Below are 72,089 nucleotides of genomic sequence, written 5' to 3'. Positions count from 1 at the left end.
ACAAAACATGACAACCTGTGAGTCATAAGGCAGAGATGAGCATCAAAAGGATGGTTAGATCTAGGGCCTGAGTGATGTGAAACCAGAATGGCAGTTTAAAAGGGAATAAAAGCATTTTATGATTTAGGACTGGGACCTGTATAAAAATGGGCCTGTTTGTAAATGGCATAGGTTGACCATCAATACCATGTCATAGAGATTGATTTAATATAGCAACCTGAATACTCAGGAAGAATCCTGTATATATGGCCTCTATGTCTACAAATATAGAGAATATCTTACCTGAGACTGTAGTGCGACTTGGAATCTGAGATGGACACCTTAAAGGGGGCTGTTGTTGCCCTGAACCCCCTCAGCCTCCAGCAGTGATTTTCTGTCGGTGACGAATCTGGCAGTGTCGACATTTTCTGTAAGGGCTATTACTTAGGATGACTTACCCACTCTCTGGTGGCTAGGACAGTCTAGTAGCCCTGGAGTAAGGTCTCAAAGAATGCCAGGATGGGGCATCTTCTGCTGCATTTGAGCGTGGTCCATGGAGGGGGCAGGCAGCTCCACCTTGTGTAGGTTTACCTGTCTCAGAACTCCAAGTGTCACAAGTGTTAAAAATATGAAAAACCATATTAAGATCTCTATAAGGTTTGAAGGTCAAGTTTTGCCTTTTTGCTTGGGATTTGGACTACAGTAGAATTAAGTAAGTATGTAGGAATTTAATATTAGCATTTAAGATTATAAGGCAGGCAGGTTGGTAAAATTATCAGGTGGCCAGCAATAGTGAACAAAAACTGTAAGAAAAAAAGGAAAAAAAAACAGCCTTTCTTGAGTGGAACTGAACTGCAAAAAAAGTTTGGGCAGGGCCGTGAGACTTTGGAAACGTGTAGTGTTAAAGGCAGGTTGAAACACTGAGATCTGTGGCACGTGCCCGGCGCGTTTGGTTGTCGTGGGGCAGCAGTGGCAGCCTGTGTGCCCGGTGCTGCGGAGGGGTGGGCAGGCAAGGAATGTGTAGAGTGGGCAGGGCGAACGCGGGACACCGTAAGCAGAGAACAGAGGCTTACTGTGACGCGCTAAGCGGCGCAGGGAAATGACGTTGTTTCGCTGCGACTGCGTAAGGGGGTGGGGCTTGGAGGCCCTGAGTGGTGATCCCAGTTGACGCCTGGCGCCAATGGGAGCTGCGGCTCGCGTTCGGTCCCCCAGAGGGGCGGGGCGACGGCCGAGGCGGGCTACAGAGGGGGTGGCCGCGGCGGCAGGGGCAGTCAGAGGCATGGCTTGCTTGCTGCGCGGAGCCCCATGCGTGGGGCAGGGCGAGTAGTATGCTGTGGCCGCGGGAGAGGCACAGCGTGAAGTTAGGCGGGCTCTGGTCTGAAAAGCTCACGGGCCGCGCCAGACCTGGGTGCGCTGTGAATGCGACGGCTTTAGGGTGGCTACGGTGGGCGGGGTATGGCGCAGAACCTCTCATAACTCCACTCCTCCTAACCCCACGTTTAATTTTCAGAATTCTGCCTTACTGCGGAAATGTTTCTACCTCAACATGGTCCTGATAGAGTGATATGTCTAAATCAAAGGCACCTTTCCTTCTACCTCACCTGGGTCCTTAATATGACAGTGCCATGTCACCTCATAACATCTTGTCTCTTTGTTTTTCCAGTCTGACATACATGCATTCACCAGTGAAGTTGTCTTGGCTAAAACACCTGGCAGCAGCGTCTACCTGGTCATCAACATTCATCCTGTCAACTCCCCTAGGCTCCAGTACAGCGCCCTTTGCCAGCAGGAAGTAGATAAAGAGAGAAATCTTTGCCCCTTTTCATAATAATAATCATAAGACGGGATATGAAAGGTTTGGGCCCAGACAGGACACTGTAGCCAGGAAAGCCACAACCGGAAGCAGGAAGCCCCATCTTGCCCTGCCCCTAGGAAGTTACCTGTGACGCCATCTTCCCGCCCCTGGGAATTTACATATGGCACCAAACCTAGGACCAATGGGCTACCTGTGTATCCCTAATGCCTGCCTTAGGTTCCACCCCAAACCGAGGCTATTTACAGGCCCCCACGCCACGTGTCCACCAGAGAGATCACCGGACGCCAGCGGTGGGGGTGCCAGTCATCTCTCTCCGTGTTCTCAGAATAAAGGCCGCTTTTTATTTTATATTTCTCATCTTTTGTTAATATTTTTCATCTTTTGGAAATAACTCTATCAGCTACACCTTGAAGTTACCTCAGAGAAGTAATCATCACCTAAAGGTCCTGAATACTAACAATAAAGCAACCCATCTAGGCAACTTACAAGCATCACCACAGGAATTAAACTAAAAAAAGAGAGACAATAAAATAAGAAGACACAACCGAGACATCCAATTCACTAAAAACAAATTCAGGGAGCAATGAGATGGGATATTCTGAAAGCCCTCCACTAGGTCTCTCAGAAGCAGAAAAAACAAAGCAATTCAATCAGGCTCTGGAAAAAATGAAATCAGAAATAATCTCTCAGATAACTACAGACATTATCAAAATACACCCCTTACTTAGTGATGTTAAGGAAGACACAGACAAAAAAAATAGAAGGACTTAACAAAATTATGGAAGATCAGCAAAGGAAAAAAAATAGAATACATAAAGCAGATTCAAGCAGATATTCAAGAGAATAAACACTCCATTTAAAGTATTCAAAGCAAATTAGTCCAGTGTGAGGACAGAATCTCAGATACTGAAGACAAGCTTGCAGTTAGCAACCAGGAAAAGAAATAGTTCTCAAAAATAGCAAGTGACTATAAGAAATCAACACAGCATCTGCTAGATGAAACAAAGAAGAATGAATACCTTATGATTAATTGGGGTCAATGAACAAGCAGGAAATATCACAACGGACATTAAAAAAATGTTCACAGACATCATGACCGAAAGTTTTCCTGGTAGAGAAAAAGAATTTCACATACAGATAAATGAGGCATACAGATACATGGGAAGTGGGAAGGACAGTGAGAGCAGTGTTAGGAGGTGAAGAGCAGCCCTTCGGGGGGAAATTAATGACAATATGTCTTTTTCCTGCAATGCACTTTAAACATTGTTGTTTGAACATGCACTGTAGGCATTGATCACACCTCATACACCTTGTGATGTTTTATTTCAAAGAAAATAAAACTGGACAAAATGGAACAGAATAGAGCCAATTAAAAACAGAACAATGCAAAAAAAGGGGGTGGGGATTTAGCTCAGCTGCATCTGCACCAGACTTGCAAGCAGGCAGTCATGAGTTTGATCCCTGGTACCAAAAAATGAACCAAACCAGACCAAACCAAACCAAACCAAAACCCAACAAAACAGAACAAGGCAAGTGATACAGAACTTCAAATCAAGATAATAGGAAATCAACAATGGCTACCACAATGTCTCTTGTACTCTTCAAAATAGCTGTCCATATCACCAGACATAATAAAAAAAAAGACAGAATGAAATCAAACCTACCAAAACAATGAAACTGATATAAATAGGAAATTAATAATGGTTATCACTTTCCCTTTTTAGATATTTCTTTCCCTTTCAACTTTCACAGTATCTACTGTACATTTGCATCCCACCAATTCCTTCAGTTTTTTTTTATGCTAGGGAGATAACACGATGTTCATCCTTATGAGTCCAAGCCATTTCACCAATGAGCATGATCTTAAGTTGCACCCATCTACCTACAAGAGCCTTGAGGTTATCCTTCCTTATAGCTGAGACATTTTCCATTGTATAAAACTACCATATACTTATTATCCATTCTCTGGTTGATGGGCAAGGTATTCCTGCTTTTTTCTGGTTCCCAGTAACATGGACCATTGTTTTCTTTCCTTTGGCTTTCAGTTTTTGCATTTCCTTTCAAGTCAAATGTGTTCTTACATACAGCATATTGATGGATCTTGTTACATGATCCCTTTTCTCTGTGTTTCTTTTTATTGGTACATTGAGGCCAGCCACATACATGTTTACCACCAGCACACATTGGCTCATCTATGCATGCTATCTTCTTGCTGTTATCCCCCCAATTTTCTCCTTCATTCCATGTCTGACCTGTTTGATGATTCTCCTCTGTTGCTGTTTCTGGAGCTATGGTCATTTTTGTCTCTCTCTAGAATATCCTTCAGCACTCTCTGTAGGGTTAGGTTGGTGGTCATGAATTCCTTCAGTTGTTCTTTACCATGGAAACATTATTTTTCCATCAATTTTGAAAGGTAGTTTTGTAAGGTAGATCTGGGTCAGAAGATTTTTTTTTTCAAGATTTTAAGTATTTCACTCAAAGTTGTTTTTGATTTGATGGTTTGTGTTGAGAAGTCTGACATGATTCTGATAGGTTTTCCTTAATAGACGATCTGCTTGTTTTCTCTAATAGCCTTTAATATTCCGTTCTTGTGCTGATTTCTGGGATCTTGATTATGTTATGAGGGTGTAGATTTATTTTATCCTATATGCCTCGCTTATCTATATGCCAGGACATTTCCCTATGTTTGGGAAGTTTTCTGCTATTACTTCTGTAAATAGCCATTTTATGTTGTTTATGTTGACTCCTGCTTTTGCTGACAGCTATCATTCTTAAATTATTTTTCTTTGCCTCATCTTGCAGCCACTGAATTGTTATTTCCTAGTTCCTTAATATTACTTTTATATTTAAAGGAGAAAAAAAAAACAAAACAGTATAAGGGTACAAGTAACACAGAATTTTAAAAAAAGTAAGAAATCACTAGATAATAGATTACATATTGTCATCTTAGAAATAGTTGTTCAGTTACAGGATTAAAGCATACAAAGTGGACATTCAAACAGTGAGACTCCACACAGTTGTCTTCAATGATCCAACAAAAACTTAGTAATATGGTCATCTATCATCACACATCTATGCGCACTTGCAGTTGTATCCTTTAGAGCACTTTTTTCCCCTCTCTTTTTTACAACAAAATTTACACATTTTGGGTTTTATTACTCCCATAGTTCTTATTACTTTTTTTGGAAGAGAATAAAACCAAATATGACAAAACAAAGCAGTTAGTCAAAATAAAGGGTGGACATAGTACATGATGCAAAGACAAAATACAAGGTAATCAACAATGGTTAACATAATGCCTCTTGCTACCTTAAAAAGAATTGCCTATATCACTAGGTATAATAAAATTGAACAAAACAGTACAGAATAAAACCAATAAAACCTAAACATTGGAAACATTACAGGACTTCAAAAGAAGATAATGGTCAAACCAGAATGGGCGTCATAGTGAATCTTACTGCCTTCAAAGTAGTTGCCTATACCCTCAAACTTGATACTATCAAACAGAACAGTGCAGAGTAAAATCAGTCAAGAGAAGATGGTGGGAGCAATACAGGGCTTCAAATCAAGTTAATAGGAAATCAGAAAAGTTACTATAACACATCCTAATTTTTATAATTTTCCCTTAATAAAATATTAATAAATAAATAAATAATTTTTTTTAAAAAAGGGGAGATTGAGATAAAAGAGGACATAACAACATAACAATACAGGTCAAAGCATAACAATTTCAGCAACCTAGTGCTTTACCACAGGATAACCCGACTTTATAGTAGTTACCATAGTGTCTATTTCCTTGAAATATTTGAGTATAACTTTGTATACTGTGGCATCAAACATATCAAGCAGTGTGAAACCATTCAAGGGGATGAAAGTATTACAGGGTATTTAGAACCACCTAACGGAAAATGAACAATGGTTTCTATATTATCTCTTTGCCTGTAAAAATTTTTGTTTATAATATCACATATAATAAAATCCAGTAAGATACAACATGATAAATCCAAAGGAGACAGAAGAACAACAGTTTGGTGGGATTTTAAAACAAGATGATATTAAATCAGCACTAGCTATTATAATGTCTTGTTTTCTTCAAAATAGCTGTTCATAACCTCACAGGCAATAATACCAAACGGCCCAGAATGAAGCCATTCCAATTAATGAGTGAAAACTTAATAAGGCTTCAAAGACACATAATGGAGAATCATTATTAACACATACTTTTATATATTTGAATCATTTCTTACAATAGGGAAACTATTCAGTATTAATACATGTGTGTTTGATTTTTTCACTTATGAGTATGGTCTCAAGGTGTGTCCATTTATTTATAAATATCTCAATGTGATCCTTCTTTATAGCTGAGTAGTACTGCATTGTATAAAAATACCACAATTTTTTATCTATTCCTCAGTTGTTGGACAATTAGGTTGTTTCCAAGATCTGGCTATTACAAATTGTGCTGCTATAAACATGAGAGCACATATATCACTGTGGTATGACGATTTCAGTTCTTCTGGAAATACGTCTAGAAGTGGGATAGCTGGAACAAATGAAACTTCCAATCCCAGCTTTTTGAGAAATCTCCAGACTGACCTCCACAATGGTTACACAAGTCTACATTCCCACCAGTTCAGGAGAGTTCATTTTACTCCAGAGCCTCTCCGGCATTTGTTGGTGGTTTTCTTGATCCTGGCCATTCTTTCTGGAGTGAGATGGAATCTCAGTGTGGTTTTAATTTGCATTTCTCTAATGAGTAATGATGATGAAATTTTTTTTTCATGTATTTATTTTCCATTTGTATTTCTTGATCTGAGAAGTGTGTATTCATCTCAGAGCCCATTTTTGGATTGGATTTTGGAATTTTGGGGGTCTGATTTTTAAAAATTCTTTATATGTTTTAGACAGAAGTCCTTTGTCTGAGGGAGAGTTCACTAAGATTTTTTCCCAGTTTGTGGGTTTTCTTTTCACTATGCTGGAGATTTCTTTTGATGTGCAGAAACTTTTTAATAAGAGGTGATCCCAGTTACTGATTTTGGGAAGTATTTCCCATGAGGTTTGAGTCCTCTTCATGAATTCTCTACCTCCCCCTATGTCTTCAAGGTTTCTACCCAATTTGTCTTCCAATAGATTTAGTGTTTCTGTTTTAATATTCAAATCTTTGATCCATTTAGATTTTAATTTAATACATGGTGATAGGCATCGGTCTAGTTTTAGTTTTCAGCATATGGAGAGTCAGTTTTTCCAGCACCATTTATTAAAGAGACTGTTGTTCTTCCAGTGAACCTGTTTGGTTCCTTTATCAAAGATAAGGTGGTTGAGTGTGTTTGTAGTTGTGGTTGTATCTTCTATTCTATTCCATTGATCTTTGGCTCTGTTTTGATTCCAGTACCATGTTGATTTTACTATGATTGCTTTGTAGTATAACTTCAAGTCAGGGATTGTGATGCCTCCTGCCTTGCCTTTGTTGCTTAGAACAGTCTTTGCTATTCTAGGACTCTTCTGGTTCGAGATGAATTTTAGGAATGATTTCTCTAGATCTATGAGGTATGTTGATGTTATTTTTATTGGGATTGCATTGAATCTGTGTAAGAGTTTTGGGAGAATGGCCATTTTCAAAATATTTATTCTTCCTATCCATGAGCAAGGGATGCCTTTCCATTTTCTGAGATCATTTTCAGTTTCTTTTTTAGTGTATTATAATTTTCCCTGTAGAGGTCTTTCACTTCTTTCATAAGAGCAATTCCTAAATATTTCATTTTTTTGGTTGCTAGTGTGAAGGGTGTGGCTTCTCTTATTTCTCTTTCTGTGATTTTGTTGTTAGTATATAGGAATGCTATTGATTTTTGAGTATTGATTTTTGTATCCAGCTACATTACTGAATTCATTCTTAGATCTGAGAGTCTTTCAATGGAGTTTAGGGGGTCTTCTGTGTAGAGTATCATGTCACCTGTAAAGAATGATAATTTAAATTCTTTTCCTATCTTTACATCTTTTGTTTCTCTTGTCTAATTGCTCTAGCTAGTATTTCCAGTTCTATATTAGATAGGAGTGGTGATAAAGGATATCCTTGTCTTGTGTCTGATTTTAAAGTAAAGGCCTTCAATTTTTGGCCATCTAGTATGATACTGGCTGTTGGCTTGTTGTAGATGGCCTTTATCATATTGAGGTAAAGACCATCTATTCCAATTTTCTGTAAAGTTCTCAAAAAGCTCTGTAAAATTCTGTAAAGTTATGGAAAGCTTTTTCTGCATCTATAGAAATGATCATGTGATTCTTGCTTTTGGCTTATTGATATGGTGAAGTACATTTATTGATTTATGTATATTGAACCATCCCTGAATGCCTGTGGTGAATCCCACTTGGTCATGGTGTATAATCTTTTTGATGATTTGCTGCATCCTATTTGCCAATATTTTATTGAGGAGTTTTGCATCTGTGTTTATTACAGAGATTGGTCTATAGTTCTCTTTTTTAGTTGGGTCTTTCTCAGGTTTTGGTGCTAGAGTAATATTTGCTTCCAGGAATCATTTAGGAAGGATTGCTTCTCTTTCAATTTCATTGAAGAGTTTGAGGAGTATTGGCATTAAGTCTTCTCTGTGTTTCCTGTAGAATTCTGCAGTGAATCCATCTGGGCCTGGACTCTTCTTTGTAGGTAAGGACTTAATTACATTTTCAATTTCTTTAATAGAAATTGGGTTATTCAGCAGTTTTACATCCTCTTGACCTAGCTTTGGTACTTCATGTTTCTAAGAATCTATTTATTTTTTCTGTGTTATCAAACCTTTGAGAGTAGAGGTTTTCAAAATAGGTTTTGATGATCTTCTGTATTTCTACAGAGTCTGTAGTGATTTCATCTTTTTTATTTCTTATTGCATGACTTTGAGCTTTTGTCCCCCTTTTTTTAGTAAGGTTGACTAGGGGCTTAAAAATTTTATGTATTCTTTCAAAACCAACTCTTTGATGCAATGATTCACTGGATTATTTTCTTAATCTCTATTGCATTGATTTCTGCTCTGATTTTTCCTCTGTTCTTCTGGCTTTGGGCTTTACTTGCTCTTCTTTTTCTAGCTGTTGGAGGTGTAGCTTCAGGTTATTTATTTGTATTCGTTTTGTTTTCCTGATGTGGGAACTCAGTACAATAAATTTTCCTCTGAGGACAGATTTCATTACATCCCACAGATTCCAGTAAGTTGTATTTCTATTTTCATTTTCTTGTAGGCATTGTTCAATTTCTTCTTTAATTTCCCCTGGGACCCACTGATGACTCAAGAGTGTGTTGTTCAGTTTCTATATATTTGTGGGATTTTTGCAGTATCTTTTATCATTAATTTCTAATTTCAACGCTCTATGGTCTTATAACATGCAAGGCATAATTTCAACTCTTTTGAATTTATTTAAATATGTTATGTGAGCTAATATATGGTCTATTTTAGAGAATGACCCATGTACTGCTGAGAAGAATGTATTCTGATGTTGTTGGATGGGACACTCTGTATATGTCTATCAAGTCCATTTTTTCACATGTGTGATTCAGTTCTGTTATTTCTTTGCTAATTTTCTGTCTGGTTGATCTGGCCCTTGGTGTCAATGGTGTGTTAAGTTCTCCTGTTACAATTGTGTTACTGATAATTTGATTTTTCATTTCTGTTAATACTTGTTTTATATAACTGGGTGCTCTGGAATTTGATGCATATATATATTTAACATAGTTATCTCTTCCTCTTGAAGTTTTCCCCTAACAAGTATGTAGTTACCTTCTTTATCTCTTCTGATCATTATTGGTTTTAATTTCACATTGTTTGCAAATAGAGTGGCTACTCCTGCTTTTTTGGGGATTCCTGTTACTTGAAGTATTGTTTCTATCCTATGGCTTTCAGTCTGTGAGTATCCTTTTGGGGTAGATGGGTTTCTTGTAGACAGCATATGGTTCAATTTTTGTTTCTTGATCCATTCTGCCAGTATGTTTCTTTTAATTGGTGCATTGAGACCATTTACATTAATGGCTATAACTTTATATGTTGGTTTATTTTTGACATGTTATATTTCTGCTGCTGCATATTTATCTTTCTGTTCTGTTTAATTGTTTGCTTTGCTTAGTGGTTTTTTCCTAAGTGTATCTAAACTGTCTTTCAATATTTTTTGCAGGGTTGGCTTGGTGATCATGAAGTTCTTCAGTTGCTCATTGTCATGGAAGGATCTTATTTCACCATTGATTTTGAAGGACAGTTTTGCAGGGTACATCAGTCTAAGTTGGAAATCATTTTCCTTTAGGATCTGGAATACTTCAATCCATGCTCTTCTTGACTTTATTGTTTATGCTGAGAAGTCTGCTGCGATTCTGATAGGTTTTACTTTATAAATGATATGTCTTTTCTTCTGACAGTTTTTAGTATTCTATTCTTCTGTTTGATTTCTGGGATGGTGATTTTTATATGTCTGGGTGTAGCTTTATTTTGGTTATGACTATTTGGAGGTCTATATGCTTCACTGATCCTGATGTCGGTTTCGGATCTCATGTTTGGGAAATTTCCAGCTATTACTTCTCTAAATGTCCTCTTAACATCCTTTATGTCATCCCCTTCTTTTTCATTAATCCCTATCAATCTTATGTTGTTTTTTGCATCATCTTGTAGTTGAATTCTTATTTCCTGATGCCTTGTTATTTTTAAAAGAGCTTTCCTCTTTTGTTCACTAGCTGCAATCTTGTCTTCAAGGTCTGAAATTCTCTCTGCACTTTCCTTGAGGTGGTTTTTATAGCTTTCAATGGAATTTTTGATTTCCTATGTATCTCTGTGCTATATATATTCTGTTCTGCATCTGCTATATATATTCTGTTTGTTTCTTATATTGCTAATCTAGGGATTCTATCCTTTAGTTTAGTTCCTCCAATTTTTTAACTGTGTCTTCTTTAGATATATTCAGCATCTCTTTCATTTCTTTTATCATTTCTTCTTTTACCTGGAAGATTATTTCTAGTTTAAATTCCTTTAAAGCTTCCCGGAGTTGCTTGTTTATTTCAATTGCTATTATGTCTGATATTTCAGGTGTATGGCATATATTTTCTTCTATATAAATTGCTCTTAAGGTTTCTTTGGATGGGCTGGAGGTTTGAGATTGTAATTTGGTCTTTTGTTTTGTTATTTTCCTATATTTCTGTGTTTCAAGTGCTTCAAGTGTTATTCCAAGGCTTCCTTAAGGTCTTGTGGAAATCCTCTTCTACGGCCTCAGCTCCTGGGACTCTGGCACCCAGTTCCCTGGATTGATAGAGGGTCACCGGGCATGGAGCAGGCCAGCTCACACCCAGCCTCTGGAACCGATGGTGCCCACCTGCTTGCTTAGCACTCCACACTCTGCCAACCACAGCTGGTAGATGGGAGGCTGATTCCATCTCCCCAGACTTGCTGTGCTGCTCCAGTGCACCCAGAAGCCATGAGGTTCCCTGGCCAGGGCTGAGAGTGTCCCAAACTAGCTGGACTTGGGGGAAAGTGCCTGGGGCACTCACACCAGGCCACCAGTCCTCTGGAACCAGTGGCAACCGCCTGCTTGCTTAGAACTCCACAGTCCACCAAGCGCAGCCTGGAAAGAGGAAGTGAATACTGGTGCCCTGGACCCACTAAGCTGCTTCAGTGCACCCAGAAGCCACAAGGGTCCCAAACAAGCTGTACTCAGGGGAAAGTGTGCAGGGCACTTAAGCCAGGCTGCCGGGCCTCTGGAACCAGTGGCACTGCCTGCTTAGAACTGCACAGTCCACCAAGCACAGCCGGGAACTAGGAGACCAGTGTTGGGGCCCCGGACCCACCGAGCTGTTCCAGTGCACCTGGAAGCCACGAGGGTCCAAAAAAAAATCTGGATTTGGGGGAAAGTGCCCCTTACTATTTTTAAGAGTTCTTTACTTTTATGATTGATAGCTGCAATCCTGTTTTCAAGATCAGAAAGTCTCTTCATTCTTGAATGGGTGTGCCAGCTTTCAATGGGGTTTTAATCTCCTGGATATCTCTTTAAATCTGCTTCATGCATTGTAATTCCTTCCTATATTGTTCATTCAAGGTTTCAAATATTTTCCTATGCTTCTCTTTTTTAATCCATGTCTTCTTTAGATACACTCAATAATTCTTTCATTATGTCTGTGATTCCTTCTTTTACCTGAGATATTTCTGACCTGATTACTTTTACAGCCTCATGAGGTTGTTTCTTTACCTCTGTTGCTACCCTTTCAGAGATTTCAGGTGTATGACTTTCATATCCATATCTCCTAGGCTTGTTTTGTGTAGGCTGGAGGTCTGAGATTGTCTTTTACTTCTTCTCGATGTTTTCCTGAGTCCTCCATGATAAGCCAGTTGTGGGGTTCCAGGCACTTCCAACATTGGCTGCCCCTCCATGACACAAGGTATGGAGCAGGCACCTCAGTATCTCCAAACCCATGTCCTTGGGGAGGCAGTAGGGTATGGGACAGGCCTCTTTAGACCTATGCAGCTACTCTGAGGCTTATGTGATGGCCATGGGTCCGTGGTGGCAGGGGTGCTTCTTCTCTCAGCCTGTGTGGGACTCTGCCAATGGTGACAGGCACACAGGGCATTTGTCTGATCCTCCTGGCCTGTGCTGGCTGCCTGTGGGAAGCAAACATGTCCAATGGTTTCCTGCAGGTGCACAGGGCTGTTTTTCCCTGCCCATGCCGGTTATGTGAGGGAAGCAAGCACCTCAAATATGGCAGACATGCAGGAGACAGTCTGGCTAGTGGAAACTTGCCTGGTGGAACCAAGCACCTGTGGCCTCCTGAAACTTTGTATCTGCCCTTGTACAATCTATACAGGGAAGATTTATAAACAGATATGGGGAAGATTTATAAACAGCGTAAATTATTTTCCTGTGCTCAAGAAAAAAAAATCCTTTATGAAGAATGACCTTAAGAGTGACTTTTAAATTGTAGATAACATGTTTAAAACCTAGGTAAAATTACATGATCAAAATATATTATCAAGCAATAAAGAGATCAAATAGAGAGCTCATGATAAAATGGAAGACAATGGGATTGTGAGACTCGAGGTATCCCTTGAGTGTTGGGTAATACATAGATAATGAAATATTACAGGTGGAGTTTATATTCATCTTGCATTTGTCAAGACTGGCTCAACCTATTATTATGGTAATAGCTGCATTAATTACATGCCTACTATATACTAAGTACTTTATATGTTATTTGTAAACTTTAACTATAAAGTTACTAAAATTATCCCAGTCTTTCAAATAAGTAAAACAAGACATAGAGAGATGAAATAGCTTGCTGAAGGCCACAGGGCTACAAGGCGAGAAGCTGGAATTTGAACCCAGGCTTATGTGGCTCCAAAATTTTCAGCACTACACGATATCTCACATATTCTGAAAGGGTGTGGAAAAAATGACAAAAAGAAAGCTTTTATAAATGAGAAAAGGTCCAAAAGTTGGAAGGAGCTGCTACCAGTAGCTGGTAGCAGGCAGGGAGGAGAAAAGTAGGGGGTGAAATGAAAACAATTAAAATGTATTATACACATGTACCAACTTCCCCTTGATAAACTTAATCATCATGTGCCTCAAACATGTACTAATAAAAAAATAAAGATAAAAATTGAAAGCAAATGTTTCTTAGAAGATACATCCTGGTGTTTGACTCAGAATGTATGGCCTGTTCTGTGTGAGTGGACTGTCAGTGTTTTTTCTTTTATTGATATATCACCCATATGTCGCAAGCTTATCACAGGATCTGGGACTTGAGTCACTTCATCCTTCATAGGCTCCATTTGAACACCACGTGATGACTGCCTGGAAACAGATAATACCCTGGCAACCACCCCCAGCCATCAATTTGATAGTGCTTGTCCTCTCTGGCTCAGGCTCCCTCCTATGTTGATCCCTTCCCAGATTCTATATGTTGAGTGTCATATTCAGCTTTCAGCCTATAGCCTGTCCAATACCCAGATTGGAAGATGAAAGGAGAATCGGTTGGGCTTTTTGCTTTTCTGGTTTGTTGGGTTTGCTTCCTCATGATGAGTGGGAGGATGGTACTATGACACTGAGGCAGTGTGCAATGTTGCTTGCTGAGAAGGGCAGGAAGGCCCATTGGGAGTCTCTCCTTGGTGCCTCTTTATGGCCATGAATTTCAACAGTTGTAGTCTGGGAGGGACGGAGGTAGAGTTCTCATTCATTGTTGTCACTGCTTTCATTCTTGTCACACTGGGAGTTGCCCTTGGGAGTTGAGCCAGTGGGAAGTCTGGGGAACCTTCCCTGAGTTTTGGCAGAGATTCTGCATTGGGAGGCGTGAAGAATCTTAGGAGGAAGGTGGCAGGAGGAACTGGAGCCCAGAAGTGAAGGCTACAGAATTGCAGTGGGAGGAGGTGAGTGGCATTTTTGTGGTAGCTGGGTTATTCTAGACTCAAAGTTTGCTCTGAGCTCAAAGTTTTCATATTGGTAACATTCCTCTACTGCCAAAGGAACCACTTTACCTCTAGCACCCAGCTTCCTGACTAGGTTGGTAAATAATAGTCTCTACACTCTCTGAAAATGTCTTCAGATCCCTAAATTGATCTCTAGTCTCTACAGGGTCCTTATGGACCATCAGGGTTAGTGAATGGTAACATCTGTCACACTGGCCAACATACTGGATGAAGGAAAATCAACTTTATTCCTTGTCTAGGGAAAGAAGGCTACCAACTGCTATTAGATCCTGGTATTTAAAAGAGATAACCTACACAAGGAATGTAGTTAATATGCAAACATCAATGTCTGAGCATTATCTCTGGAAGTCACAGTCATACTAAATATATGAATGGATTAATATATTTTTGAGCTGTATTTGGTTACTTTTCACTTTTAAATTAAATGATTCACAACTTAGATGACAAGTTATATACTAATGTCAGGTTTAGAGACTATAATCCAATGTTGATAATTCCTCCAAAAAAAGTCTACTAGTTAGACATTCCCTGTTGACTATATTTTTCTTACAATCAATGATATTTAGAAATTTCAGCAAAAAGTAATGAGAGACTTGGAGTTTTTCTTTTTTACTCAAAGCAAGCATTTTGGAATACTTGATGGTCTTACTTGGACCCAGAAATTCTCCAGAAAATCCAAATTTAGGTACAGATGAGCTTTAGAATATTTCTGTACTATACTTATATTCTTCTACAGTGTCTTACAACCTTGACATTTCTATTAGTATTTTTGCACTCAATAAAAACTAACTTGAGTGTGGGCTGCTCTAAGGAAATAAACTCTATTTGTAATTTGGAGGCTCTAAGCTGCATGCCAATTGGAAAAGAAACATGAAAAATAGGAAACTGTATTTAATGATGGTAGTATGGGGGGACTGTAACCAAAGTCTATATTAGTAGAGAAGTGTACATTTGTACTGATAAATGAAATGGCATAGATTGCACCATAGAGATTCAGTAAATAAAGTCATCCTGAAAACTTAGTCTCCCATTTGGTTGACAGGTGCTTTAGAGATGGAGAAATGGCAGAAATAGAAAGAAAGAAATTTCACACCAGAGGACTGGGCAGTTCTGTTCATGTTCAGGAAGGCAAAGCTGGGTCTGGGTTTGAGACCATTACAAAGTAAACAGACTTCCTAACTAATTGTCTGAGAATTTATCAGGTTAGGTTTTCCTGTCACAGCTTGGCTGTTGCCACAGGTATTGCTAAATAGAACACCAAAACAAAGATAAAAGCTGCATAGGGGCCTTGTATGTACAAGCCCTAGAGCTTAGGCTTTTCCTTGGAGGAGTTGAGTCCTGGTTAGGGGTAATGCTGGTCACCAGAGCAATGTGCCAGTGGTGGGATGACAACACAGAGTCCTCTCTCTGGTCCTTCTTTCCAACCTTGTAGGCCTCACTGGCTTTCATCTTTCTTCTGACAGATGGAATTTAATCATCATTTCTATTTGAAGCTTTCTGCAACTCCACTAGATTCTTTAGACTACACAAAAATTTCCATTATTATAAGCCTCACACTGCTATTTTCCAGTTTTCAATAGGTAAGGCACTACTTGTGGGTAAAGACAGGGGCGATATTTTAATTTCTTGTTTCCCAGCAATGTTAACACTGAGGTGTTTGAAATTTTAAAAAACTTATCATGTTTAGAAGCATTTAATTTAAGCCATAGTCAGAAACTTTTGATTTTTCCCATTTCTTCCAAAATAATGAAAAAAAAAAATATTTTTTACTTCTTTTCATTTCTCCTGTTTCAATTCTTCTTTTTCTATGAGGAGCCAAGAGAAATCGGATTGCAGAAGGTATGAGCAGGGCAAAACTGAGACAGAAAAATGGAAACAATTTTTCCTGCTAATTCCCTCATTATATAATTAGCTTGCTTTAAACAGACATTGGTATTTAAGGACTAGTTGACCAAAATTCATCTGTAAAGATATTATCGTAATGAATGAGTTAATGACGCAAACTATGAAATTTGAAGAACTTTTAACATGCCCATCCAAATTCTGATGAGAATTATAACACTTGAAGAGCAAAAGGTTAAAAATTTGATCATTACGAGTCATTAAGCATTTCACCTTTGTGCCATCTATCATGAAAGGTGAAAACAGATAATAGGGATAACAGTAAGATTTATAGAATGAATCATACTCACAATTTCTCAGTCCATGATACAGAACAAAAATACATGGAGAAAACAGTATATCTTTACTGAATCATCATTTTTCTTGTCATTTTTCCATAAAGAGTACAACACAACAGTTATTTGTGTAATATTTACAAGACACTATGTATTATAAGTAATCTAAAAATGATTTGAAATATGTTCGAGGATACGCAGAGGTGGTATACAAATACTAAGCCATTTTATTTAAGGAAGTAAGCATTCTTACATTTTGGTAACTTCAGAACCAATCCCCCAATGACACTGAAAAAATAACTGTATTTAAAATTCACGTACAAATCAAATTTAAAGTTTGAAATAAGGCATGTACAGATATTTTTTAATGAGGACATGTCTTATAGAACAAAGGACAGACAAAAACTATTTTTCTCCCACATGTTGTTACTTGTTTCATTCTCAAATTCTGAATTTTGCTGTGTACCAGGTTCTGTAAAATCGTTAGACTGGGTGAGTGTGTCAGCTGTTTGAAACAGACTTTCCTGCACTTCATACAGCACTTCTCACTTCTGTTCAGTACATAAAATACTACTTTGTGAGGAGTTTGTGTCTAGACCTCCTGCTTGGTCTGCAAAAGCATTGTAATGACGATGAGCCTGACTCAGTATCTTCATAAAGACTTTTAAAAACTATTGCCATGTTTATTTTACATGTAATGAATGCTATTATCTTTATAACTTTAATAACTTGAAAAAGCCAGAATTGTTAGGCACAAAGATTGTGTGACTCACTTACATTTTTAACGCATGTGTTGAAAGTTGTCGACAAGTAACTTTAAGCTTCAAGGCCAAATCTTGCCACCCAGAGATGTCTGGCACTGGCAGTTCACCAACTCAACAATTACTAAACCATTTCCACTGAAGAGTTTATTGCATCAGTGAGAACGGGTCTGTCTTTGAAGAACCCTATGAAGATAATGTAACAATGATTCACACAATTTGATCGACCTCTATATTTCTTTGAATTAAAACTTTGCAAAACACAGAACAAATATAAAAGTGATAATGATATTTCATTGGAAATTTTTAAAATTTATTTATTCATTTTGCATTACACCTGGAGCAATTCCTTCTGTGAGAGTACACCTGTGCACCATCAACCTGGGTGAGAAGAGAGACTCAGGACTATCACTTAGAAAAATTTGAGATTTGTCCTGTGGAAGCAGCTCCCACTTCATACAGCCACTCACTCCTCTCTGAGCGGAGTCTTAGTCTCCTCTCCTTTCTGATAGGAATCAAGGTGGAGGAGGAGCAGAGGCTTGTCTGTCTTCAGCATGCTTTGAAAGGCAAGTGAAGGAGATGTGTTGAGAGCTGATGTATTGAGAACTCTCTAGGGCAGGCAAGATTGTCATGTGTCTTCTTATCAAATTCCACTCTTTTATTTTATGTTTTTTTGGAAAAAATGACTGACTTTGATTTCTTCCTAGTTGGCATTATTGCAAATTAAAAATCTTTCCTCTCTCAGATTCTCTCACTCTTCCCACACTAATCACTGTCACAGTTTTGAGTTTTTATTTCACATTAGGAGTTAGCAACAAAGAAGCATTATCTTTCCTATATAAGAAATTCAGTCAACTATAAAAAGAAAATTTAGATTCAGAATTTTTTATTTTAGATGAAATCAAAATATTATGTGTGATTTGTTCCATTCATTGCATCATGGAAAAGCAACTGTCTCAATTCTCATTGGCAAAATGGGAATAACATTAAAATGATCAATAATAATGTTGTCAATGCTTGTGAGAATCAAAATAAATGATAATTTGTTGTTATTTTATGTGTGCTTGTGTGTGTGTGTGAAAAATTCTGGGGACTGAAAGTGGGGCCTTACTTATGTGAGGCAAGTGGTCTACCACTGAACTACATGCCCAGATCTTTTTTAAAATTTTGAGATAGTGTTGAAAGTTGCCACGGCTGGCTTGAAATTTTTATCTTCCTGCTTGAGCCTTCTGAGTAGCACCAGCATACATGGCTGAGATTGTCTTTGTTAGATTGGACTGACCCAAGAGTTTTAAGGTATAAAGCCTAATATAGGTCTCTGAAAAACTGACTGTATGATTTGCCCATGGACTGTCTGTTTTAATCAACATCTATCAGGGTGCCATTTAAGACTTTACAGAAGGGCTTGGAAAACTCTAGGTCTCTGTCAAACTAGACTGCTATCTGACTTTTCAAGCGAAGTTTTAATGGGGCACTGACACATTTTCCTGGCTTATTTTCTATAGGTACTTTGATGTTGCAACTGAAAAATTTAGCACATTCTGTCCACTATGCTTTGGTTAATCTTTCACTTAACTGCAAATACTGGTCACTATGTTAAGTAAAACCCAACTCTTAAATTTAAGTCTCTGTGGAAGGTTTAGTTTCCATTGAATTCTTTCTTATTAGTGGGTTTATCACTAAATGATTCTTCTAATTGTGAATGCCTTATTTAAGTGAGTGTGTTGTCTTTGTATTTTATAAGCATTACTTTACATCAGATATGACTATCACATTCATGTTCTTACAGCATCTCTCTCTCTCACTCTGTCTCTCTCTCTCACACACATACACAGAAGTGTATACACACACACACACACACACACATACACACCACTCTGTGTTACTGCCATACCATCTTTGGCCTGTAAATAGCACACACCAAGTGCATGGTCAGTATGATCTCAAATGTTCATAAATATAAAGTCTCAGAAATTTTTACAGCATCTGAATTGTGACTCAACCTCAATGGCCAGTCATGTGAAGAACTGGACACTGTCTAAAACAATAAGCTCTTTTCTTCAGATGTTTCTGCCCTTAAAACTAATGAAAAGTGGAACATAGTACTTAGTTTCATAGCAGTTAAATTTTACTATCTAGAACAGATCAACTAATAGACAGTGAAGTAAAAGTCATGGAGTCTTTACTTCAAGATGCTCTCTGCTTCGCCGTAGCCCTCAGTGATCTAACCCGGCATGGAGACTGTAACAGTGGTATGTCTATTTGCAGCCAGTCTCAGATCTTTTGTGTCTGGTCCCAAGAGAAGTGGCCGTTAACAGTAGGAAAATGCTTCACAGAAAATGATAAAACAATTAATTTTTAGGACCTGCTCCTTCCAATAACTTCATGTTATCCAAAACTCTGTAAGTGTAACAAAAAGAAAGCAAACTCCCATGGTGATCTTAGATGTCTGTGACGTGTACCTCCTTAAACATTTTACTCTCTCACTCAGAAGACTAAACTCTAGAAGAATGTCAGTCTCTGCAGAAAGCCCACCTCTCCCTAGGCATCCTCTGAGAGCCCAAGTGCATTAATGAAGTAAAGAACAAGAAATTTGCTGCTGGTCAGGGTCTTAAATCCTAAATATTTAAGAAAAATTTCAAAGGATGTAAAAGCTCGACTGTATTCCTCACTGAATGGGGATTCAGTTCTTGGCCAGTGACTATGAAGTAGTTCTGATTGTGATTCTTAATCATGTGGTGATTGACGGTACATGTGAACATACACTTACAAAGCAATGCTTGATTTGACTGTAAGCAGGCTCTGAAATCTGAACCCTCTATTTTTATCTATCTTATTTTATCATGTTACCCTATTCTATCTATCTATCTATCTATCTATCTATCTATCTATCTATCTATCTATCATTTGTCATCTACAGTGGTATTAGGAACTGAATCCAGCTCCTTTATACTGAACTACATACCCAGACTTTTTTTTTTTTTTAATTTTGAGACAGGATCATGTTAAGTTGCTAAGTTGTCCAGGCTAGGCTAGAGCTTGTGATATTGCTGCCTCAGTCTGCAAAAGTGCTGGAGTTATAAGCATTCTTTTTTTTTTTTTTAAATTTGGCATCCAACCACTAAATTTATCTTATCCTCCCTAATGGATAATACTGAACAGTTTGAAAAACAGTATTCTCAGCATTATGGTCATTACTAGTTTTTCTTAGTTCATTGAAAATCAAGGTTTGTGCTAATATTGTTCATATATTTCATACCTATATCTTGTACTCTGCTTTGAAGATAACATTATGCAGTGTATTAATTATTGTTGCTATCCCATTACCTTGTTTTGAAATGTTGAGCTTTTTCTTTTTAAAATAAGAAATAAATAAAGGTGACAATTGGTGAACAATTCTTAGTTTCCTTCCTAAATATAACTGACTTGATTGAGAGCAATCAGCGCTGTCTGAGTATCTGCATTATTTTCTTCCACGTTTTAAATTCTATTTTATGTCATTCTATGACTTGTTTTTTCATCCTTCCTTTCTTTCTCATTTGTCCTTTTCCCTCTACTTCTGACCATGAACTCCTCTGGTAATAGGAGGGCTGCCTTCCCTCTCCCGTCCTTGCAGAGGCACAAAAGAATTCCATACCTTCCTACACCTCTAAGCCTGGCCACTTCCCTCTCCACTACCTCAAGTCCAACGTTCTATGAGAAGCATTTCCTGATACCCCAGGCGCTCAAAATGGCCATTTCCTGAGTAACCAAACGTCTTCTTTTGTCCCTGTCCAAATTACCTTGTAAATATTTATAAATTATCTCACTTGGCAGATTTAGTTCCACAAGACTGATTTCCTTGCACCCAGTGGGCCCACTTATGGGTAAGGCTCATTTTCTCCAAGGCCAACACTGAAAACATACAAAGCCAATGTGTAGATGAATTAATGTACTGACTGGCAGTTGCTTCGCATGCCTGCTCCTGTGCCTGTGGGTGAAATCATTGTCCCTCTTTTGTGAGTGAGTTTATTTTGGATTTAGGGCCTACCTAGTTGTTGCAACATGGTCTTATGACCTTTAATTAAATCTACAAAATCTCATTTCCAAATAAAATCTCACGTGTCATGGGGGTTACGAGTTGGTAGTATCTTTATAGGGGACAAAAATCAATTAACTACATGCATGGAGGCCTGTAGTGTTAAAGAAGAGGCTGGCAACAGAATACCAAGAACATAGGGAAGTGTGTGAAGGGCTCTCAGTAGGGCTTTAACAAGGTCCATATTCTGTCCAAAGGCAATCACTGCAGATGAGGTAAGAGGAAAGACTGAAAGGATAAGGGTGGGAGAGGTGAGATCAGTGAGAGAACTGACCCAAGAAATCAGGTGAACACTTGTGATTTAGGTGAAGGTGATAAAGGGAGAGATGGCGGGAAGTGGATAAAGTTGAGCTACTTGGCATGGGGTTCCATGAGGATGAAGAAGTGGGGAATGCTGATGAGGAAGAGCAGGTTTGGGAAAAAGATTCCTAGAACATGTTCTAAGTGAGGAGTCTAAGATGCCTGCATATTAGGGTCCAGGGAGAGGCAGGTTAGACATACAAATTGGAGAGTCTTCAGAGCGTGGTGCTTTGAAGTCGTGAAAGATGATGAAATCTTCTGGAATGAGTTCTGGAAGAGAAGAAGGCAGACATTTAGTATAAAGTGGCAGAGCAAGGAAGCAGAGAGGGCCTGCTTGAAAACTACCAATTTTTGTACCTCAGCAAAAACCTCTGTGGACATCTTTGGACAGCAGGATGCTGGGGTCAGAAAGTCTAATTTGTCCTTACCTTTGACAATCACTTTTTCTATGGGTTTGAGCATTCACTCTTTCTGCAAGAAAACTTGGCTTGAATACTATTACTTTTGAAAAAAAAAAAACAGTAGGTTTGATTACTTCTTACCTTTTCATGTACAAATGTTTATAAGGAGAAAAATTCATTTAGTTTTGTGACACACTTGGTTACATTTAGTGATACACTTTGGATTCTCTCTTATTTCTCAATCACCACTTATTTAATCACAAAATGAGAAATATATTTTGAGATTACATCATATACCCATCGTTTAAAAATTCATTCAAAACAGAAGGAAGTTTCTGCTTTTATAGTATAGTGCTGGTACATCCCCTCACTTTAGGATTTAAGGGAGTTTTGCACAGATCAGAAAGATGGATGAAAATCCTGCCCAGGAGAGAATCTGGAGTACTGTATGGATATTCTGTGGACTCTGCCTTTAATTATCAAAATGCCTGCAGGGCTTTTCTGAGTTGTTACAGGGAGTTGTTGAAAATGGTTTCTCTACCTTAGAGCTTTGGGTTTCAGATTTTCCTGATACTATCTTTTTGAACAAGCACAAACAGTATGCTAAGAATAATTAATATGCGCTTTTCAGAAAGGTAATTTTTGCATAAGAATAAACTGCTCTACAGTTTCTGTTGCCACTAAGTATTTAAAAAGTTTCAACCTGTAATGACTTCCTGTTTGAATTGGTTTAAATATTTTAAAAATTGTTAAACTATCTACTTTAACTATATGAGAAGATCTAAAAATAGGTTTTATATAAAATTTAAAAACTATGCTGATTAAGTCATGACCAGAAGCCCTATTTGATTAATTGCTAGGCCTAAAGGATGAATTGATGCTAAAGTGTTATGAGAATATAAAGCTTCATGAAAAAAAAACTGTAAACAATAGACACACAGAGAAGATTAAGGGCTAAAGAGGCAAATTGACTTAGGCAAATCATAGCTTTCACTGAGGCTTTGACTTTGGTTTTAGTGAAGTGAATTACCAATCCCTGGGAGAAAAAAATTGTAGTTACTTTCATTTGTCCTTTGAATATCTTAAATTATTTTAATGAATAAAATATTAATTTTTATTATTTTAAATTCTCACATCTCCCCATGCCATACTTTAAGAGTTCTATGACTTGACAACATATTCCAGGCCAACGAAGCGAGAAAAGAACCAGTCTGACTTGTGTTACTAAATGAGTCACAGTATAGAATTGCACTGCAATCCAATTATAAATGTGTAGTGTTTCCCAGGTTATGAAAACAGAAACTCTTGAAGGCAGGCCCTAGAATTAAACATACTAACTTCCAAGGAAAAAGAAATTCCTTCAAATAGCTGGACACTTATCAGTGATGATTGGTTTTACATCCTTGGGTGAGTTTTTCTCAGTCATTTCCAGACTTAGTTTCCATGTCTAAGCAGAATAATGTAGAATCAGAGAGGATGATTGGATTTGGTACACACATCTGAGAAGATGATTTCTGTTTATTCTTTGGCAGTTTTTGTCCTAGTTACTTTTGGGGAGGTTTTGAAAAAAAGTTTGATTTCTGAATGATAAGTGTTCAGCTAGTCATTGAGTGATGAGATGGTTTTGTCTTTTCTTGAAAGAGGGACTCTGACTGTCCCTCTGTATTTCCACCTCCCACCTACTCTGTGTTTCCACATCCCTGGTTCTGAATGAAGGTTCTGAGGAATCGTCTTGCTGGTCTCCCAGGAAGAACTGTTCTACGTCACAAGTCTCTTCTTAAATAGTATTTGGGTGGATATATTTTTGAAGTCACAGCAATTAATAATTCCACTATTCTTTATAATAAGATGTTCTTGAAAAATGAATATGAAATTCATGTGAAAATGATATATAAATTATGAGCCATTATGGGGTCTTGCCCTATCAAATACTGCCACATACTTTTTATTAAACTTGTGAACAAATAAATGTATGGATACATAGAACATATGTAACTCAGAAGTAAGCTGGTACTTAATAGAAATTTATTTAGTGATGAGTGAGTATCATATATATTTGGGGGAAAGAGTTTAGAGAAATAATGATATAAGTGATGAACTATTATTATTCTTAGTAGTGCTAGTAATAATAATAATAAATATGTGTATTTCCCTGATACCAAGGAACTACAAAAGGAAAGATAACATAACAAAGAAAACTAGCAAAAGAGACAAGTAATAAGATGTTGAATCACAGAGCAGTTCCCAAATGTAAGAATTATAGGAGAAATAATATATTTTAACTACATAAAATTTTAAACTTTATTTGTTTAAAAATGATAACCAGAAAGTGAAAAGACAAACTATACTTTGAAGAATTTATTATCCCCAACTTTGTAAAGAATTAACATAAATTAATAAGTACTAAATTGTTCATCTCATGCTTCTGTGTTATCTTGCAGACATAATATTTACCTATTGAGCCACATTGCTATTTTTTGTTTTTGGTTTCTTTTTTTTTTTGTTTTTGCTTTTTTATAGTGCTGGAATCAAACTTGGGGCTTTGCTCTGAGCTACATCTCAAGCCCTTCTTATAATTTTTTGTTTTTAATTTTGAAATAGACTGTCACTAAGTTGTCCAGGATGGCTTCAAATTTGTGTCTTTCTGCCTCAGCCTCTCAACTAGCTAGGCTATCAGCAATGCTTTTCAAAGAGTGAAGGGACATACACTTTCTTCATATTTTCAAATTTCATTCAATCTTTGACCTCTCCAAACTGGCCAAGCTGTCTTTAACTTATATGACTGCACAGAACTGTCTTTTAAGGGGACAGGTCACCATTTATTGCCATGCCAACAGACACTTCAAAGTGTCTGTGTTTCAGGACCTCCTCAGCCATCTTCATAGACTACCACTGATCATGTCACTGTATCCAAAAACCTTTCTTCATTTGTACTCACGGAGACCTTGGTTCCTAGGTTTTCTCATACTCTGGTTTCTCATGCACTAGCTCCATATTCCCTTGTGCAAATTTCAAATGTATGCTTGTTACGACTCAGTGCTGGGTCCACTCCTTTCAAACTGGGTTGTCTCAGATATTTTTAGAACTTTCAGGATCCAGATTCACATGGCCATCCCACAACTGTCTTCAGTATTCCACAACCATAGATCCAACTCCATGTGCCAGCTGACAAGCACCTCAAACTTAGGTCTCCAAATCTCAACATTACTACAGAATTCCACATTTTAGTACTATTTAGTATTTACACTTCTTCAGTTACTAAAGTCATAAGTCAAAACATTATCTTCTTTCTTCCATTTTTTTCCTGTTCCCCATGAAATTCATCCATGTAGTCCAAAGAGTTTACTTTTGAAATTTGTATTTACTTTCCTCTATTTTTTACTACTCTGTGGTCTTTGGCTGAGATTGTTAAAACATTCTCTTTATTTATTTCCACTGGTCCATCTCTGATTTTTCTTTACTGATGAGCTAGGCTGTTCTTTGGAAAGTCAAATAAGAAAGGTTGGGAGTGTAACTTAGATCCCCAGGACAAAAACCCAAACCCAAACTCAAACCCAAACCCAAACCCAAAACCACAAACCAAACCAAACCAAACTAAATACCCAGAAATTCACTGTCTTATTTAATCTTTTTCAGCTGCTTCCCTTCCCATTTAGGATAAAACCCAAATTCTTTCCGAGTCTCACTTTATAATTCTTCCTCTTGATATGCTTCTTTTCTCCTTGTTTCTTTTTTGTTTGCTGTCCACACTCCTCTGCTGCTCACCACCACTGCTTCCATCTGCAATCAGTCTAGATGTACTCATATTTCAGGTCCAAGCTTAGAAGTTCTCATTTTCTTAGAAAATCCTCATTTGCTATATACTCTAAATTAATGACCTCGTCCCATCATTCTCTGTCTAGAAAGCTGTCTCCATAAAAACGTACTATTTACACTATATTTGTGTGTGTGTGTGTGTGGTAGGACTAACTTGACAATGTTAAAGCATCAGAAATATGATGTTTATTCTCTCTGATTGATAGAAGCTCACAATTAGATAAATAGTTACACTGAGTTAGGAAGTTAAAGACTATCATGAAATATGTCTCTGTGATTGCTTTGTTCCTTCCCTGAAAATTGTCCCTAGATTGTGAGGAGGTTGCTGTACCTCAAGCAGCATACCAGGCAAGAAAAAAGGGGAGAGAGCAAAGAACAAAATGAACATACAGTAGCCTCTTTGGGAACACTTTTCTGGAAATCCCACCCAGCGGGTTCTGCTTAAATAACTATTGACCAGTTCTAGACATATGATCATCCTGTCTGCAAAGGAGGTAGGAAATATAGTTTTAAAACACACAATGACTTCTCCACCCAAATCAACTTATTTGGGCATATAGGCAATTAGCATTATTGACCACTATGTGTATGTTTACTAAGTGCCAATTTTTCCTAATTAAACCCTAAGTTTTATAGGACAATCATGGTTTATTTTTTAAGAATTGTACAAACCTGGTGTAGTAAGCACTCAGTAAAATGCCAAACAGTGACATTTCCTGCTCTATCCATGCAAGGGAAGCCATGTGGGAATGTTCTGCTTCTATCAGAGGGTGACCATCTGCTCACATTGTAGTGGGTCCCGAAAGCATCACCTTTCTCTCTTATATCATCTGTTATTATCCCTTCATTAGATTATCCTCACGATGAAACAATCATTTAGTATTACTTTATTTAAAGATATTTATCCTACTTTGCTCCAATATCTTTCATATCAAAATTTCTGGAAGAAATGCTTCCTGATGATGCTTCTACACTCTCGGCTCCCATTCTCACCTCCGTTGACTCTTCACAGCTGCAGTCTCCACAGCTCAAATGCACTGATTTTGCTAATGCCTGCACATTTGGGGGCTCTAGGGTCTCTTCTTTGTTTGCTCAAGAACACTGCTGTCATTATCATCTCAGCCAACTGGCCACTCCTTTTTCACACACCTTCTCCACTTGGCTTGAGACTACTGATGACCTCTTTTCAGCATTTCCTATGGGCTTTGCCTCTTTGCTTTCTCCAGTTTAAGGTCTATCCGTGGTCTCTGCTCTCCTCCACATGGTTTCTATTCAGACACAGTATTATTGACTATCCTGGATTTACCGATTACTGACATGCTAATTTTCATGTTTATAACTCCAGCCCCGGTCTCTTTCCTGTGCTGGCTGTAACTGTCTGTTAGACAAGCATTTATACCTCTTCCACAGGCTTCGTAATTTGACATTATCAGAACATAACACTTTTTCTAGCCTTTCTTCTTGTTATTGTTTTCAGTTTTAATTTTTTATTAGTACATATTTGTACTACAGTGTGATTGCATTCCTCGGAGGAAGTTGGTACAGGCCCGTTACACATCATAATTCTTTTTTCATTCCCTTTTCCTTCCCTACTTTTTAAATCTACATTTTTAATGTACTTGTAATTTATTTCTGTGTATAATGTGAGATACGTATCTGATTTTACCTTTTTCTAATGAGTACCCAGTTTCTCCAGATAATTTATTTAAATATGTGTCTTTATCTCATTGATTTGATATATTTCCTTTATCATACTATCACTCACCATGAGTCTGTTGCTCCATCTCCTAAACAGAATTGTTGTTGTCAGTATTTTTTATTTTAGTCACTTGATAGGCATATATGATAGCTATCTCATTATGACTATGATTTACATTTCACTAATGTGAAATAATTTGAGCAACTTACATGGTAATTTACCACCTATTGTATATATCTGCAGTCAAGTACTACTATTTTCCCCAACACTAATAAGAGAATATTTGCATTCTCTTATCAGTGTTTTCACATAGAAAATCTTTCAAACTTTGGTGAAGCTGGTGGGTTTTTTTTTAAACTTATGGACTGTAATGTTGGTGCTGTTTTAAAACTGTTCTCCTAGCTCAAATCATGAAAAATGCTTTGTTTTCTCCTGAAAATTTTATAGTCTTATGTCTTATATTTTAGGTTTAGATTTATGATCCATTTCTACTTAATTTTTGTGTACTACATAAAGTTATTATTTTTCCTTTATGTGTATTTAATTTGTCTGAGACCATTTGTTGAAAAGACAATATTTTAAACACTAATTTCTGCACATACAGTACATAAAAACATTTATGTATATTTGTTTCTCAGCTCTAATGTATTTCAGTGACTTAAATATTACATTGTTTAATATTGTAATTCTATGCTGCATTTTCCCAAATCTGTTATTAAAATGATTTCATAGATCTGTGGGTTTTTTGTTTGTTTTGTTGAGACAGGGTCTTTCTTTGTAGTACATGCTGGCCTTGAACTTATTATGGAGCCGAGGCTGCCTTGAACTTACTGCCTCTGCCTCCCAAGTGCTGGGGTTAGCTGTCTAATCTTCTTTACTTCATTTAAATGCCAGAAATAAAAGAAAATCTTGACAAAGTTTATAAAAATTATGTCTTGTCTTATCAAATTTAGGAAAAGTGAAAGTTTTACAGGCTTCAAATTTGCAGATCTAGTTCATTTTCTATTTATTTAACCTTACTGCTTTCTTCTATTTTCAGTGCTTTGTAGCTTTTAGCATACTGATCCTCTATTTGTTCTTTTAAACGTACACTTAAACATCCATTTCTGTGTGTTTAAACATGTTATTGTGTTCTTGATTTTAGTTCCACTCATTTATTGCACTTCAGAGAAACCAGCTGATTTTTGTCTGTGAACCTTTTATTCTGCACCCTTATTGAATTCACTTACTAGTTGTAACAAGCTTTTGATAGATAAACTTTGTTTTTCACACATAGATTATCATGCCATCTGCAAATTGTATTGCAGCTTTTCAAAACAATATGTCCTGTCCTTAACTTCCAGCTCTATTTTGAACAAGAGTGGGGGTTCCTATTCTAAGCCAATCTTGTTATAATAGTCATGGTCAAACCTGTCTCAGAGTTACTTGGGGATGAGATGTGAGAGAACAGAAGAAATGAGGAGAAAAAAAAATCCACAGGTGTTTACCTTAAATTTACTGAACTTTTTGGAATTCTACTTTTGGTTACTCAAACCAGAACTAAAGAATGTGTTCTGGGTTTTACTCTATCAAAAGAAGTCAACTCAAGGTTTTGGGTTAGGCTGTGGTCAGAATGTGACTAACAGGGATAAAAAATGAAAATTAAATTGTCTTCATTGTGCTTACATTTCAGATTACTTTTTGTTGATCTGCTGTTACTTACATTTTAGAGGTTTTCAAACATCTGCCTAAGCTCTGTTTCAAGGTTTTATAGTAGAGTCTGAGTGTGAGTCTGTGGGACATAGAGAGGATTGTGCTCACTTCATCTCCTCTTCTTTAGATTGTTAATTTAATGAGACATACTACTCCTGCTGTTGAACCTGGTCTTTTATCACTGACAATCTTTTTTTAGTGTTGTCTTACTTGACACCCAAAATGAGAGAAGGGCAGGTTTATTTTGGTTCATAGTTTGTAGTGTTTCAGTTCATAGTTGGTTGGCTTTAAGGCAGGAATGCACAGCAGAGAGCATTGAAGAGGAGAAACAGTTCATGGTGGGCAGAAGGCTGCAAAGCAGCAGAGCAGTGAAGTGTGGCAGAACAAATGACAGCAGCAGCCCTCTCTTTCCCTTATTCTATCCTGGCTATGTCTCCTTAGAGTGGGTAGCACTTGCACCTAGTGTGGGGCACCCCCAAACCTAGTATCTCATGATGCGTCAATCCTGGCATCATCTCTAACCCCAGAATCACACACTCTAGATTCATTTACCTCTGAAAAGCCCTATTTATGACTGCATGAGGCTTGGGGTTGGGTATCTAGATACAAGCCGTAGTAGTTGTGGTGTTTTACTCTTTTAATATATTGCTGAGCTTTATTTAATAATAATAATATTTTGGTTAAAATTATTTTCTTTATATTAATGAGGGATAAATGCTTTTTGGCTTTTTTCTTTGTACTCTAATTTGAGTATGCGGATGCTATATTTTTATATATTTAATGTGACCTTAAGTATATTTTTTTGTACAGAATTTTGTTTTGCTCAAGGACTTTTAATACATTTAACTGAGTCATTTGTTCAATTATTAACATCATATTTTATAACTTTGAAAGGAAGAAAAACCTATTACCTGTACTTTATGATAGTCTTTCTTTCATATTCCTTTCAGATTCATTAAAATCTAGGATATTTTTAGCCATTCAAATATCTTTTTTCTCTTATTTTTTCGCTTGTCCTTTCAGAATTCAAAAGATTTATTTATTTTATTTGGTTTTGATTTATCTCATTTAAGTTGAATTTTTTTTCTATATGATTGCTTTTATTTATTTTTTAAAGTTGAGTTATTTTTCTGTCATTCTTATTATATTTTCAGTGAGGTTTTTTTAGTTATTGTTTAGCTTTCAATTTCAAAATTTCTACTTAGTTCTACTTTTTCATCAGTTACAACAGTGGTTGAAATTGCTTTCTAGAGTATGTTTATTATAACTGAATCTCTTGTCAGGTAATTCTAACATCTAGATCATCTCATTATTGGTATCTGTTGAGTTCTTTTATTATGTGATTGTGATTTTGGGGGATTGGATAAAATGGGAAATTTCCACTGTGTAATAGACATTTTGAGTACTATTGAATAAGATCTGATTCCTACTTAAATCTTTTTAGTAGGAATTTAACACATTTATATGTCTTTTCATTGGTATACTGCTTTGGAGTGTGTTTGTACCATACAGGGATTGAAACTTTCTTAATTCATTTTTAAAAGATTTCTGTATTTTTACTCTGTTCAGTTTCACAGATAAACTGAACAAGAGTGAGTCTGGTAATTGATAGATAAATTTAAAGGATATTTTTCTCTATTGCCTACCACTCCTCGATCCCACTCAAATAGTGTAGCCAGGAGACAGAATTTTAAAATTATACTGCAAATAGAAGACCACATGTAGAGACTTTAAGCTGCCACTGAAAACTGAAACAATAAATGTAAGTGATAATAAAAATACAGTTTAAATAAGTTAAATGTCATATATTGAACTCCATCAGTAGACTTGAACAATTGTGATGCTTATTCTGGAGACAGAATCTGTGCTTTTCACAAAAGATGATAATCAAGATATAATGGTAAAATAATTCATCAAATCAAATTATTAATGATGCAATAAATTATAATTAAAATTATTAACAACAATATCACTAATTATTTCATTTGTTAATTTCATTTCAGTAAAATTTTGAGGTGGAATGTGAAGTTTATTTCTTAAAAAAAACTTCCCAGTATCAGTCTATTCATAAATACACAACTAAAAGAGTTCACTTTGAGAAGCTCACTAATAAACAATGACGCCTTAACTTTTTGGAAATGCATTGTTCTTGATTCTTTTGATTGTGACCATGATGATATGATGAAGTTATGTTGAACAAACAAGTGTAAATCAAAAAGATCTTTAGCATTTGGAATTCTGATAAGAACAGATTAGAAGTCTCAATGATTGCATTTATTTAAATATCTGAGAAGAATACTATATCATCTTACTTACTGCTAAATGAAAGCAAAGATTATTCATTTCATAACTGGAAGAGAAATAGAAGGTGGAGGATAACCAGCAAAAGAAGATAGGGTAAATATTTTCATGTAAACAAGACTGGTTTTTGTGCCATGCCTATGTTAAAGCTATAAAGAATACACCAAAAAAATTTGACCTACCATGCAATCACTTAGAATGAAGTATCTGTGATACAATATGTAATTAAGCCCTGGAACTTGCTACTACTAGATTTTATTCAAATAAATAACCTAGATCAGAAGATATGGTAAATACATTTTATAGAAACTTCAATGCTTGGGAATTTGGAACAAACAAAATATGAAATGAATGAAATATAAATGACTTCCACTTTCAGAGAGTGGTTGATGTATTTTAGGACATGTATGAATTCCCCTTAGTTTTGAAAAATTGTTATATCCAAGTCTTTCCCCTTTTCATAATATGCCTGTAAATCTAGCTATATTACCAAGCCATTTGCATTAGCATTACATTACCAAAGGAAAAAATTTTATTCTCAGTCTACCTATAACTTGAATTCACCCCTAGTACTTTACTCAAATGCCTCTAAAGTAGAAACTGTCATTTCATTTGTCCCCCTTCACTTAGGCCAAGGGAAGAAAATAAGATCTATCTTCCACTTCCGTCATAATTTTCAAGGCATTTTTTATTAATTTATTTTATAAATTACTTAGTCCTTTTCCTTTGAAGTTCTAAGCATCTATTTTATTTGACAGGGTCTCACTATGTAGTTCAGGCTAACATTGAACTCAGTAGGTAACCTAAGCTGGCCTCAAATGTATGGCAACACTCCTGCCCCCCGCCCCCAATTCTGGGATTGCAGACATGTGCCACCATCCCTGGTTCAATATATCTATTCCTTCTTTTCAAGCTTGATTATAGCTATCAGCCAAACTTAAAGCTAGTCGCTCTGATTGTTAGAGAATTTTGGCTTGTGTCTTTTTTGTTAATTCAAGCTCATCCTTAGCTTGAATGGTTACATTGGGATACCAGGTACTATGCAGTTTTGTTTTCTGAAGATGGGCTATATTTGAGATTCAGAAATGTTTACTTCTAATCACACCTTACAGGCCTTTGCGTATCTAGGATTCTCCTTAGTCATACTTAATAACTTGTCTTCTAGTACAATGATGTCCAACATCTTACAGTCCATCTGTGTCCCTCTTGATTCTCTTCTGTGTAGCCTGTAAAGATTTACCATGTTCATCAGTTGTAAAAGTTTCAGGGTGTAAACTGTATTGCTGATGTCCATGGTCCTGAAACTATTTGTACTCTGTAAACAGTGAAGGTCATTTTCTTTCTATACTATGCTGTGCCTTCTCTCAACTTCATACCCTACCATTTCACTAACTTGCATTTCACATACCCTACCAACTCACTAACATTTAACTTTAACCTTTCCCACCTGAGTCCCACTGCTCTCCACCCTGCTCTTGGACCTACAAATATTACTGCAGAAAAACTACCAAGCTTCCAGAACTATTTAACTGTTAACCACAGTTAGTTGTCTGCCAGTTTTTCTTTCTTTATAAGTCTGAATCTTCATTATGCTTATTCTTTAAATGTAAGAATATCCCAGGTCCTCTTCCTCTTCCATCTTAAATGCAGTGTACTCAAAGCTGAACGTATTATTTCCTTGTTCTCCATCATGCACACTGAAACTGGACTTTCTGTCTCTGTTAGTAACATCATTTTCCATCTAGGCAGCAGAGAAAGAAATCATTATAACCCTCAGCACCAGCTTATTATGTACATTCATTCCAGTGGGTTTTATTCATGATACTGCCTCTTCTGTTTCTTACCTTAGTTTACTATAGTTATAGACTATAACAAATTCCTCAGTGATAATATTTGCATGCTTTTCTGGTCTAATACTTTCAGTTTACCCTTAGACATTTCATCTCTATAAGCCTCTATAACATCAGCAACTATAATACACATGAAAGAAAGAGAAAAGAGAAGTGAACCTTTGTTTCTCACCTGAAGGTGTTTGTTTCTCAGGATCTAGAATACAGTAGCTTTACCATAAGGATCTGTAAGTTGAATTCAAATGTATAAAACACTAATATTAAAAATGTCTTGAATAAATGAAAAATGTAATTGAGAAGCTGCAATAAAGGGAAAGCCTCAGAAAGGCAGTCATATGATACCAAAGCTATGTGACAAATTTAGTTTGACTTTGACTTAAGAAAGTTTGCTTTCCTATGATTCTTTATAAAGCTACTCTGTAGATTTGAAGAAAAGAATGACTTAGTCTACAAAGAGCACTTTGTTTTATTTATAAGTATTTTGTTGGAAAAAGTGAATATTTTTATTTATTATGTATTATACAATTAAATAGAAACTATGACTATTAGTTTATTTGGAGAAAATAACAGAACATACTTCAGATAAAATTTGTAAAGATAGAAAATTCACTAGTAATAGTAAAGAAAATTTGAAACTTTTTAGGTCATATGAAGGTTTGACAGACCCCTAAAGTGCCTCTCTGTTGTTAATTTACCAGAGGCAATATATCTTTGAAAAGTGTATTTATGAATAAGCAACTATAGGTGCAATGTATGAATAAAAAACAAGTGTCTCTAAAAAGTCCTTGATATTCATCCAGTCCCACAGGGAAGCATAAGGCAAAGGGGCTATTCTGATAACAGCTCCTAGAAGATAGAAGTAGGCATTTTTGCTAGATCCTTGGCAACAAAGTATAAGAGTATTGATACCAAACATCTTCCTACCTCCTCCTGGTACCGAATGATAGTAGCTGACCCCATGACTCATAGCTGATCCCATGAGTAGGCATGTGTGAAGATTCAGTGAATAGTATTCTTGGTAGGGACGATGCACTGCCTGGAGACTTAAGAATGTGGATGAGGAGTCAACAAAGGTAAAGGGAAACATGGAAGGCACATGTGGTAGCTATAATCCTTTAGGGAAATTTTTTCCATGGTGACTTCAAACATCATAGTAGGCTTCAGTCCTTGGGAAGAAAATGAGAACAAGAGGCAGTAAAATTTAGAATATTACCTTTCATGTGACCTTTTCTGTACTTGTGCAATGTACAGAATCATCTTATCACTGTATAGAAGGCAGAAGACTTGATATGTGCTATGCTAATTCCTGTGACTGAGTTTCCTTGTTGGACTTAGATCACGTTGGGATTGGTTAGTTGTAAATAGATTGCTGCAGACCCAGTAGTGGGAGGGATTTCTGACTTAAAACGGAGAAGAAAACAATGATGAGTACACTTTTAATTAGGACTGAGTCTTGGTAATTTCAGGAGGATTCCTCTGTGTGTCATGTGGATCCCTCCCCTTTAACCTGCAAACCATTTGCGTACTTGAAAGTACTTCATCTACAATACATAGTCAATAGAAAAGTTGTAGAGTTAAAAGCATTTCCGCTCACTCTCATCAATTTTCACTCTTAATAGAGTATAAAACATGCAAAATTCATTTGTAAGTTTGTATTTTCTGTATCAACCTTAGCCTTTTCCATCAGAAAGTTTATTGCAACTGATAAATAAATTTAAAAAAAGCTTGGAGGATTATTTGCTGCCTTATTTTTCTTTACTATTATATTGGTTGTAAACCATCATAAAGGTGAATAATAATTATTCTCTTTGACTTTGGATAAGCAAGCAGGATCTCCTTCCTGGGAAGGATGTAATTGATTGTACCATCATCTAATTACAAAAAAGGGTCAGTTGTGTTGGTAGACATTAGCTATACTCTTAAAAACTGGTTCAGGAGAACCAGTATTACAAACTTTTCTTTACATAGTAGTGAAGGTGGGGACCACACACCATTCAACACTGATGCCGAAGCCACGACCGGAATGCAATCCTGCCCCAGCGTGGCATGTACTGATGGCAAAGATATTTATTGGTTCCCATCTATATTTGCTTACATCTGGTCGCTTTTCAAGGGTTAACTCCATCTCAGTGAACTCCAGTCTGTGATAGAGCAGGGTGGATTTGGGTGGTACAGATGTGGCTTCCTATTGCAGGTAAGAGGGTGGAGGCGAGGCTGGCAGGATGACAAGAATGAATACATGTCCCAAGTTTCAGCTGGTGTCTGACCTTGCTAGGTCAGGTAAGCCTTGAGCGAGTGAGATAACTAAATTGACAGATTTGTCTGGTGGAAATTCCCAAATCAGAGCAAACTGGAAAGAAGGAGGAGCAGAGAAAGATAGGAAACAAGACCAAGTGAGAAAGATAGCAAACTGTACAAAGTGAAGTCAATCAAAAAAGTGTTCTGATAAAATCTGAGTTTGAGGAATGATACATAGTATTAAATTCTATTTTAGGCCATTATCAGGCAAATTTATAGAAAATAAGGTAAAAATAAATGAACCTTTAAGAAATCAATGACAAATTGCAACAAAATTGGATACCAAACACAGAGTCACAGTTTTCTCTAAGCTTTGCTTTAGCCTGCGGATGATGTCTCTTTGGGGTACCAGTGCAGCATGTTTAAGACAGGATGGTAAATACTGTTGCTCTTCAGTTTAGCTGGTTACATTACCACCGTCATCAAGGAGTTGGGAAAGTCACCTCTTCAAATGTGAGTCACATGCAAACTGAATGAACCACATAATGACCGCCTTAGTCAGATACTATTTTGAAACCTGGTGGAAAGTTACATACGTGTAAGTTTCTTTAAAAACAGTGCTGTGCCCTGAGTCACAGGGACTCCATTCCAGAAACAAAGTCTAAACACTAGCAAGCAGGCTTTTGGCCAGGGTACAGGAAAAGCACCTCTGATGAGCTTTTAAGACAAATTCAAAGGTTTTTTAGAACAAAATATAGCTTTGGAAATGCTTATGTTGGTTCATTAAATAATAAGTCAGGTTCCCACCTCAACCATTCTTTGTCACATCTTTGAGTTCACAGGTAAAGACTTTAGGGCTGAACACTTCTCAGCAATGTGTAAACATCTTGCTTGTGAGTAAAAACTACTCACTAAAAAGATAAGATTCTTATACCTGCCAGTGTGAATAAATTGTCAATTTACATATTCAAATATGTTGCTCTTGTCTACTATTTCAGGGAGAGTTAATTTCACCACTGAACCTCAAGAAAAGTATAGATGGTCAGTGCTCATGTCCAGTGGTCTCAGAGTCATTTTTTTGGAGGGATTCCTCTTCTAGTAGGCAGCTTGTGTCACCACTAGCAAATCTGTTTGAGTTTAGGTGCCACAAGACAAAACACTGACTCCAAATTTCTTCCAGAAGCCATGTTTGTCATTTCTTATGAACTTACTTGGCATCCTGCTAATTTCTTATTTATTCCTGGCTTAGAATCTCAGTCCATCCTCCAACAAGCTAGCTCTCAGGATTGGATCACTTATGAACAACACAAAATGTGCCATGACACTATTTCTGAAGAATTAAACTTCTTTATTCTCTTGTTGACTTTTTAAAAGTTAAGAAAAAAATCGAACTCATAAATGTACATTAATATGTTCATTCAGTTTAACACATAACATTTCACTAATCCTTCCTTCCTCATTCTTTCTCCAAGAAAACTTCCCTTTTCACTAGAGGGAACAATCATTTTCTTGACCTCTGTGTCCACTCACAGAAACATTCTGAAAACCACTTTTCTTGGTTTTATCTTTTCATAAGGAATCACACTGTGTACATTTTTTCCGGGTGTTGAATTTGGGTTATGAATCTCACTTCTCTCAGTCTTATGAGGATATATGTCTCTGTTGTGGAGATTTCAGGCATCAGTGAGCAGAAGGTGGCATATCTGGGCCTTAGTGCCCCTTCCTCTCCAACCTTCCTGCAGTTCAGTCCTTGCATAGATGCCATTGCATCATTTTTCTGAAAGAGAGAACTATCTCAGATGACATTAGTGGCAAATCACCCAGATTTGGAAGGCAAGTTACTATAGAAAAATGGCTAAGTTGGTAAGCTTCTTATGCTGAATAGTAATAATATATAATACATCGTAACAAAAATAAAGTGACGGTGCAGAGAAGGTAGGAAAGGGGAACTAAAATTACTGAGCCTATTTTATAAGAAACACCATGTTCTTGGTTAGACATGTAGTTAACTTTGATCTAAATTCTTATTTTATGAATGAGAGAAAAGCAGCCACAGAAATTAACTTATTTAAAAATCACACAATTGATAGGGTTGCCAAGGCTCCAGTCTTAATAACTTATTCATCATTTTACTTGTAGGTTACAGGTAACCTACGTAGTGAGGAGTGCAGATGAGATCATAAAACTTACCGGACAAAACACAGTATCAGAGCTGGTGGTGGTGGCTCACCAGTAGGCTCCTTAGCTGGCAAGTGTGAGGTCCTGGTTTTGATTTCTGCTATAAATCAATAATTAACCCTGCACGCTCTCTTTTTTTTTCCCTCCCTGCTTCTTGCTTAACAGGAACAATAATATTCAACCACTTTTAATGCTACTTCTTCTATCTTCCTCCAAATATCTAGTAAACATGCTAGTATTAGCCTTTTTTGCTTTTTACTTTTGGAGACTCTCTATAGATTTTTTTCATGTAAAGATGATGGAACTCCTGGGTAGACTTTTCCCCACTAGCACCTTTATAATCTCTTTCTAATCTTCCTAGAGAAATATACTGCAAGTTTTACTTACCTCAATATTTAATATTTAAATCATTAAAACAAAGGGAATTGTATCCACTGCTGATCATAAGTATGCTCTGATATATTTTGCAGTATAATCTTTGTTTTTCTTGAACTAATGATGAGAATCTTTCAATGTGTTATTTTCCATTCTTCCTACGACTAATATATTTATTTTCTGATGGAAGTAGCTATCCTTCCTTACGTTTTCAATATATTCAAACACTTCTGTCTCTTGAGAAGATATTCACCATACATGAATTACCAACATGGTTAAGATATTCAACTTAGCACTGATTATACAATTCAAATGAAAGAAGCTTAAGCAAAGGCTTGTAGGAATAATGTGTAAAGACATAAACATTAAGTAGAACAAAATTCTACTCCTTTTGAAGGGTTGAGCTCAGCCACCTTTCTCAAATACAGTATTCCCCATTTCTCAAGGTAGAAATAATGGTAGTGATCACACACACACACACACACACACAGAGTGAGAGACAGAGAAACAGAATATGATCAATCTGAGTTCTTATTTTATAAACAATAAATTGCACATTCTGTCCCCCAGAACTTCATTTTCTTCAAATCTCTAGGATTGTGCTGGTACTCCCTGATACTAATAAACTTACAGATGTTAGAATATGAATCTTTGAAAGATGAACTCTATTGTACTATTAGATACCATAATTAGAGCATAGAGGAATTGAAAAAACAAGTAACAAAAATCAGTGACAGAATTTCAACATTTAAAAAACTGCCAGTTGTGCCTCAGTATGGGCTATCCACATATATTATAAAAAACTGCCATGTGATATCAAATAACACTTCAGTGTTCTTGTTTAGTTCATTGAAATTATCTATTTTGACTGCTCCGAATTAGAGCTGTAGTTAATACTCTGCAAACTCCTTTTGGTTTGTTCTATAAAGGCATGAACATAATCTCATTGTAATGCCATTATTTAAAACTATCATGGTCATCAAAAAAGAAGACAGGGAGTGTCTGAGTGAGAGGCTTTATAGTTCAGAGTAATGCAGGGAACTCTTCCAGACACTCCCAACCAGCTGCCAACTTCCTCTATGAAGACACTAAGGTAAGTATTTCCAGAGTCCAAAATGTCATGTCTGGAGAGAGAGAGAGAAAAGGAGGAGAGAGTGAGGGAGCGGGAGAGGGAGAGAGAGAGAGGAAAAAACCATAAACCTACTTTTCTGTATGTGAGAAATTATATGCATCCAATTCTCAACATCGTCCTATTCTATCTTATAGCTTGTTCAGGGCTGACATTAAGTATATCATATAATCTCTTGTTATTTTGTTTTGAAATTCCTTTTCATTAGTTTTATTCTTTTTTTCACTTTAAAAGAAAAAGAAAATCATACAGCACAGTACAGGGGATAAGGTACCAATCAAAACTTAATGTCCCAGCGCTTGCCTGGCAAGCCCAAGGTCATGAGTTTGGTCTCCGATACCCCCCTCCAAACACCTTAAAGTCCCGTCTCCAAATAGATAAATAGAGAATCATGCACAAAGTTTTCCAGTGCTCTTATTTAAGTCACTGTATGTTGGGGTGTATGAATTTTTGAGAATATTGTTGAAAATGCTTTAATAATTGAGTCAAGTAGTCAGCTGAGTAAAGATTCATCAAAGTTTGAAATTATGTTTTAAAAATAAATGAAAAGATTTAAAAGTACTTCTATAGAGCAGCAACTATCTTTATAGCATTACATTTGATTGCTGACAAAAATAAAAGTTAAGCATGCTCTGTATTTATTTTGTTCTAATATGTACATTAGTAAATATATATTTTTAATAGTGCACCATGAACTGATTTTCTTTGTACAGTCAACATTATTCTGAGTGAATAATATTTTTATTGTTTTTATGATGCACAACTTATCAGTAGATATAATAAATTCATGCCATGAAATATTATCATGTTTTCATTTCATGTTTTATTGGATGTTTACATCTGATTTTTCTTTATACTTTACTTTGAAAATTATTTTTCTTGATTTTTTACTAGACTCCTATAGGAATGCTTTGATGAAAAAAGTATATATGCTTGCATATATATATATATATATATATATATATATATATATACACACACACACACACATATATATATATATGGTATAGGGATTGTAGGAAAGAAAGTGACAAAATAACTCTAGGGTTGAAATTCTCTGTAAGTAACCAAGTAAGCTTCAGACTACTATGGGCTTTCTTAAAGTTCTCAATTTTGAAGCTGGAATTTAAGAACTTTCATGGGTATATGCTAATTTGTATTCATTGAAAATTTGAATGAATTGCCTCCTCATGCCATAAATGTTTATATAAGATGCATAAAAGTGTGGTATATTTTGATAAAATGAAAATTACTCTACAAAGATCAAGTTCTTTTATAATTTGAAAAGAATTTTTCATCAGCACTCTGTCTGACGAGTGTATCCTGGATATTATCACATTGACATCCTCTGTAGCTTTATTTTAGTTTTTCATGCATACCCAAGTCATTTGGTACTCAGTGGTTTTTAAAGTTTATTTTTGTTCATTTTTTATTCATTCATTTTTAAGTTGTTGTGAAAATAATTATATGGGAAAGAAAAATCACGGTTTTGGTCCCATACTAATTTTTTTCATCTATCCATTTACGAAAACTTGGGGCATAGAATAACTCTTTCAGCCTGAAATAAAAGCTGTCTATTTGCTAGTGAGGTTCACTAGATGCAGAAGGAAGATGAAGAAGGAAGATTCTTAATTTCATTGCTAGAAATTACAGTGCACCTGGACAGAGAAAGATAATAAAGACAGTTACCTGAAGGGAACATACTTTTGGAAATGATTTTCAGCATTAGTGAACATGTCTGTGCAAAGGTTTTTAGGCACATAAAATTGAGTACCTATCATTCTAACAGTTAAGGCTTAAAAAATTTATTTTTGTCTAGGAATGTCTTGGCTCATGTTTTTCTGTAATAATTTTTGTTTAGTAAGATTTCTGTGCCACAGAAATTGTCTTAGGTTTTAAAAAAATGTACTTCATCTCCTGAAAGGACAAATTTCAGTGTAGCTTTTATATTTCATCAATATGATAGCTTTGTGGAAAAGTATCAGGATAGATGAAATTTAGAAAATTTGTGATTATTACTTAGAAAACAATTAAAGAATAACTTTTAAAAAGTGCTACCAAAGTGATAAGATAGAAAGAAACAAGTTTTAAGGTAAGAGGAAGAATTGAGGCTTTACCCAAAAAAGTGCACCTGAAAGCGTGTTTTTTACAGTTTGGGATATAATACCACCAGGTAGCTTCCAGATCTCCAATGAAATATACAAAAAGGATCTTAAACAGTCATTTAATGCAGTCTTGATTTAAAGCAGCTAGCCATATAATACCATTGTGTTGTAATAGACTGAAAATCTACTTAATCTCCACAGTAAATATTTGGAAAAGATTATTATGGTTTTGCTTTTCAAGTTACTTTCTAAGACTGATTCATTTCATATAGCATTGTCCATAATTTTCAACAAGTCTTGGAAATCTTTTTGAAGGGGGAGAACATAGCATACATTTTACTCTTAAAAGTAAGGAAATTCTTACTAGCATTAAGTTAGAAAATCAATGCATGCTTCACTTTCATGCATTTGATTGCATGTTTTTAAATACTGAGCTTATTTTTTCATATTTTAGAAGCAATACTTACTTTCCAGGTCTGAAATAGGATTTGCATCCTTGAAAACTCTGGAAGCCTTAGGAACTGCCAGTGTCACCCAACATGCAGCTCTTCCCTGTACCTACGAGCTCTCATACCTTGCTGTCCCTCCCAGCCTTTCTCTAGTGGCGCAGTAACAACGGCCTCTGTTCATTAACATGAGTTACTTGGGTTAGATATGAAGTGAACTTCATGTTTTTCTGAGTTAATTTTATCTTATTTGTTTGTTTGCTTATTTACTCATTGTCTTGTGGTTCTGGAGATCACACCCAGAGCCTCCTGCAAGTTAGGGAAGCACTGTACCACTGAGCAACAGCCCCTGCCCTGGAGAACTTCTAAAAGAGTACAGATTTTATTTCTTGGAATAAAGAGTGGATGGGGTGTGAATGGCTTTTTAAAAAACCTATGCCTCTGGAGTATAATTGAGGAATGGGCCTTCCAAATAGAAGAAACAGACTTTTATCTTGAGGAAACATTACAGCTTGCTGCCTCAGTTATTACTCTTTGGGCTTGGAATTCCAAGTGTACTTTGTAAGTGTCTTATATCTAAATTTTTTGTTCACTAAAACGACTAGATTATTACCATTTTATAGAAAACAATAAATATAGCAGTTTGAATTCATTGAATGTCTATTATAAGAATAGTTGTTAGTTGTTCAAACTCAAGGTCCCATTTGATGAAAATAGAAAAGATTTACTTCAATCTCATTTGATTTATTGTTTAAATTAATTTTATTGGTACACTTTTGATATCCATAATGTCACATGATCATAGGGAATTTATACCCATATATAATACATCTTGATTGTTCTTATTTGCCTATTTCCCTCCCTTCCTTTCAGCCTTTCTTCCTCCTCCCATTTACAAAAGCTTTGTTCTCATTTTTCTCTTTCTATTCTCTTTTTCTTTTCTCTTCCTTCTGTCCCCTGCAGCCCTGTCTCACTGCCATTCTCATTTGAAAATTTTATTACTTCTCAATATCTATCATCCAGGACATTAATTATTTGTGGCTCTAATCATGTACACAAGTGTTTCTTCCACTTCAGGATATTCTTTCTTCTCCACACTGCTCCTCTCTGTATCAGATGCCTAGTAGTATGGTGCACTCATTTTATAGCATGAAAGCTAGAAAAGAGCATGATTTTCTATTGATTGGCATTATGCTAGATTCCATGAAAAGCTCATCTCACTGAATAACCTGAACCTTAGAAACTCAGAGAAATTAAAGACAACACAAGTCACACAAACTCTTTTTTTTTTTTTGTCTTTTTCATTTTTATCGGTACCGGGGATTGAACTCACGACTGCCTGCTTGCAAGGCAGGGGCTTATGCCGCTGAGCTAAATCCCCAGCCCAGTCACACAACTCTTTTAATAACAATCTTGGGAGTATAACTGGGCCTGATAGCATTTATGACTCTTGGAACTTGTCACAATATGAGATGTCTACAGGATATTATGAAATGTTCAAAGACAATAATTTGAGGCGTTCATGCAAGTTGATTTAATCTGAAGTAATCCTACTTTGTCATATTGGATTCATTTTGTAGACAATGTCTACAAAACAAAAATGGCAACTTACATCTCTTCAGAATTCCATGGTGATGGCATCCTCTATATTTCAGAAACAATACTGTGAAAGATAATCTTATTTTACTCTTCAAATTTAAATTTGCTGTTGCAGCCTAGATTTTCTAGTAAGCAATAGATATGAGCTAGAAAATCAAATATTTTCATAATGTATACTGCAATAACTGTGTTTCCCATTTTAAAAGTTCAGAAAATGGCCTTAGAAGAATGAATACATGTATGGGACTAAGGACGTATTATGTTTGAAATTAGTATTATCTTTTAAAAATTGAAAATGAATGATTGCTCTAAGAATTAAGACGCATTGAGCAACCCACTCAGGACTTCTTCTGTCTCTCAGACAGAAGCTTGCTTTCTTTCAATAAATATTTCTGCTCTTGACCTCTGTTGTTTCTCAAATTCACTCTTTGATTTTAGAGAACATGACCTTATACAGAGCATCTAGTAGGTTGGGAATTTCTTTCCCCTATATCACTACCAACTTCTTTTACCATGAAGTCCCTTGGGAAACCAGACGCTATGATCACCCGCTGTTCTCATGGTGCTATCAGCAGCCCCCTTACTGATATAAGGGAATGAAACTCCAGCCTAATAGACGTTCAGTACGAGTTCCTGTTCTCAAAAATAGAATTTTAGGAGCAATGGAAGTCAAGAGCGGAATATATTTCTTGAGAGAAAGAGAGCTTCTGTGTGAGACTGACAAAGAGCCAGAAGAGGTTCCCAGCGGGTTGCTGAGGACCCTCCCCTGTCTTTTCTAGAATCTTTATAGAGCAAAATCATGAGGTGAGACAGGCCCAAGATAGGGAAAAATGGGAATTTGTCAGGCAGGCATGAGGTGGGACAAAACTAAGATTCTGAGTGTAATTGCTCAGGTAAAATTGATTAAATCAGAATCAAATGGGGAAACTAGTCACGTAGCAAGTGCACATGAATATAAAACAGGGCCTTTACCTGTAAGGGATTGAGTAGTGGCTCCTTCTGGCTTCCTCAAGGTGATCTGATATCTATTTAGAATATTATTCCTAGCCAGGGATTTAACTGAGGGGCAAAATGCATGCCTGGAAAGTGCAAGCACAAAGTCCTGAGTTCAGTCCCAATACCAAGACAAACAGAATTAAGATGCATTATGTACAGGTACCAACTCTCCACAAGCAATGTGATCATTGATACTACAAACATTTACTAGTAAAAAATAAAAATTGAGAGCTGGGTATGCCTGTCACCCAGCCCTTGGGAGGCTGAAGCTGGTGAATCTCCATGAGTTTAAGGACAGCATAAGTTACATAGTGAGTTTAAGGCCTGTCTGAACTACACAGAGATACGCTATATCAAAAAACAAAAAATGAGAGAGAGACAGAGAAAGAATGTGTGTGTGTGTGTGTGTGTGTGTGTGAGAGAGAGAGAGAGAGAGAGAGAGAGAGAGAGAGAGACAGACAGACAGACAGACAGAGAGGCAGAGAGATAAATTGAAGAGAAAAATAAAATCTTTTTGGTGTACAAAACAAAAAGAATGCATATGGAGGCCACAATGGAAAAAGCAGTAAGGAAGTAATGTGTTAAGCCTCTAAATTTTATTAAATTATAGACAGTTTATATACACCTTGAATAGGCTGTAATGTTATACTATTCATTGTAAACAGTGCTTTTGCTCTACATCAGTTTAGAAATCTGGGTTGATTTGAGAAGTAGCAAACCCATGAATGCTTATGCTTAGAAACTGCAAAGGAGTCTCTCAAAGACCACTAAAGACGGAAATGTCCCATCCAGAAAAATGCACCCTGTATAAGAATAGGAGAGAAGGTGAATCTTTGTGCTGAAGAACACAATATCAGACAAGTGTATCTTAACATTCTTCCCAGAAAATGTAGTCCTAGAGTGTTAGTAAGGAATATGCTGGGCCAAAGCAAATTTTTCTTTCTCTTTTAAATTATTTGATAATTGTATTTAAGGCTGAAGAAGCAAAGCTTTAAAATTTTTTAAATGCATATAGAACTTGAATTAGATATAAGAAATATGCTCAGAACTAATTTCATTTTCCATTGTCTCCTAGATTGTGTGCTGTTTTACTATGGCCTCCCTTGCTGCAGCAAATGCAGAATTTGGCTTCAACCTGCTCAGAGAGATGGATAACAGTCAAGGGAATGAAAATGTCTTCTTTTCCTTTTTGAGTATCTTCACTGCTCTGAGCCTCATCCGTTTGGGTTCTCGAGGTGATTGTGCACAACAAATTGATAAGGTTAGTTTTGGCTTTTGAAGCAAATCAGGCAAATTATTTTCATACACACAAAAAAGTGTCAGTGCACCGATACCTATGTCAGTGCAGGGCATTCATAAAGCACGAAATGTAATATCTTTCCATATGTCCATAAACCCCTCTTCAAAAAGAAGGCACACAGCTTGAATCACTTACTTGTTTGTCTGCAGTACTGGGATGGAATTCAAGGTCTCACATGCTAGACAAGTGTTGGAAGCAGTGAGAATATTCTTAGGAACTCAACTCTAATTATTTTCTGGTTCTCAGACTGTGTTTCCTAATCCAGCAGGATCACCTGGAGAACTTGTCAGAAATGCAAATGTTGGGTCCCACCCCAACCCTCCTAAATCAGAAACTATGGGTATGGAGCTGGCCATATGGTTTTCAAAACCTTTCCAAGCACACACTAAACTTTGAGAACCATTATTTGATTATATAAATGTGAATAGAGGAGCTAGGAGGAGATACAATTGATATCCTATTTTAGACATTGGTTCCATGGACACAAATGACACATTGGTGCAAATCAAGTAACGGAAACCTACCTGAATAGTAACTACCACCACCTCCTTCTCTATCTTACCCAGTGCCCAACACACTGTTAGACTCTTAGTCACACAAGGAGTGACATGGCCAGAGTATCTCTATTTTGCTCAGGAATTACCATAGAAAACCAGTAGTTCATGAGCAGGTAAAATACCAAGTCTAGATTGCATGCAGAGGTCTTGAAGTTACTACTATTTATTCTACTTGAAGTCATTCTAGGTTCTACTGATTTTAATCTAGAGGAAGCTAGCCCATGCTGTTATCTGTCATACTTAGTATATTTTGTGCAGGTAATTTAAAATTTTATGATTCTTCTCTTTGTCTGCATAGCTCAGGGTCTTTTGCTGTGAGTTAATAGTAAGTCTAGTACTGCTGTTTGGTTAAAAGGTAGAGAGGCTTATGATTCAGTCCCCAGTGTACCTCATCTTAAGGAGTTGGCAGTAACACAGCTGAGAATGAGATCTGTGCCACGCTCTGGGTTAAGCCCTACAAATACAATCTTATGTGATACTCCTAATAATACTTCAAAGTAGCACTATCATTGTGATGTCATGGAAGGGTTGTTAACATGCCAACTGAGCACTGAGGCATGTTGTATCACGATTTAAACTCTGCCTGCTCTTCTAAGGCACAGCTGGTCAACTTGGGCCCTGCTGGCATCAGGCTAGATCGTTCTTTGTTGTGAGGGGCTGTGCATCACAGCAAGGGAGTTTAGTGGCATCCCTGGTCTCTCTCCATTGAATGCCAGTAGCACTGCCCCATCCCAGGTCATGACAAAAAATATCTCCAGAGATTTTGTCTCCTTCATAATCAATCCCTGGTTGAAATCAACTGTCCTGAAGTCAGTATACTGAAATGCGACTTTGAGCACTTTATAGTGATGCTTTAGACAGTATTTTTCTAAATTGATGTAAATGTTTTGAAAAATTCAGCAGTTCATAAAAATGCACCCATCCATTAATGAAATATATAATGGTTAACAAACTGAGGTAATTTGGTGTCATGGAAACACAATTGGTTGGTCTTGGGTCCAAATACTGACTTTAGGATGATTATTATTTCATCTCTGTGGGACTTTAAGTCCTTGTTTGCACACTGAAGAGGTCCATTTGACAGTATTTAATTTAGAAAAAGGCTTCAAAGTTGCTGCTGTTTAATGTTGCGGACCACGAAGAGCAGGGTCCACCCCACCACAGCAGTGGGCCTTTCCCACAGCCGCAGGACCACCTAGATCTTACCGTGTGAGCTCACGCCAGGTGCAGTCTTGCATGGAGAATCTTTGAGTTCCCTTGATGCACACCAGTGCCTCATACCCCATGAGTCAACAGTTAAGGGAGGTGGATCCTAGAGAACTGAGAGAGCTATGTCCTGCTGGAGTTGCTCTTTAATATTCACTGTCCTACCAGTTACTTACGTGTGTGACTTTATAACTGTTTTTTGTTGCTGTTGTTGCTGTCTTTTTGAGACAGGTCTCATTATGTAGTTCAAGCTGGCCTTGAACTCACTTTGTAGCTCAAGCTGGCCTCAAACTCTTAGCGAGCCTCCTGTCTCAGGTGGGATTACGTGTGTGTGCCTCCACATCTGGTATAATTCTTATTATAACTTCCTATAAGAAACTTAAGAAAAAATGTCAATATCATAGAATCATTTCCATAATTTATTTGTGCAAATAAATTCAGTGGTTTGAAAGACACATTTTGGAAATTAAATTTTAGCTTCATCCTTGACTTAATTAGTTGTTTATGACATCTGACCCTTAACACCATAGACCACATGTTTTTGTTTCAGGTGAACCCAAGCTCAATTGATGCAATAATAATTCATGGTTTCCTATCACGTGTGCCTTTTAAGCATTACTATGTGTATTTGATGATCTTTTTTCTTTTTTTTTCTGATTCTCAAATTGTACATTAGATTTATTTCCCCTAAATCTCAAAATATCTTTGACTAATGCTCTGAGTTGGTTTTTCTTAACTCACCTAAAGCTCAGCTGTTCTTTTTGAATCTTGAATCATTTACTGGAATAAAGACAAGAATCAGTATGCTTTGAGGCTCAGTGAAGTTAAGGTACTATGAAGACTGCTTACCACTCCAATGGTTAAAGACCCAAAAGAGTATATTTATATACTTGATTACATGTTATTTATATACTTGATTACATGTTCAGCATTTTTTCATTCATTTATAATATATATAGTCATTTGTTATCTCATTGTAATATAAAAGTATTAACAATTTATTTTTCTTTCCTTTTGGAAGTATGTGTTCCTCTCTTCTCTCTAACATAAAATTTTTATTGAAATACATTATGCCTATTTATATTTATCTGAAATCATGTGTTCTGATGCCAATATTATTAAAAAGTTGTAAAAATTGGAATTTTATAAAACAAACATTTAAAAATAATTACTATACTCATAGTATATCTTTTATTCTACCAGTCTGTAAAAAGAAATAATAATTTTATGATTTATATGACTCACAGAAAAACCCCAATGAAAAACAAATGATCCATAGTCTCCTTTGGAAAAGACCTATAGAAGGTTTACAAAGATAAATCTGATAAATTTTGGCCAAAGAGGCAATTTATTTTTCTTTTATGGGTTTAAAATTAATCACTAGATACTTTTTTCATGGTAATAAATAATATGGGTCAAATTATGCCCTATAAATTGCAAATCAATTATTGTTTAGACAAAATAATGCTGCATAAAGATCAGCTACAGCAGTCACTGTGTTTTCTGTCTTCCAGGGTAAAATTTTTCTTTCTGACCTATTCTAAAGATCAGAGAATTAGACTCTATGATTCCTGACTTCTTCTTTTAGGAAAGAAAGGTATAATGAAACTACTCACTGTCTTCTTAATGATTGACAACAGTGACTCCCATTTGCAATTTTTACTTTTCAATTGTTTTCTAATGTAGATCTCGAAAAGACACAAGAATGAAATAGTTATAATGACACAATTCAAGTTATAATGATTCTTATTATTTACTCCCTTATACGGGTACAAATAAATGATTCTATGTAAGGGAAAAGGTCCTTGCTGAATTTTCCTGTCTTAGTTATAGGTTACCAATTTCACAGGAGTTGCAAAGTAAAATTGATCATAAAACTGAGACAGAATTATTTAACGGCCCAAAATACCTTGGTGTATATTATTCATAAATTTACTTTCAATCAGTTGAGAAGAGATAAGTATCATATTTTTAAGATATTGAAAATTCATGTGTTTTGCTAAGGCAAAAGAGAAAAGGAGAAATATTCGTGTTCCATAATAGCAGTGAGCTAGGGTTAAATGATCCAGAAGTAGACCGCCACTTGACGTCTACTGTATTTGTGAACTTTAAATAAGTATGGATTTGTATATCAAGCTTGCTGTGTTTATCTGACCTTGTTTCTCACTCCATCTCATTCTACATTAAAAGGAAGGAGAAACTGAAGTAAGTTCCACTTTTGGTAACATGTTAAAATTAAAATGGACACTCACAACCTTTGTAAGGTTTGTAGTACTTTCTGTTCTATTTTTCCCTCATCAGTTAGGCTGTGATGTTGATGAGGGGTCTAAGCCATTGAATTTGAAAGTCCTCACAAATACTGATGATGAAATTAGCTGCTTTAAATAATTTTCCATACAAATTTCTTAATCCAGTATCAGAAAGGCCCTTGGTATCTTGGGTCTCTCCTCTCCGATGAGAGATGTGGTCAAATGCAGCATACTTGACCCCTTCAAGCAGATCTGCGCCTTTTCACAGAATATGTAACCAGGTTTCCAGCAGTTACATAGACAACCTTGCCTGGGAGGTTTTTGGACCATTCTTTTAACTGGCTGGAGGAATAAAAGTGAAATGAATACATGGATATTTCTGGGTACTGTCTGTTTATGCTACAGGTGTGTGTGTGTGTGGGAATAGCAAGTGTTAATTTTGACTCAAAAATTCCATGACTGGCTCCCCATGTACAGTACATTTTATCACTTGCTCATTGAGGAACTGTTCTGGATTTTGGATCTCACAGATATAAAATCCTAAGAAAAACTTGAAAAAATGCAAAAGGAAATCAATACTTGGACATAGTAGCAATTATTAGCAAAAGGTATTACAAGTGCCACGTTGGAAAAGGAAAATTCTAGACCTGCTTAGTTTAAAATAATTGCAGGATCTTAAATTATATCTCCCAAGCCTCAGGGAAGCTTCTTTTAAAATATTTCCTAGATATTTAATGACTACTTTTCATTTTTAGTTAAGTCTGTTCCAGCCTCCACTTGACTAGACCAATTTTCCATGTTTAAATTTTACTCTTTTTAATACTTGTACAGAGCAATTAACTTGCTCCTCCAGGGTACACAAGTCAAAATTATTAAACTCTTTCCATTTTTCAGCCACTGAATTGACGCTTCCTCTTTATGGTGCATTTGCCAATGAACGATCTGTATTTTAACAAACCCATAGAGTGACTGCACTATGCTAAAAACAAAAACAAAACAAAACAAAACATAAAAGCACAATCACCAACAGTCTCAATTCCTTGCTTATTTCACTAAGACCTTACTTTTACTTGTATTTTTTAATTTTCAGAAACCATTTAAAAAATAACATTTTAGTTCACAAATAACTGTGTACATTTATAGGGTGCAATATAGTGTTTTTATCTATGTATACATTGTAGAGAGATTAAATCAAGCTAATTTACATACTTAGCATCTCAACAACTTTTCTTTTTTAATTTTTGCTTTGTTAACGGAATCCTTTCTTGCTCAGCATGAGGAGATATAGGCGTTTTTACTCCCCGTGATGTGAATGTTACTCCAGCTGTGGTCTTTGAGCGAAATGTCTGGCACCATTGGAGAAACCTGCTAGAAGGTCTGGTTGGTGAGGGCTGTGTGCCTGACTGCCCTCCTCACCCCTCCTGTGGTCCTGCTGAGCTGCTTTGAGGCACCTCCAGATGGAGGTCACCCTGGCGTCTGTGAGAGCACCCCCCTTGGCTCAGCCCTGGCCTGTCTCATAATCGTTGTGTGTTTCTGAAATGATTTAGTTTAAAGCCAACATTGTTTGTTGAACAATGAAGAGTAGTAAAAGAAACTTTCTGGCTAGGAAGGAGGTTTTTGATCCTTTCCCTAATAACTATACTCTGCATATTTTTGGAATAGCTGAAAAAAATTGCCTAGGTCATTAAAAAAACTTGCCCAGGGAGTTCTTCCCAGGCCTCAGTTGAATTTTGGGTTAAACTGCCTTGTGTTTGAGACCTCAGAATCTTGTCATCCTTGCAGAGCCTTCTCTTTTCAAAGGTAACCTGAGAAATTGTTTCTGTAAAGTATTATTTTTATTCTTCCAGTTAATATTTTTATTATGGCAATTATTATTATTATTATGAATGTTAAGCCTTTATACAAATTTAAAGAACACTGGCAGATTTTTTTTTATAATATTCTTTTTTAAAGAGACCAGAATTTTGAGTATACAAGGTTATTTTTTTTTAAATCTGTTGCTTTTTTATATTCTTAATGTGACATCTCTCTGTGTTTTTTCCTCTTACAAATGCTGGAATGTCCAGCTCTAATATCTAATGCTATGAATGCTGGAAGAAACATAGCAATGCTTTGGTTTTTTTTTTTTTTTTTTTTTTAATTTATTTATTTATTTTACCTTTCCTAAGGGAGATACTAATCTCTTTTCTATTTAAAAGGCAAAATACACCATTCTTTGGGAACTTTGGAAAAATTCTAAATAAATATTTTTAAATTCTTTCAGTCACCAAATTAAAAATTCTGGTAGTTGTAAGGAGACGATTCAACCACTTTCAGCACTAAAGCTATTATAAGAGGACAACCTCTACACAACAGCCCATTATATTTTAAATTCATTCATTCATCGAAGTTGTTATGCTAATACTTTTAAAAAACATTCTTTTGATCTTCTTCAGACAAAATCTGTATAGCATGGGCTGGTGTCTGACTATCTGTTTAAATCAGGCTGGTCTCAAACCATACCACTATCTTTTATAATGTTTTGTTTTGCTTTGGCTAGAAAAGATGGGAAGCTGCTCTTATCCCTGTCAGTCTTCAAACTATCATATGATTGTCTTTTTCTAAGACAGTGAATCCAAACTTGCGTTAGATTCTAAGACTGTGAACAAACTTGCATTAGAACAAACTTGCATTAGATTCTAAGACAGTGAATTCAAACTTGCATCAAAATTCATAAAGTCAGGCATCAGTCAAAATGGTGTTTTAAATCTCTTTATTTGTATTTAACCATAATACCAATACTACTCACATTAGTATCTCAGCTCTGCTTAAAATCTGTTTCTCTTAAAATGTCTACAGCATCAGCATTATATGTAGACCTCTCTGCAATTCCATTTTAAGAGGACCACATGAAGCTTTTAGTTGGAAAAGTCAGTGGGCATGATATGTCACTTCTCCCCTTTGAAATGACCTACCTTTCTCCTACATCTTGATGGTTGACAGTGATGGTTACTAATGACACTCTTACTTTATGATTTAGATAGGAGCAGATATTATCTTATTATCTGTTTAGATAGTTAGGAATGGGTGTTAACTTATCCATATCTTATATGTTGGAGAGAAACAAGATTCTTATAATGAAAGTTTAAGATTAAAAGATCTTACATTTTTTCATATTTGCTTTATTAAAATATATAAATGTTCTTGTGGATTGATGAGGCTTATGCCTTTCAATGATTTGTTCTCACAGTGCTAATTCATGAGATCTATAGATTTAAATGCAAGGAACATTTTTCACTTAGAAAGTGCTGGTGTTCTTGTGGGCTGCAGAGCAAGATTTGTCCAGGGGTATCTGGCCCATGATCTCTACAGGTTCTAGGCCAAAATTTTAAATCTTTTCATAGACAAATACAAATCGTGTGTATTCACTTGCAATTTGTAACAAAATTCACCTGAAAGAATTAAAATTGGTCAAAAGTACACCTTAATATAACAATAATTTAAAAATAAAACCTAATACCATAAGTAAGAAAGTTTTGAAACTTCCTTATTAAGTTTTCCAATTCATTTTATTGTGATCTTAGATAATTAAAAATAAAACATTTACCATAAATCTTCAAATTTTAAGCATTTTAAAGATAATCTACATTAAAGGAAAAAAGGGGATAAAGCCTGAAAAAATCCTCTTGCTTTGTTAGAAGACTTTGAAATGTGACTTCAAATCAAAATTACAATGACCAGGGGGGTAGACGGTGGCAACAAAAATGATAATGGAGTTTAGTAAAAACAGTCCAGTTTGGGGAAAAAGCATTTCATAACCGCTGTTATTTATGAATAATTTTGAGAAAATCCTCTATCAGAATGAATCAGTCTCTTTTTTTTTTTTTGACAAAAATCATTTGGCCAATACAAATGACTTTCTGAACTAAATTTGTTTAATACCTTGTTTGCATGATATAATGTGTATGTAAATATAAGAAATAAGACATGTTTGTGAAAATATGAATTTTTGTATGTGAAGAAATATTTTAGATAAAATATGCATGTTTTCACATAATTTTTAGTTCTGAAAATTAGTGAACCTCCATATGTTGAAAGTTCTATAAAATAAGCAAGGAAAAGAGAGAATAGGAAAACCTTTAAAAGATCAAATGGCAATGATACAGTATTTTAAGACGTAGCTGATACAAGTAAAACTTAATACTGTTCCATAAAATGTAATTATAAGACTTATCTGATACAAATAAAATACTGTTCTATAAAATGAAACTTTAAAAATTAGTGATAATAATTGGTAGGAAATTTTGACAAGTTCCATGATTTCACAAAAACTAAAAGACAAATGCAACGACAAAAAAAAGGAGGGTGAGGATCTAGTAGACAAAATTTAAGTAAATTTAAATGAACCTATGAATTGATAACCTAACTTGTTTTGGCCCAAATGTTACAATGATATCTTCCAGCTCATTAAAAAAGAAAGAAAGAGAGAAACAAAAATAAAATACTTAGTATTATATAGACCATAAAAGAGCACACTGGTATTTTGTGCTATTTTGTTGAGATAGTGAACATTCTGGTAGCATTTCGTCGACTATAGATTGTTGAAAATTGTTGAGTTCAACCATTTAAGGGCAGTTTTTATTAAGTGTTACATTAAGAGGGAGGTGAAATGAAGCTTTTATATTTGCATGTGGCTCTATATCCAGATGAGCCTATTTTCTTATCACTGTAGCATTTATGTAAATGAACACAAATTTCAAAATCCAGGAGAATCTGTGAAATGTCAGGCTACAAAAAAGGGGAAAAATGTAATAAAAATTAAAACTAGAACACATTTCTCTCCTTTCAGCTCACTGATGTTCACTTGGAGTTGTGGAGCGAGCCCACTCCAGGCCCAGGGAACACGAAATGGCAATTAGACTATTTTATCAGCAAAGAAGTGTTTTTGTTTATAAAGCCTCTTGCCAGCCCCTCCCCTGGTAACTGTCGGTTGACATTGCTTTTCTGTGTCCTGCCTGCAGACGCTGTTGTTGACCACCTCAGGACACAGAAATGTTTCTAATAATCAGGTAATGCCAATGAGATCTTTTTTACAAAAGAATAATGATTGAGATAAGTAATTGTTGTGTGAATATATTTTAATCTTTCCCCATCCTTTTAAAACAAATGTTTGTGTATATTTTTAATAAAATTTCTTACTTAGCAATATTTCACATATTCATTGGCTAGATTGTGGTAAGATAGCAAAGAACCAAAGATTTGGCCTTTTTTTTTTTGTTATTCACCAGTAATTTGCCTTGCTAAAATTAGTTACTTATCACACAAATTCATTGTTTGTATTAATAATTTTATTTTGCTTTTTGTTTTGGTATGTTCTTTAATTTGATCACAGACATTAGTATGAGAAAGGGTCAAAGATTGGATATACATATAACCTTATTTGCTGCTTTTATAGCAACATTTTTCAACCTCTTAAGATATATTGTTTTATATCATGAATAAATGATGTTATACATATTCTTGTAGTCCAAAAGTAAAATTTATCACCTTTTCTAAAAAAACAGTCAAGACTTCAGTTTCAACTGAAGAATGTTCTCTGTGATATAAATGCATCCCACAAGGACTATGAACTCAGGATTGCCAATGGTCTTTTTGCAGAAAAGGAGTTTGATATCAATGAGGTAAGTGAAACATATCTTACAAGATTATTTGCTACTGAACCCAAATCTTTTCAAATTCACTATGTGAACAAAGGCCTGTGCCTTTCTACTGAATCATACAAAAGTGATTATCTTCTTTTTGCAACTATTCATTTTCCCAAGTGTCTTCAAAATAGCATTAATAGTTCCAAATTTCAACTTCTCACCCAATGAATCCTCATATTTGGTTTTGGATTGATGGACTCCAAAATTGAAGAGAACTTCCAAACTAGCAGTAATGCTGAGCTATAATGCAGTGTCTGTGTGGCTGCGTGTGTGTGGTACTGGGGGCATGGTGCAGCCTCACGGCACAATCAGGGGAAAATGTTAGATAAATGGTAATGAGCCCTGTTAAGGAACAGAAATTCCAGTCCAAATTGGGGGTTCGTAGTGGGATCTCTTGGCATAATTCCAAAAGAAAGCCCAAGATCATTTTATTGTACTGAGTTGATGGATAGGGTAGTAGGGTTAGTGGGCCGGGTTTTAAGTTATGAAAGTCAGGGTGAAATTGCAGAATTAACAATGGCTGAATATGTGACTATAACAAGAGGTGATGTGACTCATCAGGTGGTGCGGGTACGCCTCCTAGCAAAGTAGGCATTGTTGGGCTGTTGGAAACCGGAAGTTAGGTGCGTGGGGCAGACATGGTCAGACCTATCAGAAAACACGTATCAGTGCTGCCTTTAGATTTCATACTTAGGCATTTCAGTATCACTGGATTGAATTCTCTCTCTTCACTCCTTTTTTTCTCAAGGTCTGATTTTCCTTTCTCCTTTTAGCAGTTATTTCTTTATCCTATTAATGAGATTGTTTATAAATGAGTCCCTTTTAGGAGATATGGCCAGATAAAGACAGTTATTGGTGGCGGAGGAGCTCAGGGGAAAAGAGATCAGTAGACAAATATTTTTAAATCTCCACTTCAGTGAAATTTATCATAGCGTTCTGTCTACCAAATAATAAGTGAGGCACAGAATGCATTCTCAGTGCTGTTGTGTTCAGCCCACCTATGATTTGGAATGTCATCGGTGTGACCACCAGAAGCTGCTTACCTGGTAGTGCCATTAACGAGACACACTGCCTGTGTTTACCTGGACATATTTTCTCTTCCTTTTAATTCTCTACTTCTCAGACAACTATCTAACACTGCCTCGGTGACATCCCTGGGCTAATTGCTTCATGTGTCATTAGCAGCTCTGTGTCCCAGCTGGTCATCACAGTCCCTTCTGTCCATCACCCATTCAAATTTGTTGCCCCTCCCTTGCACCACTCCTGAAATGCTTTGGTTACAGTGGCAGCTCTGAAACACTCAACCACTCCGGTTTGGAGTCTTCCTGAAAGCTTTCTACACACATTTTATAAGGACCATGCTATATATGCATTACATCTGATTTAGTTTCTCTATTTCCATGCATACTGCTGTGTCCCTAAGGAATCGCTGACACTTTTACTTACTGGGATTTGTCTCTCATGCCAGTACTTAGTAAAGATTTCCATATTTCCTTTTTGTTTTATCTGGCATTCATAATATGTAGAAAGCAGTGTACTCAGAAGTGCAGAAACAGAATGAGGGTGAAATCTGATTAACAACCTGGAAAGTGGAGATACCACCCATTTTGCCTCTCAAATATTTCCAGTACAGTTAGTTATTCTAGAGCTACTTTCAATTTTAAATAAAGTATGAAGGAGAAAATGACTAAAATGAAGTAAGTAGAATGTGCTTAGGACATCCAGATATCTTAGGCTCAAAAGCTTGGGTTTTACTTTTTGGGGCTTTATCATATGTGTAATGAGTACAATTTAAAGATTTTCAGCAGAATCAGGGCTAGAGGGAAGCCACTGGGATATTTAGGATGAGAGAGCAGTGGAAAGTCAAAGTATGAGTTTAGTCATGATCTCTACTAGTTTCTTCCAATTCATTTCAGATAGAGTTAACGTGAAATAGTGTTTGCTATACAAATTCAACCGTAAGTTCTCTATATTCCCTTTCAATCACTTTTGTAGACTTCCAGCTGTAGGTACTCATTTTTGAGGCAGATTTGAACTTACTTATTGAATAAAGCAGTAGAAGTTAAGAGACAAGCTCAAAAATATATTTCTTATAAGGTTAAGTTTGTGGTAATTTGTAAATATCATAATTTTATTCAAGTGCATTCTTAATTATAGACCTATATTGAATGTGCTGAAAAACTGTACAAGGCCAGAGTGGAGCGAGTTGATTTTACAAATGATATAGATGACACCACATGTAAAATTAACAAATGGATTGAAAATGAGACACATGGTAAGTGCAAATACTCTATTTTTTACAAGATTTTTTAGGTAAGTGGGAGTATTAGTAACTGTCAACCTTAATGTAAGAATCTTTGTACACATGAAGGGTAGCTCCTACTAATCCAAAAATCATTGTTGCTAGTTTTTAAAATGGCTTTTACTTTAGGCGGCAATGTGGCTTTGTGTAATCTTAATATTTTGAATGCTTTATACTTATCAAACAATTTGCCATTTACATTATCTCTATTGACTGGGAAACAACCCTGTGAGACAAATACACATTATAACTATTTCGTAAGTCAATAACAAGTGGATGTAATTTTCTGGATTAACCACAAGGTCTCACCTTAAGTAAGAGGAAAAAAACTAAGAATTGATTTGCAGGACATTATTTCTAATAACCCAGCATTTCGTTCTAATGCTCAAGCAGTTTTATTGGGATTGGGTTTATTTGCATCTTACTGTTCTTTTTGATCTGAATGCCACAGCCACAACAGACTGCTGTCAAAGAAATCAATTTTAATGTCATTGCTTTGTTTGAAAGGAGTTACAGTTTATTTTTTTTAAAAAATGCTTCATTTACTAGAAAAAAATTGGGCAAAAATACAACTTCCTGAAAAAGTTCAGCTCTTTATTGATGTCTCTTTCACAATTAAAAACTAAGTTCTAGCCAAAATTCTAGTTTAGTACATTAAATAAAGTTGGTACAGGCACATTTAGTATTTTGAAACTAATAAGGAAAACCATTCATCTATTGTTTGGTTAATCGTTCCATTTCAGAGCTAGTTATTACATCCTCACCTAAGGGTTGGTTATGATTTGTACCCTCAGTGTTATATGGTTTTTTAATCTGGCTTCACTTCGGAAACACAAGAGAGATTAAAATAATTTCTCAAATGGAGACACAGCAGCATCTTAGTTCTGCTATAAAAATACAGCATCTTAGTTTTCTATTTGTTCATTCATGTAACCTGATACAGTAGTGGGTAACTGACTGTTAGCCATTGAAAGTTTCAAATTACAGCACTTATAAGTCAAGAGAAAATATGTAATTATTGCTTATTTAGTAAATGGTATTCCATGTGGCATTTAATATTTAAGGGTATTAGATTACTAATTTCTTTTTCTACTTGGAGTATTCAAATCCTTTCTCATTCAAATATGTGTATGATTATAATGATCTTGTTAAGCATATGTATTCAATATTTACTTGAGGGAAAAATTCAAGTTGCCAATATTCTAAACGACATGTAGATCACAGTTACTGTTCTCTTCTACATAATCCCATAGCATCCATTTGAAAGGCAAATCTGATCCATCGTGAATGCTTTTCCTTAACTTTGGGTGAAATCTGAACAGTCATTTGTCATCACTTTCGGGATAATCTGAAGTTCTTACCAGACTTCAAGGCTCGTCATCCTCTGGCTCCTGCCTCTAACCTTTCTAACCTTGCAGAGATGAAAGAATTTTCTGTCTTTGAATCACTAAGTCTTTGTTTTAAGAAAGATCATTGCCCCCCACCCGTTGCCTTTACTTCAAGCAGACAGCCCCATCCATGGTCAGTTCTCCCTAATCTGTGCCCTGCAGAACTCTGATCACATAGAGAGGGTACTAGTGTGTCACAGCTGCTTTGTTAGTTGGTAACTACATTGAGCTGGAATACAACTCATTATTGCCATGCTTTCATAGTTCCTATTCTACCGCCAAGCGTGGGTAAACATTTCTGGCAAACACAAAGTAAGTAAGGAATTACCCCCTTCAACTGAATAAAGTTAAATTATACTTGGAGTGTTTCAGTGACTTGAGGTGGCCGGTTTAATGCAGTAAAGACAGATACTTGTGAGCAAGGACTCTGGAGATTGTCTTCCTGACTGAAATCCTACTGTTGTGATATCATTGTGTGATTTTGTATACATTACCTAACCTTTTTGTGCCTCAGTTTCTTCAACAGAAAGCAGAAACAATACCAGTGCCTATCTCCTACTGATTTTTGAGGGTTACCTCAAATATTGCACTTCAAAGATTTAGAAAGGGCCAGATGTATTAATTGCTCATAGGTTATTACTACTGTCACCACAAATAATTTTTTCATTTGATGAGAAAATCTTCATACCTATTAATGATCTCTGAAAATGATATTTTAAAATTGACATTACCAACTAACTTTTCTTTCCTCATTGAATTTTTCAAAAGGCAAAATAAAAAATGTGTTTAATGATAATAGCATCAGCTCGTCTGCTGTCATGGTACTGGTGAATGCTGTATACTTCAAAGGCAAGTGGAAATCAGCTTTCACCAAAAGGGACACTATAAAGTGCCATTTCAAATCACCCAAGGTATGTGCACCTCTGATATGAGTTAGGGAACTTTCCCAGTAGTATTTCTTTGAAAGTAATTGTGGTATTTAACTAAGCAAATGGTAGGGCTACAATTTCTTTATCCACTTTCTGTATTACCAATACTGTACAAGCAGTTGCTTTATAAAACAATGCTAATATAGTTTATAAAATATAACTGAAGAAGCCTAAACCATAAATTGAGATTTCTTAATATATATTCAAAATTGAAATAAAAGTAAAAGATAAATTTAAGATATACTAGTTAGATCCATATACAAGTAAAGATGAATAAAAATACATGTTATTTTCGTAACTTTGATCGTAAGGTCTACATTTAGAATCACTATCAGTGATTTTCCTGAATCAAAGTAAGGATGTGTTTCTTTTTATATGGGTAAAATCTATACTTAGTAAAGCTATGCATTTCCAAATACATTTTATTTCTTCATTTTAAAAATATAAAACACCTTATTACCAATTTTCCACAGAATATGTATTCTTGAGTTTTTCCTTCTTTTCATACCACTTTATATGTAAGCCTTAATATAGTAGAAATGTCAGATATATTGTGTTGGTATTCCTGTCCAGCTATTTGGGAGCTGAGTTGTCTGAGACTAGTCACTCATTAAAGAGCTCCTCTTCCTCACATGTAAAACAAAGTGATGTAATTTGGCAAAGTCTAAAATTCCTTTTAATTGACCTTTTATGTTGAAACATAGAAATTCAGAGTTAACTTTAAGACTTAGCTTTATTTTTCAACTATGTAAATGTCCTAACTACACTGTCCCACAACAGAGGTTGTAGACACAGACCTTCTGAGTGCTGATAGCAATTAGAGATCACCATATGACTCAGAAGATGGCAAATAAAAGATAACTTAGGCGGGCCTCATCTACAGGGAAGATAACTGTTTGAGAGGAGCAAGAAGAGACTTGACAAAGTCAGGACTGGAACTAGGATACACGCCAGGCTTGTTGCATTGGTTTGTCTCTGGCAGCTGCATGGACTGCAGGGCAGCTGAGCTGCGTGTCCATGCCTGGCTGGTCCTAAGTGAGATTCTGGGGAAGCAAATTCATGGTGTAGGTATCTCTGAGGGGAAAAGGAGATACAAACTAATATTTTGAGAATCATGTATGAAAAATAATAGAATAAATCCTAATAAAATACAGCTCTGTGCTGGAGATATAGCTCAGTGGCTAGTGTTTGCCTGATGTGAGGTTATGAGTTTGATCCCCAGTATCAAAAAAAAAAAAAAAAAAAAAAAAAACAACTCTGCCTTATTGAAGCTTTATCTATAAGAAACGTACTAAATAGTAATAGAATAATATGAAGCATACTAGGTAGCACTAGAATTTTGACAGGGTTTTGAAGTGATGTTTTATTTTCTACCTCTTCCTTCATCTTTGCCCATGATAAATTGCATTTGCTGCATCATTTTCAACAATGAAGACAAAAACCAAAAATATTGCTGACTTCTAGGTTGAGGCTTTGTTTCACTTGCTTTTGCTTTTCCTTGTAATGAAGTTTTTATTTTGCCAAGTAATATCCTATAAAAATTTTGTTTTAAACCCTCTTCCAGCTGTGTTACACATTATGTATAATATTACTATAACACATAATTTATAATGGAGTAGACTGTGGAACCTCAATCACTGATATTAGTATTGTTTCCTCACATTAAACATGTGAAATCACTGGTATAGCATGCGGTTCTGCCTCTTCCTCATATAGACATGAAGCACTGTGGTCATGCCATCCCAGCCCCCTTAGCCAGGCACACGTCACCTGACCCGTCTTACTGGACAGATAAGCTCTTTGTCTTCATTGTTCTATGTTTTTTCTTCCTGAGAACTAGTCTCAAAGTCAAAAGAGGGCAACTTTTCCAAAAGGAGAAGGATATGTACTTCAAGGACATGAAATTATGTCTTCTTTCATGTAGAAACTTTCGCCTCCAAAGGTGTATTTTGGAAGTATTGACAAATTAGTAGATCATAATATCATTAAGAAAAAGACAGTTATTGCCTTTGTGGTGCTTTTAAATCAGTGTATGCTATCCACAGAAAAAGAGCTACTGAGTTTCTTCAGTTGAAGGGATATTACCAAATATCTTGCAGAAAGTTTTAATTATTCCAGACTTCATTTTTAAATTATACATTTTTGATAGTATTAATTTATATTGTAATTTCAAGAAGAAAAAACTCTGTGGCATCTACTTTTCATTTTAGCATTGTTTAGTGGTTAATTGTATAGACAATTTCTGTTAAAACACTAAGTACAAGTCAATATTTCTCTTGCTAAATGTAATAACTTACATGGCAAACTTATGCCACTGGGGCTATTGTTGTCTTTTTTTTAAAATGGAGAATATAGAGGGATACAGAGAAGTTACTTACCCTTATATTACATTATTTAGAAATTTTAAACTCAGATAGTAAGCCCAGAATCTGTGATTTTACACTAACATGTTCACTAATCTAGCCAGGATTAGTAATATGTCAGAAAAAATCTAGTGTCAACTGATGCATACAACAATTTTATGTGTACTTGGCCAAAATATAAAATGAAATGGGACTATAAATAACTTTTTATGACTTGACTTTCAGTGTTCTAAGCAAGTTGTTCCTATGATGCATCAAGAACGGAGGTTCAATCTGACCACAATTCAGGAGCCGTCCATGCAGGTGCTTCAGCTCATATATCATGGTGGGATGAGCATGTATATTCTGCTGCCTGAAAGTGACCTGTCACAAGTAAGTTACTGTTCTTTCATTTAATGGGGAATAAGAAGGCAATAAGGATACTCTTGATTATATTTTTATCCACTGATTTTGACATTTTGGTTTGTTAGAATAGTAGTTATTTACACACCTACTTATTCATTTATTGGACAAATATATAAGAAGTGTCTACTAATGTGGCAGATACCACTATAGAGGCTGAAATTGACTTTTTAAAGCTTTGGAAATTTAGTTATATATAGAAGAGCGCTTATCCATGTAATCACTTTTTCTCATTAGATTTTCATCTTAATAGCCTTTTTAAAAAAGAACATTGAGAAAACTATGATACATCTGGCATTGTTAAAATCTAATATGGGCTTATAAAATATTGCTACTCATATTTGATCAATAATTCACTTTATAATCTAAGTCTTAAAAGATTTTGGCAAATATCATTTATTTGAACTTAAATTGTTCTATATTAATAAAGTAGTCCAAAGAACAAGCAGTAGATAGCTTACAAGATAGATTTATTCTTGCATTTAGTGTGTGAATTTTCTTTACCATAACACATTTACTTAATATATGCAAATTAGATTTGTATAAATTTACATACTTTATAAGTTTGAATACTTATAGAATCCTAACTTACTAAATAATTATGAGAAAATTGGCAATGCAATGTGGTGAATGTGAAAAAATTCCAACTCATAATAACAAGTTTTAGGTTATTCACAAACTGGAAAACTTACACACAGAAAATTCAAACAGATTGTCTGTGTAGATTTAGGAACTTGATATAAATACAAGTAAATGCTAATATATATGAAAAACTGAGAAAAAATTACAATAATTCTACATTTGAGGGGATAGGTCTGTATAAAGATTTGGAAACAATGGTCATTAAAAAATCCTTCCATTATAAATCTAGAAGAAACTATGATCAGTTTTCAACATTCAAAATCTGGCAGATTGAATTTGTGAATCTTTTGAGGGTAGCCATAGAGTTGGAGAGAGATACCGGCACCTAATTGCATAGCTAAGGTTACTCGTTCTGCACACTGGGTATATCTCCCTACATCATCCTGAGCTTCAGTTATGTCAACTTTTGAGTAAGAAAACCAACTCAATCCCGGGCTCCCAAGTGTGTGATTCTGCTGAGAGACATTGATTTCCTAAGCTTTCAAGACAGGGACTCTGGGGAGTTTGCCTCAATCTACCTGGATTTTACTGGCTTACTTGTACAAGCTGTGAAACTATTTTTTCTGTATCTTCATACCAGAACAATGGCCAACAAAATCTGATTTAAACAACTACTGAGCTCTTTTTTTCTACCACTGATGATTTTTTGGTTTCCACATTCTTTCACCTGCTGATTATTCCACTTTGGCTATGTCTGTTCCTGTGTGGGCAGAGAACAGACATATCCTGCAGTGTAAACAAGCCACACCTTGTCACAGCAGAGAAAATTAAACTTGTGGTTTGTAAAAAGCACTTAAATTATTTATTTAAATCATTTTCTCTTTCCAAACTGCCTTAGGACCTAATCATGTACTTAACTGCAAAAATCTTTTTGTAGTTGTTATTTTTTTCTTTACCATGCGATTCTAAAGTACTTTTCATTATTCCTACAGATTGAAAGAAGCCTGTCCTTTAGGAATCTAATGAAATGGACCAATCCAAAAAAAATGAAATCTCAGTATGTGGAGGTGTTTCTTCCTAAATTCAAGATAGACAAGAAGTATGAGATGAAAAACTATTTGGAAGCTCTAGGGCTGAAAGATATCTTTGATGAGTCCAAAGCTGATCTCTCTGGAATAGCTTCGGGAGGTCGTCTCTATATATCGAAACTAATGCACAGATCATATATAGAGGTCTCCGAGGAGGGTACGGAGGCAGCTGCAGCCACTGAAAATAACATTGTAGAAAAGCAACTTCCTGAGTCCACAGTGTTTAGAGCTGATCGCCCTTTTTTATTTGTCATCAGAAAAAATGACATTATCTTATTTAGTGGCAAGGTTTCTTGCCCTTGAAAACACAGTTGGCTTCTATTACTATAATCCTTACAGCATTAAAGAAACATCAGTAGTAAATACTTTTGCTTAATTACAGTCACATGGTGTTTTCTTTGAGTTTTTCTTCCTTACATTGGCCAGCAGAAGACACTGGTGAGTTGACCCTCTCAGACATCTGGTTTACAGTCCTAATTCCTACTCTTAGCATTTCTACTGAATTTTCTTCCCTGTTTCTAATTTTATTGGTTTTCAACACATCCTCACGTCTACAATTCTCCATGGCCTAGCTAAGAATTATGCATTCTGCTCTACTAGCAATGCGAATGTACAACTCTGCAGTTATCATAGCCATTTTAGCCTTATCATAAGTGATTTAGGAAATAAACCCAGCTGCTTCCTAGAAATTTGTGGGCTAACTTTTCCTTGCTATCTAAAGAAGACATTAGAGTTTACTCATCTGATTCTAAGTCATTGTGCAATATAGATGCTGAAAAATTACAAAATTGAGACTGAGAACTAAAAAAAATTTCATTAATAATTTCAAGTTGACATCTTTGGGGCTTTCTTTGATAAAAGTTACTATGTACATAGTTTTTTCAAATACAAAACCATCCAACGGTTCACAGTTGTTATTTGCAGCATGTTATTAATATGCTGTGAAGTTTGTTAAGTTTTCCCTATTTATCATAATAAAAAATACAACAAGTCTGTACAGTGTGATTGTTTTCCTCTGATCAATTGTGAGACTATCCCAATGCTTTCTTGATTTTCCAGGCCAAATATGCAACCAACCAAAAAAAAGAATATTTTTGTAAAATAATTATTTTTTGGTTCAATATAGCTGTTTTGTTTCAGATAGTTTTTTTAAAACAGTATATAAGATGATGGGCTACTTTTAAATACTAGGATTTAAATTCATGAAGCAGATGATTCAATAATACAAACATTTATAATGTCATAAGTAAATTTTACAAACAAATTAAAAACAAATTGAGACCATGCTGAATTTACTTAGTGGTTTATAAATAATAATAGCTTACTGAGTTTTGTTTTCATCACAAAAGGCTTTCGCCTGAATAGTAGCTGTATGAACCAGGAAGAGCCTCTGTATGAAACAGCACTATGGCCTTTTGTATGACACCTGGCAGATGCTTGAATTTCAGCCTGTTGAGAAATCCATGAGTACTGTATCAATGGATAAATGTGACATGCCTTGAAAGACATAGAGAATGCCCCAACCAAAATAATTTAATCATCAACATTTCACATAAGTGTTATGCTTTTGTTAGAGAACTTCAGAGGGAATGAATTTAACTGGTCTGTAGTTTTGTGCTTTTGTGGAGGAATTTAATTTTCTAATTATTATTCTCATACATTACCATTTAAGAATGGTATATCCACTAGGGACTGGAGATAGGAGCATGAATTCTGGTGGCAGCCATATAACTCACACACTTTGGCACTCTTCCTGCTGACAGTCTCCGGGCAGCCACAGGGGGATGCAGAGCCTCTGAAATGATGTCAGAGAGTAAAAATGAGATTATAAGCCTTGTCCTAATCCATCAGGCTGTTACCACAAAATACCTTTGACTAGTTAATTTATAAACACTAGGACTATATTGCTCACAGTTTAAGGATTTGGGAAGTCCAAAATCAAGGGACTTGAAGCGTTGTCGTTTGGTGGACACTCTTTCTTCATATGACACCTCATTTCTGTGTCCTCACATGGCAGAGGAGTGAAAGGATCAAGGCAGCTCCCTTTAACCTGTTTCATTATAGCAGCAATCCCATCCAGAAGGGTGGAGCTCTTATGATTCAATCACTTCTTAAAAACACCTTCTCTTAATATTGTTTGGAAGGACACCAATATTAAGACTGTAGTAGTGGAAGCTATGTAAAAAATTTCCTTACAATTTTAGTTAGCTAGTTCTGCCCATAGTCTACTTCATAGTTAAAGTTCCCATTTCATTGACTGAAGGCTAGCATCCTGTAATTATGATGTAGCTTTAATTGCATAGAATTGTCAAAATTTGAAACAGCTTCTCAAACTGTGGTCCTAATGGAAGCACCAATTTTTCTGTTGAATGATGTCGATACATATTAGGCTCAATAATAGAAGAAGTAACAGGTGCTCAACCCTTTTCTTACCATTCAATGCCATGCTTCTTGGGATCACATTCTAGTCTGATTTGCTTCTGTATATTTGCATTATAACACAACATATAGGAGTCACTCAGTATGTCCTTAGTCCAAAGGAAGTCATTAGTCTCAAGAATGTGGTTTGAAAATGATGTAAGACCCCAGGGACCATGTTAGTACAAAATCAAGATGGTGATCATGTAATGGTTAAGATTTTTTTTATCTTTCAGGACTGTATTTCTTCAATCTACTTATTAGTTATACGTATTTCCATAGTGCATGCCCTCTTTCCTCAAAGTTCTTTCCCTGTATGATCCCAATAGTTGGGAAGTATTAAACCAAATATTCATGGGTTTAATAGTTGTTTGTGCTACTACCTATATATTTCAGTAACTCCATTTGAAATCATAATTGTCAATCAAATAAAGCTATCTAAATATCCTAGAGTGAAATTCCCTTAGCACATTTCCAAGATGAAACATCACCATATTCATATATCTGGTGAACCCACCATGTCTTCTTGGGCACACACTTGGTTATTAAAAAAATAATCTAAGATTTAAAGCACAATACAACAATTATTTTTGTACTGTCCTTCATATTGGAAATGTTAATTGGTATTGCCACTGAAATGTTTCTTTGATATCCTCCCTTACTTTCTTAATGATACTTCTCTACTTAGCATACATTACGGTCCTGGAATGGTCTCCTATCTGATCTGCCAGCCTCCTCCAACTTATTTCTGTCTCACTCTGAAGTTGTGAAGATTGTTCATGTTTTATTTGCAAATACCAATTATCTTTCTAAAACAGAAAAAAATCAAGTCTTCTTATAAAACATTAAGGACCTTTTAACCCACAAGGTTAAGAGTTGCAGTTGTCTAATCTGGCTTGAAAGTGCCACACAGTTTTATGGTATCTTTCCTGCCAGTCTCTGGCAAAAGCTGTAACATGTGAACACTCTGTACTATTTGAAACCCAAGCCCATTATTTTATTTGGCTCAGCCAATCCCATCAGCCTAGGAAAATTTCCCCTTATTTGTTTGATAATACCTATTTAATTACTCAAGAAAATAGTCACAATCATATGATCTGTATAGATTTCTACCCAGATAAACTCACAAACTTAGGTGTACATCTTTTTCAGAGAGATGTTCTCAACTTTTCTGCGGTGTGTGTATAAGAATATGTATGTGTGCGTGAGTGTGTGTGTGTGTGTGATGCTAGTTTAAGGAATCATTAAGGACGGAGAATGGCATAAGTATGGCTTCCTTGTTTTAAATGATCAGTTCTCTTAAGGTACTACCAGGGAGAAAAATTCGAGTGGAAGTGCAGACTGGCTAAAGAGCAGGATCGCTTGTCACACTCAATGCCACCTACTCCTGTGTTTAAGTGGTCACATGCCAGAGCCTGTACAAAGGCATGATGTTCTGTGCCTGGAAAAAGCACTGGATGGATCTTCTGTTTCTATAGGAACAGGAAGAGGAACAAGTGTTTTTTCATTTACCTTTTAATATATGGGAGGGCTATTACCACCCTCATCTTCTTCATTATTCTAGTTTTGTTATTTATAAGACACTTTCACAGAACCCACTTATCCCAATCATCCCTATAATCTTGTTAAGGTAGAAAGCATTATGTTGATTATTGCTATTCTAATTTTATAAGAAAAATAAGGAACAGAAAGGGTGGCCTTAGCCTGTATCACATGTGCACTTTCCATTAGAACACACTGCCATCAACGTGATACTGTGCTTCGCTCACTGGTGCCTATTTACACTAGGTCCTCTCTGAGGCTGACAAATCTCACATGGCTTTCTCTTTCCTTGACATGTCTACTTTTTGATCAAATATCTCCAATGATCTCGACCCTTCCCGGGACATTATACCTATTACAATTTGAACAATTCCATGAGATATTCTTATGTTTGGGTCATCACACTTGTAGGTGATTTCATCTGGCTAAATATTTCATTTGATTAAAGGCCTTTTGTGGGAAAAAATTGAAGCCTGAATGTAGTGTATACCTTATTTCACTGTAATAAAGCAATGTTAACATCGTATATTGTTATATAATATTTAATTCCAAGGACAATTTGGTATAGTTTACAATGAAATTACTTACATTATTTTTGAAACTTCTCTTTAGGTTAAAATTTATTCTGAAAAAAAGTCAATTAAAAGTATTTTAAAAATACTTTATGGAGGAGTTAGTTTATTTTTGAAGGCCAGATGAATTCATTGAGACAATATTTGCTATTCCATTAAAAAAAATCAGAGTACTGTTCCATTTTGAAAGCTAAAATATATATACCTGAGAAAGAAGGCAGTGTGGTACTAGTGCAAATATATATAAATGAATCAATGGGATGGAGTAGAAAGTCCAAATTAGAGATAGTTTCTTATCATTTGGTTTTTAACAATGTTGCAATCACAGTTCAATCAGGAAAGAATAATCTTTTTAACAAATGGTAATAAAATAATTTCATATCCAAACATATACATTCATACATGTGTATGTATTTAATCATACATATGAATTGTTATATATAATAAATAAATGTATTCACATTATTAAAAATCATTATGAAAAACATAAGCAACCCAATTTAAAATATGTAAGAATTCTGATCAATCTGGTCTAGCAAGTCACTATAGAATTGCATGGTGTGAATAAGTACCTGAACATTATCGTGAAGCAAATAAACAGAAATTAAACTATCCTGAGCTACCACTTCTCACCCAGAATTACTAAAATGAAAAAGAATAAAAATACCAAGTATTGTCAGATATGTAGAACTGAATTATCAAAAGTTTGGGAGAATAAACCTAACACTTTACAACACAAAGTGTTCATGAAAAGATGTTCATGATGTTAATAGCAACTTTTATATCAAGTCAGAACTGAGCACAATAAAAATTCTGATCAAATGAATGGATAAACAAAAACCATTTATTGCAGTAATAAACTCTCTGGGAGTTTATATAAAATTCTAATAAAAACTCTCCTAATGCAAGCTGTCCTAAATGTTAACTCTCTTGGGAGAAGGGATAATTACATTATTCTCTCTGTATAATTTCTCTCCAGCATAACTTGCACTGTTCGGTGACTGACAAATTATACTCATTAACAAGGTAAATCAACTTGGCAATTTTTGAAACTAAAACTTCATTTCTGTACCTTTACACAAATCTAGAGTGTGTAAAGTTCCATGAGTAATACTTGCAAATCTAAGGTTTTTAGATACTAATAGTAAAAACCTTTAAGAAGAAAAGTCCTCAGAGACTTCCCCTGAAAAACAGGTAAGAGGTGGGTAACTGAAGTTAATTATGTTATTAGAGAGTCCTTTAATACACTCGTTTTCATCCTTTGTTCTTTGTCTATTGTGCGATGAGTCAAAACAAAGCAACATAACGCATCTTAATGTTATTAGTGCACTGGAAGGAAAAATGGGATGAAATCAAATAGAATGGAAAGTGGGTGAAAACAAAGATTCCTTCTAGATATTTTAAATATTCTATTTTAAAATATGATTTTTCTCCAAACATGTCTCTTTAGATAACACTTGTCAATACTGGAAGCTTTCTGATTCTTAGGCTAGAAGAGACTGTTAGAATTTCCACTCATTTGTGCTATGAAAGAGGTTGAAGTAGGCATTTTAAAATCAGTTCTGAAGACTTTATGAAGGAAGCGAGGCTTTGGCTGAATTCTGGAGGAAAAACAGTCTTAAGCAGAACAGACAAAGATGGGTAGGGGCCTTGTAGAAGCAACAGTGTGTTCTAAGGCTCAGCAATAAGAATCCACAGGCTCCTCCAACTGTTCTAAGTGCAAGCTGCAGGGTGGAGGAGGGGAGAGTGGGCTCCAGAAAGGGTCCTCTACACTGTGAAGGCTTTGTCTTTGTTCCAAGATTAGTGCAGAGATATCAGAGGCTCTAAGCAGAGGAGTGACACTCTCAAGTTTGCTTTTGAAGGACTGATTGCTGGCATGTGGACGCTGGGCTGGTGTGTTATAAGATTACTGGCAAGGAGGCTCAACCAATGTTCCAGATGAGAAGGGTCATTGACCTGGACCAGAATGCAGGTCTTTAGGATAGCCAGAGAATGGAACTGATAGATTTAGGAAGTGATTTAACTGAGCAGGGCTTTGTGATTGAGTAAATATGAGGATAGCAGGAAGGACATTTCAAGATTCAAGTTAGCAATCTCTTTTAAAAATGTTTCTAATTTTAAAGAGATTAAGACAAAAGAGGACAGAACAAAGTAGATCAGAACAATTTAAGCAACACAGTACTTCACCACCCACAAGACAACCTGATATTAACAGTAGCTACCATAATGTCTCTTTCTTTGAAATCATTGAGCATAACACATACAGTAGTATCAAACATAACAAAATAGTATAAAACCATTCAAGAGAATGAAAGTATTTCAGGGCATTCAGAACCAAATAACAGAAAATGAACAATGGCTACTATGTTATCTCATTTTCCATAAAAAATTTGTTTATACTATTGCACATAATAAAATCTAATAAGACACAACATGATAGAACCAATGGAAACAGAAGAACAAAAGCATGGTAGGATTTCAAAGCAAGATGATATTAAATCAGCACTGGCTATTATAATGTCTTGTTTTCTTCAAAATAGCTGTTGATACAATCACAGATAACAAAATCAAACAAACCAGAATAAAACCATTCCAACTAATGAATGGAAACATTATAAGGGTTCAAAGCAATATAACAGAGAATCATGATTACCATAAAATCTTATGTATTCTTACCATTTCTTACACTAGGGAGACTGTATGGTTTTTATACATGTGAGTTTGATTTATTTTGCTTACGAGTATGGTCTCAAGTTGTGTCCACTTACTTATAAGTATCTCAATGTGCTCATTCTTTACAGCTGAGTAGTATTCTATTGTATAAAAATACCACAACTTGTTTATCCATTCCTCAGTTGATGGACACTTAGATTGTTTCCAAGATCTGCCTATTATAAATTGTGCCACTATAAACATGTGTGCACATATATCACTGTGGTATGATGTTTTCAGTTCTTCTGGGAATATTCCTAGAGGTGGGATAACTGGAAAAAAATGGAACTTCCAATTCCAGCTTTTTGAGAAATATCCAGACTGACCTCCACAATGCTTGCAGCAGTATACACTCCCACCAACAGTGCAGGAGAGTTCCTTTTTCCCCACAGACTCTCCAGCATTTGTTGCTGGCAGTTTTCTTGATC

At 35.7% G+C, this 72,089-nt stretch overlaps 1 protein-coding gene across 2 annotated transcripts; it reads left to right on the top strand.

Annotated features, from left to right (window-relative positions):
• Positions 1 to 13,935: 13,935 nt before the first annotated feature.
• On the top strand, positions 13,936 to 65,408 carry Serpinb7 (serpin family B member 7). Of its 2 annotated transcripts, none has more exons than XM_063232121.1 (8): positions 13,936 to 14,166; positions 45,443 to 45,628; positions 54,680 to 54,727; positions 55,223 to 55,339; positions 57,521 to 57,638; positions 59,822 to 59,964; positions 62,571 to 62,717; positions 64,322 to 65,408. In XM_063232121.1, the coding sequence occupies exons 2-8, from the start codon at positions 45,461 to 45,463 to the stop codon at positions 64,718 to 64,720; spliced, it is 1,140 nt and encodes a 379-aa protein (XP_063088191.1). In that variant the 5' UTR covers positions 13,936 to 14,166; positions 45,443 to 45,460; the 3' UTR covers positions 64,721 to 65,408. The 2 variants fall into 2 exon arrangements, with proteins under 2 accessions (XP_063088191.1, XP_063088192.1); XM_063232122.1 differs by lacking the exon at positions 13,936 to 14,166 and adding an exon at positions 39,142 to 39,185.
• Positions 65,409 to 72,089: the final 6,681 nt, after the last annotated feature.

This window comes from Cavia porcellus, unplaced genomic scaffold (genome assembly GCF_034190915.1).
Source record: "Cavia porcellus strain 051 isolate PalLab524CR breed Dunkin Hartley unplaced genomic scaffold, mCavPor4.1 scaffold_20, whole genome shotgun sequence".
NCBI lineage: Eukaryota > Metazoa > Chordata > Mammalia > Rodentia > Caviidae > Cavia > Cavia porcellus.
The sequence above is the reverse complement of the archived record's forward strand: the minus strand, read 5'-3'. Positions and strand labels throughout refer to the sequence as shown.

What these genes read in the sequence shown, in the direction of transcription:
- Serpinb7 (XM_063232121.1), top strand. Translation starts at nt 45,461, where the DNA reads ATGGCCTCCCTTGCTGCAGCAAATGCAGAATTTGGCTTCAACCTGCTC. An exon ending in GTGCACAACAAATTGATAAG is followed by an intron (nt 45,629 to 54,679) that starts GTTAGTTTTGGC and finishes TCCTGCCTGCAG; the next exon opens with ACGCTGTTGTTGACCACCTC. An exon ending in AGGAGTTTGATATCAATGAG is followed by an intron (nt 55,340 to 57,520) that starts GTAAGTGAAACA and finishes TCTTAATTATAG; the next exon opens with ACCTATATTGAATGTGCTGA.